This window comes from Psittacula echo (assembly GCF_963264785.1).
Source record: "Psittacula echo genome assembly, chromosome: 4".
NCBI lineage: Eukaryota > Metazoa > Chordata > Aves > Psittaciformes > Psittacidae > Psittacula > Psittacula echo.
The window spans coordinates 62,113,523-62,185,611 of NC_137738.1; the positions used below are offsets into that span (position 1 = coordinate 62,113,523).

Here is a 72,089-nt window from a genome sequence, read left to right on the forward strand (position 1 = left end):
GCTAGGCAGACAAGGACAGAATAATTATTAAGTCCTTACTGCCCAAGCAGATATTTAAATAGGTGGCTTTTCACTGATTCCACCACTGATTCCAACAACAAGTGGAGCATAATGATTAGCAGAACAAAGGCTTGTGTCTGTCTATGTCTCATTCATCTTCCGGTATTTTTTTCTCAAAAACGCTTTGTGCAGAAGATGGGTTTTACTAAAAGAAGACTGATGCTGTTTTTTAAATACGAGACATAGATGTAAGCTTTTCAAGCTCCAGTAAAGATGTTGCAAAGTTAAGGGCTGTGACATTATGAAAATAGTTCAAAGTTATCTTCACTCTAATCCTTGAGCACTGTGGATTTGTTTTGAGACACAGTGAAACTTCTTTTTGAGACACAGTGAAACTTCTTTTTGAGAAATTAATACAACAGAAATAGAGCAGAAATAGAGCAGAAATATAACAGAACTGAGTTGCTTCAGACAAGGGGCATGGACATATTAGACAAAAGAGTTAAAAAGTACATCTTCAAATGTGGATGCTTTATTACTGAGAAATTTCAGCAACTCAGCTTCAAGGAAATGCAGGTGGGTGTCAAGTAGCACTAACTGCTCCACGAAGAATAGAAATGGATGCTGCACATAACCTTTTTAACCTTATGTTAGGTTCTACATAGAATTAAAACAAATTAAAACCTCTTTTGCAGGACTGTTACAAGTCTCAGAAAGAGAAACCAGAATTTATTATAGTTCATATAGCAAAGCAGGAAAGAAATGGAACGAAAGAATTCAATAGTTGAACAATGCAGATAAAATAAACCCAGTAAAATTAATGGGGAGTTTCTCTGATGTCCTGACCTACAACTACTTACCTATCAGTTGTCAGAATCAAACCAACTGCACTTTGCTCAGAGAATATTCAGTTTCAGAGCATTCTCTGAGTGAATTTCCCCCATTGAGGAAATCTCTTCATAGCAAAATTAAAAGAAACCCTGTCAAAGTATACACAATTTTTACTTTTCTAGAACATGTTTTTCAGTATTATCTAGGGAACTAAGTTTTCCATTAAAAGAAGATATTAAAATGGTTTTAAGAAATCCTATTAAGTGATTATAAACCCAGCATCTTTTTACATAGGAGAATATTCCTGAAAAATTAGACAAGACATAGAAATAATAGAACTTATTTGTGTGAATAATAACAACAATAATAAGAATTATTATTACAGCTTCTATTAGTATAACCTTGCAGCTATAGCACAAATAATGATGCTCAGAACTCAAATCTGAACACAGCCAATTTCACATTTCATTTGGCAGTAGAAATAAATGGGGACATAATCCTTATTACGCATTATTAAATGTCTTACAGATCCCATTGAAAACAGTGAGGTTGCACTGATTGTTTTTAACATATATATGCAAAAGAAACAATTGAAACGATCTCTGGTTTGGGTAACAGTTAATAGTGAAACAGCTTAATGGTACATTTTCTTGCCCTCACTACTGTTGATACCAATGGTAAAGATAAATTTTGGAATCTGAAATGCATCTGGAATAACAAGGATTCATGTATATACATATAAAGCCTATCTATCTAATGGTACACACCTAACACATCCTGAAAAGGTTACTGTAAATCTCAGTGCAGTAGCATTTTACATGGTTAGGTGTACTAAAATACAGCTGTATGAATTAATGTATAGGACAGACATGCAGCTGCATTAGGAATGGGAATCACAGAGATACGTATAGATCCTTCAGCATTGTTTTCACTGGGATTATGCATGGTTCTCTATCTGAATTCCCTCAGTCCCTAAGAGGATATATTCAGCACTAAGAGCAGTCCTCTCAAGAGCAGAGGGAACGCAGCATGGACTTGTTTTCTGTGAATGTCTTATGTTCTTTGATGGCAACACAGGAAAGAGGAAGGTAGCTGAGTAGCTCTCTGTGAATTAAGTCAATCAGTACTGTAATTCTGCAAAGGTCCTCTGTTACATAGCCTCACTTGCAGCACAGACAATTTCCTGAACAGAAGATGCAGGCAGTTCCCAGCCCCAGCCTACTGGCGTGTCCAGAAGAAGCTGGCTCAGCCCACAGGGAGCACATGGCTGTCGGGAAAAATGGCTCCAAGCCACACTCTGAAGATGTGCTGACTCCTGACACTGCAATGCAGTGGAGAAGAAAATCTGTGCTGGCAGAGCAGCTCCCAGGAACTCAAATTGCAGTTGAGAGTTCACTGCTAGGGAGGGGAATCAAGGCAAATGGAAACATGTCAGATTCCTGTCTATCTGCAGTACCCCACAAAAATATCATAAGCTCAGATTTTTAGTTCATTCCTTGGTGAAACATGAACTACCACGCTATCTTGGCTTGTAGCAGAAACAGTGTGGCCAGCAGGACTAGAAGAATATGAAAAAAAATGTTTTGGACCAGTGGACTGTGACGCGGGAGGGATTTCAAATCCATGGTGATATCTCATTTCTATGCTACTGCTTTTTCCATTATCTGCTAGAAGAAACGTGATAAACTCAATCTGGGCTTTCTTGCTGAAAAAAAGTCTTCTACTCCATTGAGTATTTGCAGCTGACTTGGGAGCACCTTAGTCTATTCTCAGAGTGTAACAATTTGCCCTTGTATTCAAGTATTTTATGTGCCTTGTTGCAGTTTGGAGTGCCGACTGAAACACAAAAAGACTTGACAAATAATTTATGAAGATTCGTTCTTTGCTTCTCATGTCTTACTCTATTTATGATTGCTATTATTAAGCGCTGCTTACATTTCTATGTTTTTGGTTACAATTCCTATACCTTCCTTTTCCTGTGGTTACTTTGAAAGTGCTAGTAAAGCCATTCAAATTTTTCAGCCTCGATAAGCGCCTTTCCTTTTCACTTTCAGTAACCACTCAGGTTTAAGGCTCCTCGTTTAACTGATGAAAAGCCTTTCCCTCCTGTAACAAGAAAACGTTTAAATACCCATATTCCACAAGTTTCGGGGCTTTTTGTCCCGTAAGAACTAAGAGATTCACGCTCTCGCACCCGCGCATGCGCGCAGCTGCTGAGCATGCGCAGACGGTCGGGGGCTGGCGGTGGCGTGAGCGGCCTCCGCGCCGCCACCGCCACCACTGCGATGGGCTGAGGGAGAGGTGGCGGCTGTGGGCTGGGCGCTCCGAGGATGGAGAGAGCCATGGAGCAGCTAAACCGGCTGACGAGGTCCCTGCGCCGAGCCCGCACCGTGGAGCTGCCTGACGGTAGGAGAGGGGCTGCGGGCGGTCTGTCTTCGCTGTCTGTCCCGGCACCGTTGCGGCCTCTCCGCCCCGGTCTGGCCCGGCCCGGCCCGGTGTGACGGGGCGGGGGTGAGCTGAGTCGTGGTCGTTGCGTGTCCTCGTCCGGTGAGGCGGCATGGGAGGATGGAAAACGGCTCCCTCCTTCCCATTTCCTCCGAGTGGCTTGCTTTAGTTTATAACGGTGATAACAACAACAGTAGCGATTTCCGCGTCTTCTTTTTTCCCCCGGTGTCTCGCCGCCGAAGGACGGAGGTGCCCGGTACACAGGCCGCGTCGTTCCCCTGCCCGCGGCTGCTGCCCCTGGGCCCGGGTGAAAGTGTGGTCCGGGATGCTGGACGCTCTTTGCCCGGCTTTGAATTCTTCCTTAGGTGCTTCGTCTGTGTCATCGCTAGTGATGACAAATCCTTGGTTTGTAGTTTGTTTTTGTTAATAGCACTGAATTTTTTATGAAATAGTGTTGAAAGGCACTGGTCACAGGCTAATTTTACTGCTTCTAAACTACTTCACATGGGTGCTAGCCGTCCCATATCGGGATAGATGTGAAAATATAGCTTCAGGCTTTTACAGCAAGTAGTTTAGTGTTCCAGCCAGATCCAGTTTTTGGGAGGACTACCTCTAAAAGCTTTTGGATACACAAAAGTTTCTGTTCCTGTGAGTCATGTGCTGTCATTGTACTTTCTTCAGAGTTTATTTTTACGGACTAGTCTTTGGCTGTCTGTCTGCCAGCTTTCATCTCCGGTGGTGGAAGAAAGCAAGTAACTTTCTGTTTTCTGTGTCTTTGCTGTTTGAACCTGACTGCTGCATATATTCTTCCCCATGCGCTGAGCTGCTACACCCTTTCGTTTTTGTCACCCACCAGCAGCTTCAGTGTCTGCCAGTGCAGTCGCTCATAAATTTCGCAAGATTGACAGACAAGTTTCAGATGGATTTTGCTGCTGTTGCAAGCAAGCCTTGGAATGACAGCAGTGAAAACTGACGTAATACTGTTAATGTGAGCTCAGGCTTGGAGAAATAATGTAGTAGCACCAGTTTAACTAAGTGATGATGGTGGTATGAATAATGCATAGCACAGCTTATGCCAGTTGGAGCTGCTTTAAATTTACACCAGTACTGGAATAGGCAAATTCATTCTGAATTTGAGTTCAGCTATTTTCTTCTTACCTTGGGCATCTTACATTTCACAGGTAATCATGTCAATGCTAGTGCAAGTTCTGTGACTTCCGAACAAGTACCTCTCTTGCCCTGTGGCGCAGAAGGAATGTCAATCCTGTGTATTCTCTAAGAATTACATGAAACAGGTCACAGCTGAACTGAAAAAAGGAGATATAAATGGACTTTCAGGCAATGAAGTCTCAAATTACATTCCAAGAAAACCCATTCAATGGCCATCTAACTTTGGTTATATGTATAATGGTCCATCATAGCTCATTACATGTCTTTCTTGACCTTGGTGTTCTCCAGGTTCATTCAGGCCTGCCCAGAGTCTGCTTGAGAAGCAGGTTTGGGTTGTAGTGTTTTGCTCCAAACGTGTATAGACAAGATCAGCTTAGAAAATACCACCACCAGTCTAGTATGGCATGCGGTTTGGTGGCTTCTTGTATGCTGTATCTGGCCTCTTGAATTATGATTTCTGTCCCCTCTCCCTTGCTGCATAAATAGCTTTAATTTGAAAGATACATAGTTTACCTCTCCATCCTTAAACTGAAAATACTCTCTTAAGAAATGGAGATGTATGTTTGAACTTCTTACGCTGACGAAGGCACTAAATCCAGGTATTTAATTTCCTATGCATGTGCTGTGGCCATTAAGGTACTATATGGATGATGCTGACGCTTCTCTAAGCTTGTGATCTCTGCCAAATTCAAACCAAAATCTCTTAGGAAATAAAGTAAGTGTTTCTGGATTCTACTGTTAAGTGCCTGAAAAGCTAGGTCTTGCAGCCCAAAGCGCAGTAGGCTTTAGGCTGTTTCATTCTGACTCTGCATTTTGCATGCTTTATTTTTTGTCTTTAGATATTCATAACTTGACATGCAAGTAAGTTAGATAATAAATATGTTCTATAAGTGCATGAAGCATATAATACTTTTTCTTTCACTGATGTCATAAACTTTAAGTTAATAGGTGTTTATTTATGAATAGGGATAATAGTTACTAAAATAGGCACAAAAGTTACTTACTTACTTCCACTTCCTTTTATTTCTCTACAGAAAAATTCTGGGAAAATCAGCACATGCTCCACAGTGTAGATTCTGTTAATAGAACAGCAGAAGGCTTAGTTTTGTAACTGTACCATAAACACCTTTAATGGCCCAGTTACACTTGTATTTTACTATTGTCTTTTTCTAAACTGCTATACTTGCAATACAGTTAAATTTAATTGGGATTAGTATGAAGCATTTCAGTTAAGTGTGCTGGTGTATTTAAAGCTTTTCTTTTTTTTTTTCTTCTGCCTCTTTAATAGGGCATGATTGTGGAAATTCAAAGGATGTCTAAGATTTAGTTAGCGTTCTCAAGTTATGGTTTTTGTTTCAGTTGAGAGCTTTATCTTCCTGTCAAGAGATCTGTGGAACAGAGCCCAAACAAGAAGGTTTTTTGTTTTTCTTTTCTTTTTTTCCCGTTTAGATACACTGGAAGCTAATCATGAATACTTTTTTTTAAAGTGATCCAGTCATTTTCATGGTAGATATCTTTATTTAGCATCTATTTAATTTTATTTCCAGGACTCTTCCTTTTTGTGTGTGTGTCTTGTCCCACCCAGCCTCCCTCCTTCTCAGACCCCAGCAAAAATTCTAGTGGTACATGCTAGGGGTGGAGTTATCTAATGCTCACAGAGCTCTGCCATAAGGAACAATCTACAGACAGTTGAAACTCTTGAACTTGGGGATGATTAGAATGACTTTCTACAGCTTGGAAATGTGATTTGGTGTTTTGGGAGGTTTGTGTCTCTTCTACCATGTGTTTACTGTAAGCAATATTAAAACTATTCAATTTTTTAATAAATAACATAATTATTATTTGATTTTGAATATGACATCTCTTTTCAGTGTTCAGAGATAATCATAGATTAAAATTGCTTCTTTCTTTTGTAAGCTACCTATAGACTGCTTCACATAGTGGGTAGCAGCACTAATCTTGGAGTACTGTTGAGGAATAATAACAAATAGCGTAACTGCAGCATGAGAAGCTTTTCTCTGACTCCAGTTGATAAGGCTGAAGAATTAATTTGGTAAATGTCAGTTTGCCTATCTAGTGGAAGTACTGAATGGGTAGAAGCATGTACATAAAAGATACGAGAAGTTACACCTGTTTGGATCTGGTTTAATTCTTCCTGTTCTGATAGCTTTGTAACTTTTTGGATAATTTGGAACATTTTGATCAATTAGAGATAACGAAAAAGATGTTCAAAGTAAAAGTTTTATAAGAACAGTCTGATATTTCCATACCCTGGGACTATATACCTGAGTTCTCAGAAAGTATAGTCCCTCCTGTCATAAGCTGGCATTTACATGAAAAGTCTGTGGAGATTGTGCTCCCAACAATGGGTAGTTTGCTTCAAGCTGGAAATTATAATCATTATACATCAATAATAATTAATGTACCTCAGTATTATTAATGATTATTCTACATTAAAGTCTTCAAAGATTTGTCGAATTCATAGAATCCTGGAATTTTTTGGGTTGGAAGGGACCTTAAAGAGCTAGTTTCAACACCCTGCCACAGGCACAGACATCTTTCCACTAGACCAGGTTTGTCAAAGCCCCATCCAGCCTGGCCTTGAACACTGCTGGGGATGGGGCAGCCACAGCTTCTCTGGGCAACCTGTGCGAGTGTCTCACCACCCTCACAGTGAAGAATTTTTTCCTAATATATAATCTAAATCTCTGCTCTAAAATTTGTCCTTTAAAAATAATGTTTTACTCCAGAAAGTCTGTAAGTGGCTAAACAGGCATGTCATACCCATACAGTGTGCTGGTATGTGCAGCAGAAGTCCTGGCAGGGACTGTATAGCTGAATGTCGTTCTGTTCCCACCATTGACTTGCATCTTTGTGTTCCGGCCTTTTTTGTATTGCCTTCAAATGTGGAATATGAAACTGAGCAGAAATTAAATTGAAATTTATTGCATTCAGGTGTTCATGTTTAGAGACAAAACAAAATGGTTGTGAAACAACTTAATTTAAAGAAATAATTTTTACAAACTTGTCTGTATCCAGGACTATGGAAGTCACCTTGGAAGTTTCCTTCTTAAAATAAGCTATTTACTTTTTTTTGTTAACACACATTTCTTAAATATGTTGACTTAACAGAATTGTCAGTTTAGAAAAATTGATGCTCCATTGAAAGTTCTGTAATTATTACTTTGTAAAAGAAAAACCCACCACATTGGAACTTCATGTATCAGTCCTTTTAATTACGTCTTCTAGGGGTGGTGGCATTTTCTCTATAATGAAACTTTAGTTATGTATAACCTGTGCAAAAATAATAATCTGTTGAACAGTGGACACTTTGAAAGGTAACTAAGTGCTGCTAGATTATTTCACAGAAAAGATTTATTTGTTATAACGGAATAATTTAATTTCTTCACAGACAATGAAACTGCTGTCTATACACTAATGCCGATGGTTATGGCTGACCAGCACAGGTGAGAGCTTCCTTACTTTCTTTTTTTTTTTTTTTTTTTTTTACCTTTTTTTCTTTTTAAAGTTTTAGATATAAAAATTTAGATTTTAAAGTTTTAAAGTTTTTTTCTTTTTAAAGTTCTGAAAAACCAGCATGTTTGCAAGAGTTGTAGCTGCTGGAGCGCTCTCAGGAGTTCTGTAGCTGAAGTTAGTCACTGACTGTGTGTATTCCAGCATATTCTTACCTGAGAAACCTGTTTTGTTTTATGCCATAGACTTGTTCTGTTGATACACATAGAGTAATTTGTTCTAGGATAAGAACAAATACCTTTTTTTTTTAAATTTTTTTTTTTTGGAACTGGGGTGTAGCTCTGAGTGTGCATTTACTGATGACTTAAAAACTTCTAGTCTCATTAGGCGTCTTGGAAAGACGTGGAATAAGAGTTGTACAATGAGATTGGTTCTTCTGAAATTCCTCAGATGACCAGCTGTTTTCCTTTACCCAGCGATCCTTAGGGTGGGAACTGGGGGTTACATAGTGCCAGCTAAGTGGTGCTACCTTCTGATGAGTTTTGTAGGCAAGCAGGTCTTACTGAAACTGTAAAGTGTTTATCTGATCAGGATAAACATTTGTTCTGCTAAATAATATTTTGTTGAGATTGTGTGCAAGGGTTTTAAGTTATGTGATCAGCTCATTACTAGAGGTTGAAATCACCAGTTCACTTGCAGTTTTGCTTGTTTTGAAATATTTTATCTTAGCTATTATTTAATCTTTATTAATTCCTTAAGTCTTGAAGGGTCCTATTTAAATTTATTATCCTGTTGGCATGTCATGTGTCCTTTGAAATCATTATGATGATTTCATGTACCAGTCTTCCCTCTGAACTCTGCCTATGTTTGGGAGAGCTGCTGGGTATCTGGTTAGGGTATATGGGTAGAGATTAAGGAGGAAAATGGGAATTTATATTTTTTTCAAACCAAAGCTATTAATATGCTTATTTTCCATGCTTGTAGTGAAGTGATTTGGCCATCTGGTCTAATTCTTACTAGTTTACATTTGAAACAGTTGCCCAGTGTTACAGTTCATGTTTTATGTACAAGTAAGAAGTGAAAGAGTAAAAGTACTGTTAATATGTAAACACTTGCAAGCTGTTGGATGTTGTTAGTTGGAGGGAAAAGAAATAGCGATCAAGAAAGAAATAGGGTACTTGTGTATATACTTTGCTTGGATAACGTGAGATACTTTCTTTAAAATTATATTTTTGTTTAAAGGTCTGTCTCAGAGCTGCTGTCAAATTCAAAATTTGATGTGAATTATGCATTTGGACGTGTGAAGAGAAGTTTGCTTCATATTGCAGCAAAGTAAGACTTACTTGAGTCCAGTCCAGAAGTTAACAATGAAAGTAATACCACAAATCTAAGGCACCAGTGTAAGCTGGGAAACTCTGTAGTATCAGTTAACATTTTGTTTTTACACTTCTTTTTTGTATTTTGTTTGTTCTTTTAGCAATATGCCTGCCTCATTGAGGGGATAGTTTTTACACATAATATCAAATGGCTTTCTAAATTTTAGTGAAGGAAGTCTAGGTGGATACTTTTTCTCCTTTCTGTGAAATATCAATTTGTGAAGAAATGTAGCCATTATGTATATCTTGTATAGCTAGATTACTCTTGATTTTGTAGATTTAGAGAAATCTTGTCTGCAGGTGATCTTTTTTTTGCAGTATTCTAAACCACTGAGAAGTACTTGGATGTTCGCTGGGAAGTGGCTGTTACAAAGAACTTCATATGACCATACCTGAAGGGAATATAACTCATTTCTAATAAATTTTTATATCCTGAGTGAAAGGCTTAAGTGCAAATTTCAACTCCATGACCTAGATTATTTATTATTTATGTATCTATTCAGTGAGGATAAATCTTTATTGCCAAGAAACAGCCAGATTAACATTATCTTAATAGAAATGAACCATATAGTTTTTGAAATGGCCTTTCAGGAAACTAAACTTTAAACTAATGAGTGAATGTTCTGTATGTGTACCATTTTCAATATCTTGAAGGCTCTTACGTTTAAACTGAAAAAATAGTAAAAATAAAAAAAATACTAGTGGCATTGCACATAAATAGCAGGTACTTGGGCATAATGTAGGTAGGATTTCCAGCTTTCTAAGCAGACTGTTTTAGAAATATGTTTCCCAGGTATTCCATCTCAGAATTGCATGCTGCTTATGTAAAATTTACTTGAGAAAGTACTCAAAGAAAAAAAATGCAAGCAAATTTTTAGCATACATCTTAGAACTATCTTTGAAAAGCTGTTTTCATTGATCATAAACCCCAAGAAATTGTGTTACACCTAGTTTCTGGATTCTCCTTTATCTTGGCTAGTTGTTGGGTCACTAAGAGGTTACAGAAATGCTGGTTTTGTAACTTACTGTACAGCCAGTCTTTGGTTTCTTTGGATTGTTTGGTAGCAGTTTCGTCATTGGGGAGATTCATGACAATGGATAAGATGGTCGTGATAGACACGAAAATATATTTATCCTCCCATTCAGCTCTTCCTCTTGACAAATTCAGGAGCAAGATAAACATACGATGCAAAGTTTCTGTGTTCTTGGTGATATTGATTATTCTATATTATGAAAAGAAAAATGGAGTTAGAGGTTCAAAACAAATAGCAAAGATATTTGTATGAGTTTGAGGGTTTCTGATTCTTAAGGTTTAAATATAACTTCTGGACAGTGAAGTGTAACGTAAAGAATTATACTGGAGTTGTTACTAAATAGAAAATTCAGTCCTGTGAATAGATTAAAAATAGGGAGATGAGAGGATATAGTAACCGAAACATTTTGAACAGCTTTATTTTAAACAAATGGCAGTCTTAAAGATTCACCATCGAGTTTTAAAGTCACTAAAATCACATAAAAGGCTAGCATCTGTTCAGTAGTGCACATTATGATCACTCAGTTCTCACTGCATTTAAGTGTCTTTAGCTTTGCGTAACTTGAATGATGAGGGTGTAAAACAGTTTTGTGTAAAGATTTTTCTGTTGAATGTAATCTGTACATAGTATTGCTGTTGTGTTCAGTATAGATTTGGTTTGTAAATATCCTTGTTTCAGATTTTTCCCTTCCTTATTTTGTTCTTAGCTGTGGATCAGTCGAATGCCTTGTTTTATTATTAAAAAAAGGAGCAAATCCGAACTATCAGGACATTTCAGGATGCACACCTCTCCATTTAGCAGCAAGGAATGGGTAAGAAAGTTTTAAAAACTCTTGAATGTTTTGTGCGTCGTGCACTTAAGCTGACATGTTCTGTAATATTTTTGCATAGTTGAGACAAAATACTTTGGTTTTCACCTTTGAAAATAGGATGGCGCACTTACGGGGAACATGGAAGTTACCTTGAATATTCAGAAAATATTTTTATTATGAATAGGAAGTTATGTCTGAAATGCCAGTTTTAGTGCCGGTCATTTTAGTGTTTTCTGTTAAGTAGGAGCTTAATGTTTATTACACCAGTGATTGAACAAGGGATGTATTCACCTTCCAGTTAGCTAAGTAAGAAAAGATTTCAAAGAGGACACTGGAGGATTTGGAAGATGTAGGGATTTCAGAGTTTTTTCAGGTAGTGTCTTCAAGGAAATTTTTACTACAAGCAAAAGAATACTAAGCTTGCATGCACAATATTAGGAGAGAGGGGGGAAAAAACCTCACCCAAAAATGGTGAGCAAGCACCTTTTTGAGATCCCTTAGGTCTTACTTCTTGAACTGTGGTATGTGGAAACATACACATGATAATAGTAATTTTGTCTTTTTGTTTTTAGAGCAGGTATGTGTTACAGTTAACTGAATTGTATCATGACTGGTCCTTCAAATGAGGAGGTAGTGTTTAGTGACTTTTAGGTATGTGGGAGAAGGGAGACAGAAGCAGCCAAGTGGTACATGATGAAATGCAGAAATACACACAGGAGACAGGTGGAAAGGAGGCATGAGAAAGTGTGAGAGGTACCAAATAAAAAGGAAAAGTAAGAATAAACTCCTAAGGGTAAAGGACTTGGAGCATTGGAGAGCACTAAAAGACCAAATTAAACATAAAGTAGAAAAAACACCCCTACTTTCACTAAGGCAGCTGTCGTTCTTGCCAAAGATTTATATAGGTTACAGTGAGCGTCTCATTATTTAATGATTTAGTGGTGTTCTGTAAATGTGTTCACTAAGGTGTAGAGATGATGATGAACTTCATGTATTTCTATTAGCTGAGCTCTAGCTTCTTACCCTGGGAGTGTAGTTCATGCTGAGCAGAAGCTATTGGAGTGGTGGTTAAGTACTTACTATGCTTTCCCCAAAAGCATTCAGCTATGTTTTTAACCCTGTGCTGTCGTATACTACACTTGTACTGCATGAGTCTCTGGTGCTACTCATGATCACTTTTTCACATGTTCAGCACCATACTTCTTATAAAGTAGAACTGCTATAGTTTGTACAATGATGAATTAGAGTGAATGGAGCTCTAAGATACTTGGTCTTTGTAAATGATTTTTCCTGCATGTGTTTTAATGTATTCTTTTGTTTATAGCCAGAAGAAATGTATGAGCAAGCTGCTGGAATACAGTGCAGATGTCAACATTTGTAATAATGAAGGCTTGACTGCAGTAAGTGCTGCTCATTTTAATGTGCTCTTAAAGTGAATGAATAATTTGAAGATTCTCATTTCTTAAGCTTCTGCCACCTTACATGTAAATATACAAAACTGCTGTGTGGCCGGTGCCCTTAAGAATCAAAAGCTGCGATTGAAGTACCTCAGCATATGATAGTATTGTTCAAAGCTTCTCTTTTAAAACATCAACAGTAACACAGTCAGGTTTAAAATAATATTTATGAAATATTTCTATCATTGCTAAAGAAAACATACATATAATCATTTTATACTTAGATTCATTGGTTAGCTGTCAACGGACGAACAGAATTGCTTCATGATCTTGTTCAGCATGTCAGTAATGTAGATGTTGAAGATGCAATGGGACAGACAGCCCTTCATGTAGCTTGTCAAAATGGGCACAAGACAGTAAGTTTTTTTAATTTTATTAACACAATGGCTTTGTGAAGAATTGGTTAATGCTTTGATGTTGCTGTGTGTATTTTCTGTATAGACTTCAGGCTACTCATGCACATTATAATGGTTGGAAGTGTGAACAACTCTATTGTTTGTCTTAGTATTGACTGCATACACTTGAATGGGAGCAACTAATTTATTCTTGTGGAGATGATTGATCTCAGTGTTCATGAGAGCTTAAGTGACCTACTGTGTACTATTCAGCCATTCTGTGGTACTGTTATTGCTTTGTTAATAGCAGGTTTTGATGTAGTGCTAAACATTTAAAAATGTTCTTCCTTACTTTTTATAATGTATTTGATTTATAATTATACCAGCAATCATGTGCTTTAGAAATCTGAAATGAGCCTAATTTACTGTGAATAAAAAATGGCTGCAAAGTTGGGTCAGTTAAATATCTAATATTTGAAGTAAACAAGTTCACATGGACTCCTCTTTTATTGATCTGTGTGAATAATTTTTAGGCCTGGCCTTGCATTAGAGCTGACTGCTCTCAGAGTACAAGTCTGGATGCTTTACCAGAACTGCATTACAGCATGTAGAGTTACACAGATTGTCTCCAGGACTATTTACAGTTCAAATAATAATTAAGAAAGAAAAAAAAATCTTTCTACTCAGATCCTTTCTGTTGTCATTGTCAGAGCTCAACTTTGGAACCCCAAATTCTGAGAAACTGTCAACTACAGACTTTTCTACTTTGTGTGACTGGAATATAGCAAAATTTGTTTGAGAGTCTCCTCAATATTTTGGAATTTGCTTACTTATTTCATCTGTTATAATGTGTGTTTAAGTCTTCATCTTGTGATAAGGCTGTTTATAGCTGTCACTGACGTGAGCTTTACTTCTCTAAAAAATGTCAGTTTTCTTTTTTAAATAGCTTGTAGTTCTGGGGGTCTTTGGGATTAGTGAAAGATCAGTAAAAGGCATAGTTATAAAAAAAGGGAAGTTCAAAAAAAGCTTTATGAGCTTTGACAGCCATGATTTTCCATATAGTATTTAGGAATTTTGGTTTTGAGATTCATTATGGAAAATTAAATCCTTCAGTGTAATTAGACATGCATGACAATAAATAGTTGCAAATCAATAGACTTTTCTGTTGCTTTTTTCTAATACTGGTATTTATTTGTGTTCTAGACGGTGCAGTGTTTGCTAGACAGTGGTGCAGATATAAACAGGCCGAATGTGTCAGGCGCAACTCCACTCTATTTCGCTTGCAGGTTATATATTCTTTACTTTTGAATATTGTGCTAAAAGTAAAATGGATCCCCTTTCCCCCCCTTCCTTTCTGCAATAAGAATGATTAGAAAGCATAACATTTAGGAGACATAAAAGCTGACTAGTACTTAATCTTGCCTCATGTTTGAATGTAGTTTGGTGTCTCATCTAAATACTTAGTACTGCAGGCTTATATACCTTTTTCTAACAGATATGTTAAACACAGCTGTGTATATTCTAGCACGAGTCATAAATTAATAACTACTAAACTTACTTTGGGGAAAAAAAGAGATATACCAACTTAGATTTTACTGAGTACACTGAAAATGCAACCTTTTGTGAGGCAAGTTTCACTATTCTTTAATGTAGAGTGTGGTATTACAGTGCACATGAAATGTGCATATATGATTTAAAGTTACAATATTGAATTCAAATTATATTGTTGTGTTTATCAGTTCTGTTTTCTTCACAGTTTAGTTTTATGTCAAAACTAATAACATATGATAAATTACCTTTTGTTTTAATTGGAGCATTTTTGCTATTTGGTAGAAGATCTACAATTTTTTAATCCCTGTGCTTCGGTTACAGTTTAAATAGTTCACCTATGATTAAATGTTACTATAAAGAAAAGGAGAAATGGATTGACCTGGTGGCCTGCCAAGAGTTATGTTGTGGGAGCCTTGGTATCTGGAGCTAGTGTATTCTGACTCTGGGCAGTTGAGGAGAAGGGAATTGGCAAATAAATAGCTGCTAGCTAATTGAATGCCTGGGTGCTTGATTTAGGGACTGGCACTAGAATCTGTTTTAAAAGAATTAAGTAACTTGCCTTGGCTTGAATGCTTTTCATGAGAAGAGAATGTGTTGCAAGTACAACAGTGATATTCTTTTACAAATCAGCAGTTGGCAGTGTGGAATGAACAGGATGCATAGCAGAGGTCAACATCTCCTTGTCAGAAGTGCCAGCTGGTGGTGCTGCCACCTTGGAAGAAAGGTTATAGGTCCTTGATGACAAGGAGAGCAGGATGTGTTAGCAGTGGCTGATGATGGCAGAAGGGGTATTGATGCTCAAAGTCTGACTGTAAAGCCCCTAATGTTGCACTGTGCTTCTGCAGTGGCCTTGAAAGGTAGTAGAAAAATGTAGGTGGCATTATCTTACATCCTATGTTTCGGTTTAGTTTCATACTATAAATATGTTTTCTCCTAGCTTATGTGGGTTTTGTTTTAGATGCAATACTCGGATTATCGCTTACAGTAGAGCATAAGTGCTGTGTTAACTCTTCTCTTCTTTTGAACAGCCATGGTCAGAGAGACACTGCACAAATTCTTTTGATGAGAGGAGCCAAATATTTACCAGACAAAAATGGTGTTACTCCACTGGATCTCTGTGTACAGGTATTGAGTTAGCAGCACTCTTCCTGTGAACTTTTGTCACTTACTACAGTGTCACTCAATCAGTTATCTTTTTTATTTTTAAGGCCATTGGCGAAAGAGAAATGCAAAAATAACTTTTTGCAATTAAAGTGATCCTACAGGCACGTTCCCAATTTGCAGCCTTTGAGAAAGTTTTTAACATCTTTAAAGACTTTGCAAGATAGGAGATTATGAGAAGTGAAGAGTTTGCAGAACTCCAGTTGACTAGAAAGTTTGGGAATCCTTGGTTTTTATGATTAATGCTTTGAATATGTGCTTCAGTCTGTGGTTTTACAGTCCCTAGGGCATGGCTTTATGCATAAAAATTCTGTCAACATTTTTAGGTGTGAGTAGTGACCCCTGGTGTTTGCTGTTTTGTACTGATGATCTTGCTGTGTGAGCAAGCAAAATATTTTCTTTCCTTTTACCTCTTTTTTTTTTTATTTTTTTCCCTCTCCTTTGCTTACCAGTTTGCTTTTCAGTATAGATACATCTTTCTAGATGAAAGACTGAAATTCTTGCTAACCTTGGTAGTATTACTTTGGTATTACTTTGATTTTGAAAAACTGACTTTCATCAATTCTTGTGGATTCTGAGTGGTTTTAACTTTAATACCTAATTTCTTGGCACCAGGAACAATTAAATGAATCTATTTAATGAATCTGTTAACACTGTAGTGAGCTATAAACCGTCATGCAAAAAGAAGGAACCTCTGTATTTGCAGCATTTAATCCATTACAGAGTCGTCTTTTCAGTGGACGATTTGTTGTGTATTCAGGTGGTAGGTGCCTGCTTAAAAATGCAGCTGTGCTAAATAAGAGTTGATACAAATAAAACACAAATTCAAGTTCTGTTATTTCTAAAAGACATTTTTCTCAAAAGCTAATGAAGTTAAGTCTGAGCTGTTGATCTGAGGCACAAGTGGAATCATACTTGTGTATTGATTTTAAAGTTAAATAATCCTTTCATGAGTTTATCCTGTTTCTTCTTTTAACAAGTCAGATTTGTGCCTTATGGACCTTTAGGAAAATATTTGTTTTGAAGGATTAGATTCTGGCTGTAATTAGGTAGATGTGTGTCACCCATCAGCAGTGAGAAGCTAAATATTGCACTGTTTATAAGCGCTGGTAAATTGTTAGGTTAAGTGTTGTTCAAGTGTAACTTCGGCTTTCTACGTGAGAAAGCATTTAAAAAACAAAACAGAAGGGGAGCAGATACATATGACCTGCTATACTGAAAGAATTTGATTCTGCCTTCTCTCAAAAGTTTTGTTATATCTAATTTTGATACATTATTGAAATTGAGTTTATTTATGTTAGGATTGGATTACTCAATTCAGTATTAAAAGAAATGGGTAATTCTTAGTAAGTGTTAATGCCTGTAATAGTATAAGCCCCAATTCTGATGTTTCTTTTAATTAAAATAGTTTTTGTTGCTTTTTAGGGTGGTTATGGAGAGACTTGTGAAGTCTTAATACAATACCATCCTCGACTTTTCCAGACAATAATTCAAATGACGCAGAATGAAGATCTACGGGAAAACATGGTAACACAGGATTATATGTATATAGTTTTATATATCTGTGTGGTAGAGATCTGATGGCTTAATACTAGTGTCCTGGTTAGAATACACTACCAGAAGTTGATCATAATGTGGTTTTCTTTCCTTCCATGGAAAATACAGAGTCTTCATATAGTATTAGACACAAGAATTTGGGGTTAAATGTAGGATCTATTTTAATGTAGTGTTCTAACTTTGTATATTTGTCAAAGTGATCTAGACAGTGTAAGAAATGAAAAAGCAGATTTGTTGCAAGTAGCCTGTACCTTGTTTGTACTAAGGTGCTGGTAGACCATTCTATATATATAATTACTTTATATAATAGGGTCTATTTTCTTTCATTTAGTGTGTATCTGCAGACATCCATTCTAGGATATGTCTCAAGGCTTGAATCGTTTAGAATGAACTGAAACATTTGGCATATGAGCACTCATCTGTATGAAGTTGCTTGTGCAATAACAGTGTGAAAGATTGCAGCTGCAATTTCATTTGGTTATTATTGCTGTAGATGAAACTATTCTGTTCCTTTTTCAGTGGTTCTTCTAGACCTTGTTTCTTTTATTATTGTGGGGTAGTGCAGTCTAAAGCAAAGGAAAAAACAAGGAAAAGATTTTTTTGTTTCTTGATTCGCACAGGGGGAAAGAAGCATGGGATGCTTTTCTTCCCCCTTCCAAATCTAGATTGCTGTGGGGTTTTAATATATTGTTTGCTTGAAAATAACTGCAAACAATTTTACAGGCTGTAAATTGTAAAAGAAAGTATAGATTTAGTAAGGTATTGGCTGCCACTTCACTGAACTTGGTTTGCTAGATTTTTGAAGTTTTTATTTTTTTCTTTAATCCCATTACTTCCACTGCAAACTCGAGCATTTATAAGTCTATATAGAAACAGTCTTGAAATTTCTGAGACAGGTCTGAGTTTTACAAAGTTAAATGTCAGAGGTGAGAATTCTCAAAGTGTATGTTAGAAGCATGAGGAATAGTGTAGGTGATTTCAAGTAAAAGGAAGTTAAAGAACTAAAGCCATGGAACAAAAAAGACTTTCTACAGGAAGGGAAATGGCAAACCATATTATTGTATATTGTATAAGTGAAGACAGTAGATGAGAAAAATGAATGTCTGTCTGAGTCATGGGAGGAGGTGTGTGCAAAAGATGGGAATGAGAGGGTATGTGTACTATATTAGATAATATGTGGCGCTGTTATGCTTCATTGCCAAAATGGAAACATTTTTAGTGTGGTTTTCTATGGCCAAGTCTGAGCTGTTCTTCCCAAAGTCTTGGGTAATGACCAGTTCATATTCTCTGAAAGTGATGACATGAAGAGACAGGTTGCATGTTGGAAGTCAGGACTCACATAAGCTTAAATGTTCTTACAGACTGGAAAATTACTGACAGACTGCAGGGAGAAAGATACTGCCTCAGCCATTTGTAGCTAGAGGTTCACTTGAACCTTGGGGAAAACTTTAACACAGTCAAGGAAGTGAAGTATTAGAAGAAATCAGTTAGTGAAGCTGCAGAGATTCCAGAGTAGAAGACATCTGAAAACCAGGCAGGCAGATTGGGCAGATCAGTTTGGAGTGAAGATACAAGTGCTTATGCCTCGAGGCAGAGTGTTGGCGTAAATGACCTTTATGACATGCCTTTTCATATCACCTTACTACAGGAGAAGTTGAGAAGGATTACTGAACTTTCTGAAAGTGAGAGAGAAGGAAGTAAATGAGGATACAATAGGAATGCATGAAGAGCGGTGCTGCTGAAAGTTTGGTTTATCTGCAAAAAATGTCTAGGCTGGAGATAAGTGTAGAACAAAGGGGATTTGAAGACAGGGTAGTGTCTAGGCAATTGCAGCATTTAGTCTTCGTGAGCCAAGTGATGGTATTAGCAAGAAAAGGGACAAATTTGAGAAGAGAGTCATCAGAACAATTATTGATTATCAGTGTCTGATTTCTTATCTAAGGAAGGACATTCAGTAACTTGAGCAATGAAGGTAGTGAGAACAGACTCTAGGATCCAAGGTTCATTTACATTGTCATAAACTAACCAAGGAGTGAACTGGGGAGACAGGTAAATGATGAATTATAAACCTAAAACATATGCTCTTGACTTTAAGAAGTTGAAGTGTAGCCTACTCATTTTTTCAGATGAAAATAAGTTGTTCTTATAATTTATTAATACATGGCTAAGCATTCAGTTATAATATGGTATATCCTGTCGTACCATACCTTCGTACTAGAAGGTATACTTCTTCAGTAATCTGTGTGAATTATAATGAAATGTTAACTGAGGTTAGATTAAATGTTGGACAATATAGATGTACAATAGTATTGCTAGCTCTTAATGCTTGGGTGATAATGTTCTAAATTAAATGTTGATCTGACACTTCATGACAATATGCATTTTCTTTTGTTTTAATGTATCAGTTGCGGCAAGTTCTGGAACACTTGTCTCAGCAGAGTGAAAGCCAGTATCTTAAAATCCTAACAAGTCTTGCTGAAGTTGCTACAACAAATGGTCACAAACTGCTTAGGTAAGTGTGAGAGGATCGTAAGTAAGTTGATAAACTACCTGGCAGTTAATGCCACTTAGTAGTTTTAATAATCTGAACTATCTCATACCTGGCACATGCTGGAGTAGATGGAACTCAAATCTGATTCTTCATGACAGTGCCTGTTCAGATCATTGTCTTGAGGAAAGGAGATTGGTGTCCTTGTATGGCTGCTGGCCAAGAAGCCTGAGTTGCAGAAAAGTGCATTGTTTTGTTTAGTTTGGCTATATCAGCTCTGGGAAGGGAAGCTTTTTAGCCAACTACCAGTCATCCCCCCCCTCCTTTTTTCTTCTCTTTCATATCTTAACTTTTCTGCATGCTTTCTTACTATGTGTGAGAAGAGTCTTGCTGGTTCTGAGTGCCTTCCATGGCTACTAATATATATGAGACAAAAGTTTATGTGCCACTGTGCTGTCTCAGCAGCGCAAGCAGCAGTTACCTGGGGAAACACATAAAACAAGCAAGCATATTTTCCTAATGCACTTTCCTAGTTTTTATGGCATCTGTTTGAGGGAGTTATGTAATCTGGTGTGTCCTGGGTTGAGCAGCAGCAGTCATCTTTTCGCCTTCTTAGTAGCTGGTGTGGTGCTGTGTTTTTTGACTTTCAGCATGGGAACAGAGCTGATAACACTGATGTTTTTAGTTGCTGCTTAGTAATGTTTAGTCTGACCAAGGACTTTCTGAGTCTCATGGTCTGTCAGGGAGGAGAAGAAGCCGGGAGGAAGTGGAGACAGGACACCTGACCCAAACGAGCCAAAGAGGTATTCCATACCACAGCACGTCCTGCCCAGGATATAAAACTTGGGGCAGTTACCCGGAAGGGCTAGTTCACTGCTTGGTTGGGCAGGGTATTGGTCGGCGGGTGGTGAGCGGTTGTATTCTCTTCCCTTGTTATTTCCCTTATCATTATCATTATTATTGGTGGTAGCAGCAGTGATTTGTGTTATACCTTAGTTATTAAACTGTTCTTATCTCAACCTGTGGGAGTTAAATTCTTTCGATTCTCCTCCCCATCCCTCTGGGAGTGGGGGGAGGGGAAGGGGGGGAAGTGAGAGAGAGACTGTGTGGTTCTGATTTATGACTGGGCTTAAACCACGACATGTTGGAACACCAGTATCGTTTTACTGTTTTCAAAACCTAGCAGAATCTGCTCTAACCTTTATGCTTTACTAAAAGCCAAGAAAATCTTTGCTGAAAGAGGTAAAGAGCCTGAAAGCATGAGTGGAATTTCTTTACTAACGTGTTCTGGATGGCTTTTTGGAAAAGAGAGATTTAAGAGTGTTCTGTAACCAGAGAGGTCTGTCAGCATAGGTTGTAGAAGAATAAGACTTTGAATGCTTCTTTTCAACAGGGGCTGAGGTGTGGGGAGCCCATCAGCTAGATGGAGACTAAATAATATATTCTTAGTTCTAGGTGCCTTTTTTTTCTTTGATATCAGTCATGTTAAATTTGGATGGAGCTTGTAGGTAGCAGATCAGAACTCCTAGGCAATGCTAGGGAATTCATGACACCATTAATCACAGTCTTGTTCTCATGAGTGTTTGCTTCAGTGAATGAGCATAAAAAGCTTAAACCCCTCAAATAGTTGGTGTTAAAGTGCATAGATGTATTAATGCCATTTTGTTACTGCAAAGATAACTTTTTGAAGAGCTTTAGCTGTTGGTGGGCTTTAATGTATAATCAGCTTAACTTGTAACACATTCCTTTTGTCTCCAGACTTCATTAGAGTCCACAGATCTCTCACAAATAAACTGTGATAAAGTGTAAAAGCATTCTGCAGAAAAGGGTTTGAAACTTGCTTTGTATGGTGACATCAGAAATCATGGTAGCTGGATTAGATCATATGAGGCAGTATTAGTTTCTATTTCATTATCTTCAGAGATAAACTGACCATGTGTTTAAATTTGATTTATTACTGTTATTACTCTTCTGTACTGAGCAGTGCTCCCTCAGTATGGCTGTAGAAACAGTATCAATGTGGCTGTACTGTTCTGAATTTGAGCCAGTATCTACTCTGTACTGCAGCGTATCGGTTATAGCGGAGACTGAGGACAAATTGGAAGCTTTCTTCTGTGTTGAGGAGGCATTTCCAGAGATGCCTGTACTTAGGGTGTCCTGTGGATTTGTATTGGCCCAGTTCTCTTGGGTACTTTGTAATATGTCACAAGGGAAATGGAATTATTTTCTTTTTCTGTTACAAAACTTAGTTTCACAAAAACTGTTCTCTCCAATTCTCTTCCCTGTCAGAGGCTTCGGTTTCTACTTTAACTAAGCATTTCTCAGCTGCCTTGTTATTAACATAATGAGGATGATGGTAGTACTTGGTGAATATAGACCCTCTAAGCTTAGGCCTCTTTCCTCTCTCTCCTCCTTCCAACAGGTAGTATGTAAAATGCACTTAGTACATGAAAACCTCCAACAATGATACTCTTGCATGGCTGAACTTAATATCACCACTGTTATTTTCCTGGGTGTTAACCCACAGCCCCTTGTTGTTGGGTTTGTTTGTTGTTTAGTTCAAAAGTGTCTGAAGTTGTTCTTTGTAACGCCTCTGTATCAGGTAGCCAGGAGTGCCACTGAGCTTTTGCTTGAGGACTTCTGCTTTGAGTACCAGCAAGGAGCCTGTCCAGTTGGCATTACCTCCATCACGTATTTCCTCTTTCCAAGGAATAATTATAGTGTGGCATGATTTGGTCTTGCTGGTGCCAATTTGGCCTAGCTGAATGTTTACAAACATGCTAGCAAAAGCTTCAGTAAACTATTAAAAGTGCTTTAAGGTATTCTTACATAGTTGGGTCCTCTTCCTGCAGATTTAAACCTGAAACTTCTCCAGGAAAACACTGCTGTTGAGGGATGCTAAACTTCAGTCAATGGTTTTTGCTTGGTTGGTTGTGGGGTTTTTTTTTCTTTTTTTTTTTTTTTTTTTTCTCCTTAAAATCTTTGCTTATATACCAGTGCTAATTTGTGGCTGTGACTAGAGCTTCTGGTAATGTAATTACAGCCTGCTAGTCAGGGGATTTTCTTTACCTGATTAGAAATTTAACAATTCATCTTTGTGTTTCTTTCTTATCTCTATTACTGAAAAATTTTCTGGTTAAAGTCTAGATTGTGACAAGAAAGTTGTACTTTGTATATCAGTTTGGTAAAATTCTTAATATGTGGCATTATGAAATTACTACCTCTCTGGCAGTCATTCAGATGTAGTGCTGAAAACAGATAGGTCTTTTGCTTTTACCCATGCCATAGGGAGAGTGACATCATGATGAAGGTACTGTTACACCTAGCTGTTTCAGATTTGTAAATTAACATCTTTATTTGCATCAGAGGTTTACAGCATGCTCTAAGATGTCAGTTTTCTGGTCTGTACTGATCTTACAGTTAGAAACATGCTTCAAAGTTGCAAGTAGCTTAAGGATAGAGTTGAATATGTACTCACATAAAATGTGTAAATGAGTAGAGTTCAGTGGAAAAAGTTTAAATTTCTTGCATTTTTTGTTATGTGTTCAAGACAAAAGAATTCTTACTACTTGGGGTTTAAGGAAAGAAAACAAAGTTGAATTTGGTGGAGAATGTTCTGCTTGTGCATGAAGTCATGAGTATCTGGTATGCTACGCTGTATCGGTATGCAGTTCAGTGTTGGCCAGTCCAGTTAAGATGACATAAAACTTTTCCTATATTTTTTTGATAAATAAATAGCTTAGTGGTACTGTTGTGTAGTATGTTTTAGATGCTGTTTCACCTAAGTAGAAATAGCGGCATCATTATCATTCTGATTCCTTGTCTGATTGAGGTCTTTAATGCGCATTTAGAAGAATGGTGAGGATGGGCTGTGGCAGCATATCTGATTAGTCAGTATGCTGCTGGACGCTGTCTTTTCTGAACTGAGAAACATTTTCATCTGGATATCCCAATTTGTTTCACATGTTGAAATCCTTACTGTACTAAGTTGAATTTCTTACCAATGGCTTATAAGAAGTGTACATGTACATAAAACCAAAACAAGTGTTTTGCAAGATCTGGAATTTGCTGTTCTTATTTCACTTCTAGTTGAAATTTTATAGTGTTTATATTTGACTTTTGGGGCTGGTGCAGGAAATTAAAATTCATTAGGGTTTAAAGCTTAGGGTTTTTTTTCAGTGTATGTGTCAGACCCTACCATTAGCTTACTTACTCCTTAACATAGTAAATTGTTTCATCAAGGAAAAAAACTTAAATATTCCGTTTTTTCCCCCAGCTTGTCAAGTAATTATGAAGCTCAAATGAAGAGTCTCTTAAGGATCGTGAGGATATTTTGCCATGTCTTTCGCATTGGCCCATCATCTCCCAGTAATGGAAATGACATGGGCTACAATGGAAATAAAACTCCAAGAAGTCAGGTGTTCAAGGTCAGAAAAGTATATGATGTTGTTAGGAAGATAGACGTTAAAGAGATGAATTTCACAAAGCATGCATTCATTAATCAGACATCTCATGAACAGGAAGTAAGTTTGGTTGATGTCCCTATCCCTTCTTAAGTTAAGCCTACCTCTTTCCTTCTAATTTTTTTTATCCCTCCTGGATTCATTTAATCACTGATGCACATCTCATCTTATGACTTCTTTTTATTTCTTATTTAATATATTGTTTAGTAGATGTTGAAGGCTTAGTTACTCAGCTGATTTTGGTAAACTTTGTTTTTATTTCCGTTATGTTGTGTAAGAGTGTAGTAATCTCAAAATGGAGTAATATTAATTTAATAGATTGTATTAATGTAATTTCAAATTGCTGTTTGGAGATTTGCTGGGAATTCTGATCACTCAGTTTTATCCAGCTTCACAAGATAAATGGAAATAATTGAACTCTTAATCTGTTCATTGTTTTCTCTGTGACCATGAAGTTTTCTTCCTAAGTTGTTCTTGAATATTATTATTATTACATCCTTTAAAACATACCAGCTTACTACTGCTCTTGTGAGGTTATTGATTTATAGCTGTTTTCAAACACTTGCTTTAGGTGCTTGACGTTTAGATGTTTAATTTCTGATTTTTGTTTTTTTCTTTTTGGTTTTTTGGGGTGTTTTTTAATACTTCTTGGTTGAGGAATCCCTCTGTATAAAATCACAGCTTACCTTTTCTGTAAAGAAGTCCTGGTTTCCTGCATGCTACTCAACATACGTTGGGTATACAACTGACATGTTATTCAGAGCACCTAAATATTAAGAACTGAAGGGTAGTCTCTTACTTTCTCCTATCTTCCTCCTAAATCTTACATGGGACAGTTCATATTACTAAATTTAGACACCAGTGATTATGTGGGAATTTTCCATAACCTTTGCATTTCTTTCAAAGTGTCATGAAGATGATATTTTGACATTACTGCATTTATTTGATATGCGTTCATCAGGTTGACTAAAGACTTTTAATACAGAGCTATATCAATAAGGTTATGAAAGATGATACTCTTAATTCCAGCAACATTTAGTTAAGTAGCTCAGTTTTTGTTTAAATTTCTTCTCTTGGAAAGAGGGAAAGCATTAGTCTATTTAAAAAAAACCAAGCATACATGTTTTTCTGATAGCAAAATAATTTTAATAATCAGTTGATTTATGCAATAAATATAAAACTACTTCTCAAGTATGAAAAATACTGTATGCAAAATGTAATCCACTGTACAGTGTGCAATGTAATAATTTTTCAATAAAATATATGGAACTAGATTGGCACGTTTAACCAGATTTTTGTTTTCAAAAATGAAAGCCCTACCCAAATCACAAGACTAATTTTATGAAAGACAGCAATTTCTACTGTTTTTAATGGAAATTCATTTAAATACAACAAGAAGCAGATGTTAAATGTGTTTAATACAGGAACTGTATGCAGTGAGATATTGTGTTACCTTTTTTTCTTCAGGTTTTAGGAGTAGCTGACATCTCAAAAAAAAAAAAAAAAAAAAAAAATGTCTTTCAACTCCAGATCATTTCAGAACTCACAATAAAGCAAACAGAAAAATTCAGCTGCAATTTGCAAAGAACATTGTATTTCCTTTGCAAATTGCAGCTGCTTAAACCACCATTGTCATGCTTAAACCATGACACAGCAGAATCACTTAACTGTGTGCTCAGACTCTTTTGTATGCTGAAAGACATTTAGTGTAGAGGTAAGTCTTGTGCAGTAGACTTACATTATACAACTGGCACGCTTGTCCCAGAAAATATCTTAATTATGTAAATCAACATGTTTTCTAATAAATGAGCAAGATATGTGCTACTCATGCATTAGCTAACAAACCAAAAATTTCAGGATAATTTTAAAATTATTATTGCTATTACTTTATTTATTTATTTTAAAAGTATTAAAACTGAGGCAGCCCTTCATTAGGGCCACTATTATCTCCATGGTATTTTAAGGTTGATGTAAATTTCAAAACTCAAAAATACAGAACTGCCGATGAGAACTGACGCTTTTTTGGCAGTGGGGCACACAGGTCTAGCAACACTAAGCTGCTCTTCAGTTGTAGATGAATTGGCCTGTTCTTCCCTGAATTTATATTAACTAGGTAGTGAGAGGTTAGGCATAGTGTTGAGTCAATTGGGTGAGTTCTCTCTTATTCTTACCTTCCCTTTACTTGTTCTTTTTTATCCTTTCCTTGAAAACATGGTTGTGATGGTCCCTTTTGCCTTCTGGGAGGATGGAAAATAGCCCGCTGTATCTCTAGATAATTACAATGGTATGGAGGCTCTTTGAAGACCTGTCAGTTGTATGTCTTCATTTGTACCAGTACTTGCATGTGGGACATGCAGGTCAGAGATAAAGAACTCCTTTTCTGTTTGTTTGATGGGGGTTTGTTTGTTTGTGTTTTTTGGGTTTTGGTGTGTTTTTTTGCTTGTTTGTTTTGTTTTGTTTGAATTTTCTTGAATATAGGCTGTGTAACTGTTTAGTATAGGCTATTAAGGAAACCACAAAAGTTGCTGCTGAAAAATAAGAGTTAAATCTGTATTGAGAAAGTCAGCACTGAACTTCAAGAGTTTAAATTTGAGATCTAAATTGAAAATTTTAGAAGAAATTAGCTTTAAATTGGCATTTGCTGTTGATTTTTAAACTCAGTTGTGGGGATAAATGTTGTAGATAATTTGAATTTTGATACAGGTCTTATGGGGAAAAGGTCTCTTAGACTGCTGGGTCATGTCCCTTTGTAGGGGTTTGAGTACTGTGTAGAGCACGAGAAAGTGATACAGGTCACCACTCACTCCTCTGAATGCTGTTCATTTGAGCAAGCAAAGACCTCTAGATATTTTCTTTCTTTACTATGTGGGAAGCTAATCCGTTGTTCAGTACTCTCTTTTTTCAAGAGTGGACTTAGAAACTTTTATCTGGGGAGGATTGAGGGCAGCAGTGGCAGGAGTTCTGTCTTGTGGTAGGTAGCCTTGTGGGATATGTGGACAAGCATTATCAGTCCTTATTGCACAGTGTAAGGGATTGTTTCCTTCTGATCGCACTCATGTTAGTTCCAAATGGATCTGTACCTGATAACTTTTAAGATCTACTTCATAACTCTTTCAAAATGCTGGTACAAAACCATATCTTATGCAATACAAGAACTGAAGAAAAACTTTCTTCAGACTTTTTTCTTTATGTGTGTTAAGGCTTTCTGTATTGTACTGATTTAATGTATTTTGAAGAGTTGCCACTGTAGTCTAGCTTGAAAAGCATTAGAAATGTGGGTATATCTTGATCTGAGATTTCTAAGGGATGCTATTGCTTGACAAAGACAAAAAAAATCACAGGGCCGTCTTCGTTTAATTGAAGTTCCCTGTATGTAATTCATTACAGGCCTTTTCAATTCAGGTCTATCCAAATGTTTTGAAGTGGAAACACTTAAGGCGCACTCTTGTATTGGTCTTGCAAGAAGCAAAATTGTCATTGAATTTGAACACTCAAATCTTCAATCAAGCCACTGCTAGCTTGGACCAAATTGTACCAGTGAGCAAGTTCATGAGTAGTAATTTTGACTGACTTCACATTCATTACTTTTTCATGTGTTGCTCTTCCAGTTGCTGTGCAATATGATCGCATATTAGGGAAACTTGTTGCAAAATCTCCCTGTCTAATTGAGCAAAGTTGGGAAGCCTCTAACATATTTCCCTTATTTCTGATACTGTTCTTTTCTGAAATAGAATTCAGTTCTCTGCTGTGACAGACCAACCTCAAGGATTGGTGATCTCCTGCTCCCTGTGTCTTAAAAAACTATGTCACCTGGCAAAAGGTTTTGCTTCAGTGTCATAGTTTGAATACGGGTTTGATTTCTAATGTCCTGCTTTCTAGATGGGTAAAGAGGGAAGGCGTTGCATAATTAAATCCTTGCATTTGGGAGATTAGGTGTGCTATTGTAAAAGCTTGGTACCCAGACTTGGGTGTATAATTACAAAGAACTTTTCTGAAATATGAGATATGAAAACTGAAGATTGAGTGGAGGTTTATGGTTAATTTGTGATTCATGGTAGGAATTGACTGAAGAATGCTGACTTGAAGTATTGAAAACATGTTGCTAATGGTTTGATTGACAGTGTCCACATTATGTTTGAAAAGGTCTGATCATGGATGCTAACAAAAAATGTTGACCGCCATGGATATGGAGGTGGTGGGCAATACTTATAGGTAGCTTTATATCCTGAGGTTAGACTAGGGAAAAAAAAAAGGAAAGTAAAAAGTTAAAGTCATCACTACACTTTTGGATGAGTTTGTGATCAGAATCTGTAAAAAACTGGCTTTGGAAAAACAAGTCAGTTGCAAGAGTTCTGGAAGGCGTTCTGAGTCTGTGGGAAATAAAAGATAAGACATAAGATATCAGCAGCAAAATGGTGTCTGGCAGGCTAAACATTGAAAAGTTATGAGAAGTAAACTAGATTTTAGTGTTCTAGTAAACAACTACCTAGTTTCTCATGTGTTAAGAACCCAGCTACATTTTTTCCCATATATTCAAAGAATCCTATTTTCCATTAGAAAATTTTTCTACATTAGGTTTTGTGGTGAAGGTCTGATGGATAGGTCTTGGCAAACTTGAAAGAAGCTAACTTGATCCTGTGTGGCAGATGTTTATGTAGAAAATGTTACCTACACTCGAGGTATTCAGGTCACCATATAGAGAAATATAGGGTCACTAGGAGTATAAGGATTATGTGAGTGTCATACAGCATGTTGAGCAAAGCCTATCAGTCTTGGAGATCAGGCTGACTTGACCCAAAGTTCTTATTAAGGAAAAAATGGAAGCATAATGATAATTTTTTTTAAATGGTAAATTTGAACAGATTATTTTAATACACAGCTTTCACGAGAAGTAATTTACAGTGTATTGAGAGTGTGTTACTAAGAGGTGTACTGACAGTGCTCCAGATAATGTAGACTTCTGGTATAGTGTGCTGTGAATCTTAACTTTTAAAGGTAACTTTAGAATATGGGAAGATAATTTTCAGTATCTGCTAAGTCTTTAAATGTTTTAATTGATGAAAAATGTTGATGCCCCAGTAACACATAGAAAAAGGAGTGCATTTAGAAGTTTACTCTTACTTCTGGAATGCTCTGAAAGACTTGAGTCAGAATTGCTTCCCTGTAGGATATCTATCCCTGTGATCACTATGATATGCTTGTGAAACAAGCCTGAACACCATTAAGGTCTCCTTAAACACCATTAAGAGACAGCACAGTCAGCCCTTGTGGTTTTTTTTTTAAATGCTCATGAATGTGCCGCAGTTCTGGGCCCTGTCTCTCCTCTGTGGTAGTCTTGCACCTCAGAGCAAATGTGTGATGATGGAATTGCACCAGATTTCAATTGTATCAGTTTTAAGTTCATGGTGGTGAATAAAGAATGACTTTGTTAAGATAAAATATATAGCTTTAAAAATTAATATGTATTTCTGCTGATACTTGTTTCTGTTTTGTAGAGCCTAAGTATTAGTGGCCTTTACTCGGAGACATCTGGGATAGTATCAAAATGGGCTGTATGAGCTCATGCTATGCATAAAGCACATTTTACTAGATGTGCATGAATCTGAATCTCAGTAGTATTGTTTGGGGTTTGCTCCATCTGCCTGGTAGAGGGACGTTGTTTGACCAGGGCCTTAAAAAGAACTGACATGCTTTTACTCTGGAAACTCAATATGTGTGTTAACTGTTTTAATTCTTGGCTGCAGCAGTCAGGTAGTGGTGTGCTGTGTAACCACCAGAAGGGCAAACTCTAAATAGTTCAGTGTTTCACTCTTTCTAAATTATTTTATCTTTACTCCATTGCTGCTTGATATTTTCCTTTTATATGACATTTGTTCTTTGTGCTCTATGGCTACAAGCATGGAATTTTTTTTGAGTATTTGACTCCTATCTCTAACATGACTTCTGAAGGATCATTTAAAGCTTTTAAACGTGTGTGATATTTATTTGCCTTAAGAGGATTATCACATCATTAATGTTATCTAATGTCAACATGTTCCTTTTTTGTCTGTTTTTGCATGTTTATTGCAGCCACTGGAACTGCTCTGGCATTCTCTAGATGAATGGCTTGTTCTTATAGCCACGGAGCTGATGAAAAACAAAAGGGACTCTGCCAACATTACTTCTATTTTACTGAAGCAAAAAGGACCAGATCACCAGGATGATACTCCTACGCCTTCCTTTGCTGCTGCAGAAACCGAGGGCACAAAAGAGCTATCCACTGATGCTGGCGAGCTGAAAACATATGATGTTGCTGGGAAGCAGGAAGCTTGTGCTGATTGCCAGGATGTTATCTCCATGACAGCAAACAGGCTAAGCGCTGTCATTCAAGCCTTTTATATGTGCTGCTCCTGTCAGATGCCTCAGGGGTAAGGAGAAGATCCTGTTAGTGACTGAAATTGTTATATGCTTTCTTGGAAGAATTTTGGTGCTGACCAGGTAATGTTAGTGACAGTCAAGGGTAATCACTATTGAATGCATTCTTTTTATTTTTTTTCTTGCCCTGTCTTTAGTGGCACCAAACAGCACAGCAGAATTTCCATAGTGCTTCTGCCTCTGAACGTAGCTGCACTGGGGCGGATTTTGTATTGAATGAACATATGGGATACTTGCAAGTAACGTAATTTTGATCTCTTGAAACTTAACTATTCTTGCTTTTGGTTTGTAATGTGAAATTATCCATTAATTTAATGTGACTATCCAACAAGAATAACTATAAGCTCAGAGAAAAATGTGAGTTATCTTTGTGTATGAAAATGACAGCTGGGGCAAAAGTTGTTTGGCTGTATTGCAGAAGCTTATAATAAGGAGAGTACAGTCTCAAAGCAATGCTCAGTTGGCAGACAGTTTTGTGTGGAACAGGCACTACAACTTGGGTAAATTTAATACTCTCAGTGCTTGGTTTAAAAAGGAAAAAAGTGTGTCCACTATAACCGAGGTCTTTGTCTGAGTTTGTCTGAGATCGTTATGGATTGTATTTATGAATTTGCAAGGAAAGGATCCTTTGACCCTCTTGAGTGGAAGATTAGGCAAGTATGGTAGTTTTAGAAGCTCCCTGATAAATTTAGAAGCAAGGTTCCCACTACATGACAACTCTTGGTTATCCCCAGCCACTGTAAGTGATTTTCTTTCTCTGCCAAACTGAGTGGAATAAAAGTTTTCAGGTCAGCCAGCACTGTCTGGGGGACATTCCTCTGTGGACACTCTGGAAGACAATCTGGGGATCCGCGTGTTCAGCAAGTACCTCAGTATTTTCACTTTTAGGTTTTTTCCATCTTGAAAAAGGAACTGCTGTTTAGCAATTTCCCTTTAAATCTCCATCAAACTTTACTGAGAAAAAATGCCAGTATATTACTTATAGCAGCCAAATTAAAAGTAGAAATGTTTATAGTAGTGATTAAATACATTTTCCCCCAACTTATGTCTTTATGCCAAAATTCAGTTGAGAAGGTGACTTCCCATTGTGCCCAGGTGATTTGCTGATTTGTCCTGCCAAATGGGTGTGCCCCTATGCGTACTTTGTGCTCCAAGTTAGGGAGAACTCCTCTGGCTACTGCGTAAGTTTAACTTAGGAGCCAGGAGAGTAAGAACTGTTTCAGTGATAACTGAGAGAACTCCCTTGGATACAGGAAAGTAAGGCAGAGCACACCTGAGTTCTGTGTTGGTTTAAGTCTTTTCAGAACTGTGTACAGAAGAACAAAGATCTGAGACCTAGTCTGTTTTACTGACGTTTTCCTATTAATGGAAGTAAATGGCACAGTGGTGTAATTCAGTACTGCTGCCATCTTCAAATAATATTTGAAATTATAACAAATGACACTTTCGGGGAAAATAATTTAAAATTGCTTTAATTTTAGATTTGTGTGTCTTTGTTTAATGGAGGAGAGTAAACAGCGCACTGTTTTCCATTGTTTCTAATATTCATACAATAAAGATGGCATTTCATGCTGGTTAACATTTGAAATATTGAAGTTATTTTCTTTTACTTGCCATGATTGCTTTTCTTCTGCAAATGCTGATATTGAATCTAGGCGTTCTTTTGTTAATATACTGAACTACAGTGTTCTGAATTTTCAGCATCAAAACTGATGAGTGTGTGCGAAGTTGATTTTTTTTTTTTATATATATATATATATACTTTTTTTTTTTTGGTCATCCTGGACTTTTAAAAGTATTTTTCACAACCTTCTTTCAAGGCACTTGATGGGAGAGGTTTATTCTTGCTTGCAAGTATTAGCTTTTGTGGAAGCTAAAGGATCCATGTGAGAATTTCTCTGTTTCAAAAAGTATAGGAGAGAGTTGTAAATAAAAGAAGTAAAATTTGCACCTGTGTTAATCCTTACCTCGTTTTCCAAGTATAAATAGGAGGAAAAAAATACAATTCCATATTAGTGTATGAGATGCTTGCCTGGCAAGTAATTTTGTTGTTTCATGAAACCGTTAAATACAACCTTGTCCCCCATTATTAAGTTTGAGTTTGTAAGGTTATTTCTTCATGACTCTTTCCTCACTTGCCACAATCTGCATGGTGTGCAGTAGGAGTTATATACAATGAACAAAAATACAAAACAATGCATATCATGTATATTGTGCCTATAACATCATTCTTTCCATATAAATATTTCCATTGTTGTGCTGAAAGCTGGAAGGGTTCATTGTATTTCTATTAGTTTGGGCTTTTCTTGTTCATGTAGATGATAAGAGTTAGTGGTGAGGTTGCTTGACCTTCTTGGTTGTTGTCGGTTTTGCCTTTCCTATGAGCTTATTATGAAATCTTAATGCTGCTGAGTATTTAGTTTTATGATTGACTAGTTATATAAATAGAAATTGATGCTGTTTAATATTTTATTAAAAGAATGCAACAGTTTATGTAACTCAAATTATTTTCAATATCATTAACTAAAGCATTTTTTGCACAGGATGACGTCGCCTCGTTTTATAGAGTTTGTCTGTAAACATGATGATGTCCTTAAGTGTTTTGTTAACCGGTAAGCTTCAAGAAATACAGAACTTCTAATTTCTTTGCTTTTTTTCTCCCCCAAATAATTCAGACTTGTATCTTTCTTCTTACTGAGTTGTCACGACAATAGCCTCAAAATACATGTGAATCACATGCACCTCAGTGGTCCTGCCAAATTCAAGGGAATGCGTACTAATGATTCAAAGAGCTCAGTTAAATGAACTGCTCTGTGTTTGGTTGTGAGATTTAGTGAACAAATTTTTTGTCACAAAGCAACAGAATAATTTCCTTAATGCATTCTTCCTTCATTTTCGTTCCAAAAAAGCCTTCCATATTGAGGCAGGTGAAAGCTTTCATTCTTCCTCAAATGTTATACATAATAACTTATTAAAGGAGTCTAAACCATCTTTGCACACTTTGCTATTTCCAGAGTTTCTCTGGGACTGCCTACTTTATAATATTGCTTTTTTCTGGAGAGCTGCTTGTAATCCTCCATGCTAAAAGGATGAGGTAGTGCAAGTAATTTGGAAACATGAATTAAGAAAACATTATAAAAGTGAAGAGTTTGTCGGAACTTTTCTGTGTGATTAATTGCATTGTGTCTTTATGTAGACTTCGTGTATCATGAAGTGTTATTATTAGATTTCTGACTAACAGGCTTCTAACCTATTTTTATTTCAGAAATCCCAAAATAATTTTTGATCACTTCCATTTTCTTCTTGAGTGCCCTGAACTAATGTCCAGGTTTATGCACATCATAAAAGCCCAGGTAAATGTCAGGAGGTGCTTGGTTACAATGTCTGTGAGTTTGTTTAATAATAATGATAACAATTTAAAAAAATCCATTTGTGGAGGATGGAAGAACTAAGTGTGGGCTCCAGTGCTTCTGAATGTGGGATGTTGAAAGATCAGATTAAACACACATGGCAGCCAGATTTCTGTACTTCAGATTCTTTAAAATGCATGTTTAAGTCTTATTTGAGATGACCAATGTTAAATAGGTCTTACAAGTCCAAATTTCAGTTAAAATTTGCTTTCTATTATTAAATTTATTTTTGCACATCTAATAGATTCAGCTTTAACATGCTGTGATTTTTCCTTAATTGACTTGATTTTGAGATAAACCAGAGGATAAATACACCACTGTTAGTTGATTTGGCCATAGTTAATTAGCGATAGCTCCTTCAGTGAGACTTAATGTTGTCTTGTTACTCTTTGCTCTGTTTCCTACCATTTCCTTTTGTTTGGGTCTCGATTTTTTTTTTTTTTTTTTTTATTTGTAAAATCCTGATGACTTGCATAACCTAAACTTGCTTCTCAGTTTAGCATGTGACATGAATTCAAGACTAAAGCGTTACTCTAGGAGTAAGGCTAATGTAGTTAAGTGGAAAAATTAGTTAGTGAATGCCACACCCCCACCTCCCCATCTGGAAGTCTGCTGCTTTACATAACACTTTAGTGTTAAGCATCGGCCATGTTTTCATCACTTAGCTTTAAAAGATTATGATTGTCTACTTGTAGCTGAGGGATAAGGCTGCATGTTTTTTTTTCTATTATGAATGAAGATGGTCTTTGGCCAATAACAAGCTATTTGAAACTCCTTCATTTAGCATACACTGGTTGAATTTTGCTTTGTTCTCTATTAGAAAGGTTCCTTACATTAAACTGTTTTGGTCAAAGACATAATTTGCTGAAAATAAAATTCCTCTGACTAGGCACCCTCCACCCACCCCACAATAGTTGTGGAGGGTCTGTTCCAAAAAATTTATTTCGTTAGTTGTGCCTTTATTTTTAGATGTACATTGTTTTTTTGGTAACTGTATTTTATTTTTAGAACATGGTCTGGGTGTATTGTTTACTTTTGGTTGAAATATACATATTTGAAATTCATTATCTCTGAATAATGAAGAGACCCTGAGAACTGTTAGATCAACTAAAAATATGTGCTGTGAATTGTGATAGATGAGAGAGGCCATACTTGTGTCATATCTGTCTTGGCAGAACTGCAAAATGTTTATCTAAATACTGAAAACAAGCTAGGACCTTCTCAGCTAGGAATTGCTTTGGAATCTTTCTGGTCCCTTTGGGCTGTTTTTTTTATTGCCAATGAACTTTACTGCAAGTACCCTTTGTTTATGTCATTTGTGCTAATGTGCTCAGTTGTGGTTGATAATAAGTAGTGTTACAGAAGCCAGTGACTGACTTCTCATATAGATTCCTTTTATCCTGCCCTGGAAAAAGTTTTGTGCTATTTTTCTCCTATGTGGTAATAACTGATGGTCCAGTCTTTCTGCATATCAGACTTCAGCAAGCACACAAGGGTATGTTTAGTCATTTCCTTTTCCCAAAATACTGTATAGCATATTGAGGTAGCACCAAGTGACTGCACATCTCAAAATTGAGTTGGGAAGTATATATAACCATTTTCCAGTCATGCTTACAAGAGGGGAATTATTTGGTTGAATGCATCTATATAATGTGGTATACCCCTTGTTTTGTAGCCATTTAAAGATCGCTGTGAATGGTTCTATGAACATCTGCATGCTGGACAGCCAGATTCAGACATGGTACACAGGCCTGTCAATGAAAATGACATCCTTTTGGTTCACAGAGGTATTGTATTATAAATGGAATTAGTGTAGCTTTTAAATACACTGAAATATAACAAATCAATAAAAAATAATTGGTGCTTTTTATTTAGATTCTATTTTTAGGAGCAGCTGTGAAGTTGTTTCTAAAGCAAATTGTGCAAAACTAAAGCAGGGGATTGCTGTGAGATTTCATGGAGAAGAAGGCATGGTGGGTAAAATTGCATGGTTTTCCTTTATGATATTTATATATGGAAATACTGATTCTGTTTCACAAGTATTGTGAAAAATCCTTATTTAAAATAAATTTTATGCTTTATTAAGAAGCATCTGGTTGTCCTGTGTAACTGTTCGTGCAGTGATGGTTGTACTAGTATGAATTTCTATGTACTAATGTGTTTTATTCTTTTGACATGCAGGGACAGGGTGTTGTGCGTGAGTGGTTTGATATCTTATCCAGTGAAATAGTTAACCCTGATTATGCCTTATTTACCCAGTCAGCTGATGGTATGTCTTTGCCTTTTTATTTTTTCCTAATTTTATGGTGTCATCTTTTATAATACAAGAGAAAAGTTAATTAATTGCTTTCAGAATGTAGGATTGTTACTTTTTATAAGCAACACTGGCAGAATTCATATATACAGAGAAGTGATCTATTCATTGTACATTTTTATAACTACAGATGAAATATTTTTCCTAATTTGAAGTTTCCTTGATTTTGTTCTCTCTTTTGTGAGAGGAGAACAAGTTGTTGATTTTAATGAGTCCATGATATTTCTGCCTGGTAGAAGAAGGACATAACACTTTGAGGGCAGTATAGAAAGTGTTTTCTATAGGGAACTGTAGAAGTATTCTTTTATTTTCTTTTAGAAATCCATTAATTAGGTCAGTTAATTTTTGTGATAAAACCAGATGTTGATCTGAAAGGTCTACCTGGTATTTGACTTTTGTTGGTGCTTCATATAATAAATAAATCTTTATCAGTAAGAGATTTCAATTCATCATCAAGTGATAAATGTTTTGTGTTCTACCTTAAAAGTCTTGGGAAGTGGCAAGGAACTTGATCAACAAAACAGGCATAGATAGTTCCTGAAAGTTTAAAAGAAAAGTTCAGGGATGTCTGAAGTGGTCTTTTCTAAGGACACCACAACTGAACTGTTTCCTAGCTGCATCTGTCTCGTGCCAGATAAAAGGAAGTACGTGCATTCTGATCCTTCCTGGGCATGTTCACAAGTTGATACTGTGAGTTGTGGCCCGTTAAAGTAATCAAGAATTGAGTATAGCAATATAGTAAAATGGAGGACCAAATTCAGCAGGTCATGATTACCCTTACGCTAATTATTTCAGAGTGGTGCCTCGAAAAGTGGCTAAGCAGTATCACTGTAATAATAGGATGCCATTACATTCTAGTATGTTTCTTTCTGACATCTTTTTGGCATAAGCAAAAAATCCCAGATAATCTTCTAAAACCTCCAAATAAAACACTTAATGTATTTGATAATTTTGAACTTCACTTAAAAAGTAATGAAACAATCTATGATAATATTTTATTTTATAGGAACAACTTTCCAGCCCAACAGCAATTCTTCTGTAAATCCAGACCATTTGAACTACTTCCGTTTTGCAGGACAGATCCTGGGGCTAGCTCTGAATCACAGGCAGTTGGTGAACATCTACTTCACAAGATCATTCTACAAGCATATTCTTGGTATGGTTTTATTAAAATCCTGTTTATTAGTCATGTAAGCAGTAAACCTTTTTTCCTTTTTTGTGTGTGTTTTAAAAGTGAAAAAGCCTTTTGAAATAAACATCTTGCTAAACTGCGCCATGCATGAATCACGACATAGTATGGCAGTAATTGCCATTCCAGTCTGAGCCTCTGTTAGCAACTGTTAAAGTTGCAAAATACAGAAATACATTAGTAAAACTATGTAGGAAATCCTGTACAGTTAGAAACTTTTAATAAAATAGCAAATCTTACTGTTTATATTTAAATATGGATCTTAAATTAAAGCCAAGGAAGGCATCATTAATCTGTCTGAAGCATAACAAAATAATTTAGTTGTCTTTAATGTTGCTGACTAGGAATGCCTGAAAGGCAGACTAGTGTCAATCAGTTGTTTTTGTGGTGTGTGCAATTCTTGCATCACAGTTGTGAAAATCATCTGTCCTGCCATGTAACGTCATTCTTGAGAAAGGAAACTTAATCATTCCCTAGCTAACTTAGGACAGACTCTACAAAGTTGATAATGTTTATGAACTCTGGGAAAAAATCTGTCAAGCATCTTTATTGTGCCTGCAGTTCTTCAGTTGTGTAATGCTTTAATAAGGTGAATCCCTACACTTAATGTAGCATTCAGAAGGATTGATGAGAAGTCTTTATAAAAATATGAACTTTTCTTTTTAATAGAGAATTATAGCTGTTAGCTGGTAGTGTCTGTGGTTTAGGTCTCTTCTCTGCCTTCTTTGAGAACCTTTGTGTTTCTTGATTGTTGAACATGATGCCCTCTGTTCTGTGATCTCATGAAAGACTTTTCCTCTTTAATGAAGGTTTGATGGATGGATAAGTTCCTTTTGCATTTCTGTTATTTCTCTAAGTACATAAATTCCTTTGTCACCGCATGCAGAATTTCCTTTGTGTTTAAGCATTACTCTTTTAATCTTCTTTAGCTTGATGTCGAAAGTTTTACTTTTCCTCAAGAGCCACTCCTTATTATAAGATCTGTCAAGGTTTTCAAGGAATTGTTTGCCTCTCATTCTGTTTTTCTGTAATCATTCTGTCTACCTATGGACTTCTGGTGATGTTTGTTGAGACCAGGACAGATCAACTTTTAACTTCAGATTTGCTGTTTCTCTTCCCTGAAAATGTTCAGGAAACACTGCTGCAGTTGTTGATGGTGCAGGCTCAGTCATCTTTGTCAAGATCTTCTTGACAAAGGATATTTTACTTCTCTCCCTAAGTAGTGCTTTCTGCTTCAAGAGCAGTGTACTGGGTAAGAGGCAATGGAGGACAGCCAGTCTGAAGCAGCACCGAGTTGGCTGTGCCTCATCAGTCTTTACTATTCATTCATCTTCACGTATGGAAGCAATTCCAAAGCAGGCATACCTTTGTATGGCACAATTTGGCACAGACTTAAGGGTTGACCTCTGTCATCAAGAGATGCCTCTGTGTGAGGAGAAGAATGACACAGACTAGTCTTCATATGATGTATTCACAAATGAGAAAAATGTATTTTTCTGTTGTTTAGTGACACCTTGAGAGTAGTCAAGTGTTGCTCTTGTCACCTCTTTTGGAAATGACTACTAATGAATTTGGGTTCTTTTCTAATTTGACTCCTGATACTGGATTTGTTGATTTTGGAACTGACAGCCTTTTGTTTACTTTTCTCATTTTTCTAGAGTAACTACCACAAACCGAACAGCAGTGAGTAGTCTCTGTTAATGAGATCTCACCACTCCCTCTTGGTAAGGTCTTACCATTCTGTTGAGCAGAACTGTTGAGTCCTGGAACTCTGTAGGTTTGTGCACATTCAACTTCTTTCAGTTCAAGAGATTAGCAGGTTTTTATCACTTCTTGTTACTGATCAGACACAGAGAACTGTAAAAATTACACCTCCACTTTCCAAAGTAGTTGCTTTTTCTGCCTCAGGCGCAGTGGTTTATTTAAACCTTTCTGAGGCCTTTTCCCTCAGTGTTGTGCATCTCCTCTGTTCTTGTTTAAGGAACCTGAGTTGCACAGCAGCAGATGGTTTCTGAAGAGTTTTCGCTTTATTTTTGTTTTGGGTTCAGCTGTGGGTTATGCTAGGTGTTGTTCATGCCAAATACAAGTTACAAGGTTGCAGACATAGAGATTCCTTTCAGCTACTTGTCAGGCCTTAAGTGATGGAATATGGAATCTTTCAAAGTCTGAGACTGTTTCCATTCTGTTTGGTTTCTCACCTTGCACTGAGATAATTTTCTGTAGCCTTTCCTGTTGATGGCATTGAATCCACCAGTTGTGTGATAAGACCCCCTGTATCTGAGGGACAGTGTGAAACTCTTTCATAGGAACTCTTCTCTTTAGTCAACAGACATGATGTGAAAGTGCCTTAATTAGGAGCCAAACCTGTGTGAACAAATGTGACTGCTTTTTTGAAACTCAGGTGGATGCATCATGTTCTTTCACTGTGATGAACTGAGATCTTTCTGCAGCAGTATCTGGTAGACAGAGGACGAGGACAGGTCACCAACCTAAGTGATGACCCAACTAATGGAGAACTAATGTGCTTTATAAGACACTAGATATGTAGTTTGTGTTACTTTTTTTTTTGTGTGTGTCATATTCAAACATTATTCCATAGGCCTTCATGGTTATTAGGGCTGCACTTTATTACAGATGTAGAATTGAGGCAGAAATGCACGCAGAAATTAATAAGGCCTCCTAGGTTTGTTTTTCTCAAACTTCCTATTTTTCTGCTTTCTGCTTAAACAGGGGAGAAGAAGAGAGTTTCACTGGTGCTGTTGTCCAGTTATTTTGTATTTTTTCTAAGGAGCCAGTTACTTTTCTGTTTGGAAAAGGAAACTTCTACCTCCAACCCACAAAGACACATAGCGAATCCATTCATAACTGTGCTATCTGGTGTTAGATTAAAGGCCCATCTTTCATGGTGTAATAGAGAATACTCCTTGGCATGGCATAGACAAAAATGAAAATTAATTTCTGGGTCAGTGTATTTTGAGCTGGGGGCCTTAAATCCTTGAATACTTGCTGAACTTGTCTCAGAGTTTACCTGTATCTTTTTGAAGTTGTGTTGCATAGAAATACCTGTTTATCACAATTCTGCTAAGATAGCTTTCTCTTCCTTTTCAAACTACAGGTGCCCTAAGGGTACAGCAACAGAAAGATACATATTATTTCAAGGGATTCAAATTCTGTCCTGGTAAATCTGACAGTTTCTTTATAACTGCCTGGCTTGAGTCTGTTGATAGGTAACATTTTCTGTCAAGCAAATGTGTGAGCTTAGTACTTTGGTCTCACAACATGCTTATGTGTGTAGTCTCATCATAATGTTCTGGTTCAGTTTCTTCTGTAAAGGAGTCTCCAATTCCTGCTTTTCAGTCTCCTTTTCCCACATGTTTTGCTTCTATCCCTCAGAGACATCATTATTTCCACATTTCATATTTGAAATGCACATATGCTGAATGCACATATGCTTACTAGTTGGCAAAACTTACAGTCCTCTAGAAACTACTAGACAGCTGTTAGATTATTTTTTTTTTTTGAGTTGCCAGTGAAAATTCATTAGTAAATTATCTGTAGCCTTGTAGCTTGTGTGCACACCATTTCAGCACTAGTTAGCTCTTCCAGGGAAATACTGTAACAGTTTTTGCACTTAGATGTTTGCATTGCCTGCTAACTTTTCAGTTTTGTGTTACTCCCTGGGGTACTGCTTCTGTAGTCCATAGCATGGTAAGACTTCTAATGGGCACCCTGTGACGTTTCACAATGCACATAAGATGATGAAGCAGAGTACTTCCCAATAACTAGCTTTTTTTTAAACCTACTACCATGCTCACCCCCTACCTCTTTTCTCAGGTATTTGTCTGTCTTGGTAGAGTTAAAGTATCTGTCATGACAGTTAAAGTAATCGGGGTTTGCTTTCATGCCCAAACTCAGGGTCACCTTTTTCTGGACACATTTGCTCAAATTTGAGTGCTATGTCTGTGAAGGGGCTGCATGTAGGCAGTTTTTATACTTGGATAGAAGTCAAACTTCTAGCAACTCTCCTCTTAATGCTTCTAAATGTCTTGAAAGTTCAGTTTGAAAACGTAAAATTCCTATAATTTTTTTTATCTGTATAGTAGGTCTCATAGCAAACATGATTGAAAGGAAGAAAACTGAAAAGGATTTTCTAAGTACAAAAGGACTTTCTCCTGCTCCCCTCTTGTTCCCCCAGGTATTTTCTGGGGGAAAAGATGTTATTCTATACAGAAATGACACGTGGAAAACCTTGAGGTTTTTTTTTTTTTTTGGAAACTCATTTAATGTTGTGTGTTCTGTATGGTTAGCTTTTATTGCAATCCGTTAGTGAGCTTAAATTGTGCAAATTATTGCTCAAGTGGTGTGCCATTTGCTTCACTGGAAAGAAAAACATACAGAAGAAATTCGATTCTTTAATATTTCTAGAATGTAGTAAGTACAGCTTTGCTGTAGTTAGTAATGGTGAGTCTCTTATTCCTGTTACTGCATTATTCTGTTTCCTCTCTAGAGGGCAATCTTCTATCATATATTGTTAGAACCCTTTTTGCTTTATCCTGCTTATTGAGGTTTTTTTTTTCTTTGTTTTTTTTTCTAGGTATACCTGTAAATTATCAGGATGTAGCATCTATTGATCCAGAGTATGCAAAGAACTTGCAGTGGATTCTAGATAATGATATCAGTGATCTGGGTTTAGAGCTGACCTTCTCTGTTGAGACTGATGTGTTTGGAGCAATGGAAGAAGTACCATTAAAGCCAGGGGGTGCAAGTATACTTGTTACACAGGAAAATAAGGTGAGTATACGGGTCTCTTCAGAAGTTGAGAGTATAAGAAAAGCAATTGGACTGAATTTCTGAATAACTGGAAGCATAAATGGTATACCTCTTTTGAAGGAAATACATGAGAGTGCCAACACTGTTCCCCCTTTTCCTAGTTTAGTATGTTATGCAAACAGTGCTAGTTAAAATTTTTGAAAGTGATCAGGTTTGGGGAAAGACCTTTCTCACAGAATTTTTGGAAGGAAAATAGAATCAGCTTTAAATGAAGAATTTGTTTTAAAAGTTACAGATACTCCTAAATTTAAGTAATCGGTATATACCAGGAGAGTAAAACAGTAGGAACTGTTAAAATTTAAACTGTAGGTAATGTTGCAAAGTATGTTGCCTGCTAGGACAGTCTATGGCACTGGATTGCTCTGCATTAACATAGAGGTAGTTAACAGAGTAGAAGGCTACAGGAAGCTTTTTCATACATTTGCAAGTCACTTGGTGTGTATGGAAGTAATCTACCTTTTAAATTTACTGTAATAGTAACAGCTTGGAAAGTCCCTGAATTCTCTGCAGCATTAGTTCAGAAACAAATCTGGTAAAACACAGACAGATGTTGGATATCATGTAGAAATTAAGATAGATATCAGTCTAATTGAATTCTGAAGTTACCCATGAGATAGTTTTGAGTAGCTGCAGGAGTTTCATTGCTTGATCTGCAATTTTTTGTATCATTTACTCTTTTGATCCTTATGTCTACTTTTCATTTGTGTTTAGCTAGCCTGACTCTTGTGTACACAGAATTCGTTCAGTTCATGTAGCTAGCTGCTGTATTGGTAAATGGCCACTTGGTGTCAGCATGTGTCTTAACAAAATTTTGGTTTGTGTTTGAGCAATTGACGTTGCATTCTTTTATGGGTAATCCTTATTCTCATTAAGGCAGAGTGTCATTCCAAAACCAGAAATATGTATTATTAGCCTGATTTTGCACTGTTTCTTGCAATATATTCATTCATGAAAGAATATAGATGGTAAAATAAGTCTAATTGTGAAGGCAAGGATGTTGATTCTTGTTTCTGGGCAGTCTCAGCTTCTCAGTATATAAAATAAATTGTGGTTTCATAACTATTTAAAAGCTATTATCAGTTAGCATGAGATTAGAAGTTTGCCCACATAAGGATGCTACCCATTAGTAGCTGAAATTGCTCTGTTAATTTCTGACTAGGGGCAGAGACTGAAAAGGGTGGTTGAATCTGATGCATCTGATCTAGCCCATCAGCATTTCTCAACTGTGGCATAAAAGAATGAGGCTTTCTGTAGCTTTTATTTGAAAGGTGGCAAGAAACAGATGAATGTTGTGGTGGCTTTGAAACTTAATATTAATTGACTTTTTAATTTAAAGCAGCAAGATGTGAAGTCAACAAATGTGTAAGATGGCACTGTCTCTTTCTTGTTCACTGATTTTTTGACAGTGGTAAACCAAGTTGTTGAAAATCGTGGATATGTGTTTTAGTGGTGTTTGGGGATGTTTTCCTAATTTCTTGAATGCAGAATGGTTTTGCAGTATGTTTCGGCTTAACAGTTTTAACAAGTTATGCAGAAGAGTGCCTACTTTACTTTATAAAACATCTTTCTTTTTTCCCTGCATGAGGTGTCTTTCTTTTTTTGCTGCCTTTACCTCAGGAATAAAAGATTGCTATTTAAAACTCATTGTACTTGCTGTACCTCTGGGAGAACAAAATTCAGCTTCTGAAGAAATTTGCTGTGTATGCACACTTGCAGATTACCTGTTTAAAGGATGGCACTTGTAAAAATGAATTTTCAAGTGAATTTTTATTCCTTAAAAGAAAAAAAACAAATAAACCCACAGAAAAAAAAAGTCGTACCAAAACCTCACAGAACTCCTGCAAATAATCCATCTCCCTCTTACTGAAAACCAAAATAAAAGAGAATAAATGCCCCATTAAGGAGCAGTAGTAATAGCTGTTTGTAAAAAGTTGTTTCATTTGAGTGAAGGAATTTTTTTTTTTGTATCAACTGCGTAATAGGTGAATGGTTGTGCAACTGTACAACACAAATGTCCTAGTGTTGCAATTTGGAGCATCCACATAGTGAAGTATCAGTTATAGTAGTGGCTCAACTGCCTTTTGTCATGGTAATGGGGAGACTTCAAAGGGAAAAGTCAGGTGTTTCCAATGTCCATGCTAGGCATCTCTCTTTGTTCTTTGCTGTACGTATTTTTGCAGTTTTCTACTTTTGTTTTAGAAAAAAGGTGAAATTAGAGCTAGGCAAAGTTTGTCCGTATGCTATTCCATATCTCCACAATGCTATGGCTTTCTCTGGCCTCCCAGGACTTGTCTGTCTGAGCTGCCTGTGCTGTTTGGCAGTAAAAAATCAACGTTGTTTTTTTTTTTTCTGAACAGCTTTGAAATGGAGCTGCTTTCTGAATCTGAACATAATAATGAACATTGGTCCCTGTCTCAGTTCAGGGAAATCAGGGAAGCATAATCTCTGCTTGATCTACCTCAAAGGAAAATACAAAACAACTCCTCACCCAAGCTAAACTTTGTCATCATGTTTGTGATGCCCGTCTATTGTGTGTTCAGTCAAAATTTCCCCTCTTAAAAGAAGGCTGGATTGTACCTCTTATGCACTATCTAGGAATGGGTATATAGATCTGAAATTATGTAGGTGTTTGTTCTGTAGTGTGCTCCTAAGGCTTCTGAGAGGGAATAAAATCTAAGTGAAGTGAACAGAGAAAAACTTGGGGTTTTTTTTGTGTTTTGTGGGTTTGTTTTTTTCTTTTGTGTGTGTTTTTTTTTTTTTTTTTTAACTGACAAATTAAATTGTATAGTAAATTCTAACTGTAAATTCTATACTATGGCAGCTATGGGCTGCAAGCATGCACCAGTGCTGATAGTCAGGATGCTCGGCTGTACCAGGCTGTTTAAAACATTTCTTCTTACACCTAAAGCACGGCCAACTGTTTGCTGTCATAATGAAATAGTTCAAAGTAAATATTTTTGTAATGCAGAAAATAAGTGTCATTTTTCCTAATAGATTTTTTAAAAATAAGATTGTGAATTTTTCTGTCTACAGCTGTGTTTTCTGAATAGTCTAATTTATGTAACAGCAACTTCAGAGATGTGAAACAAGTATTTCAGAACATTGAAGACCAGTGTTAAGATACTGGTTCATGTCCAGTCCTGATAATGCTAAAAGCTTCTGATTTCTTCCTGGAGCTTGTAAGATGTGTTCACAGAGGCCGATTTTTGTCTAGTACAGTTAATGTCCTTTGGCTGCCCCTTTAATTCTTTAGAGAAGGGGGAATGCCTTCAATTTCACTGGCAGTAGAAGCAACCTAGGGAGCTGACTGAATTGAAACTAGATTTTTGGGAATAGCTCTGCCGTTGAAGATATGATTAGGTAATGTTCCTTCAGAGCATTTCACAGGTTGTTTTCTCACTCTAATAAAATGGTGGTAATGCATTTAAAAGTATCTTCCAACTGTAAAGCAAATGACAACCCCTCTATACTGCGAATGTAAGGAAAATATTATTTTGAAAATATTTTGAAATTGAAATTGAAATACTTTGAAAAATATTCTGTTTTGAAATGTTTCATGCTTCAGTCTGTTATTCTGAAAGGGAGGAAAGAAAGAATGGTTGGTTCCTTTTGTGCAGGTGTAGTTTAGTTTAATGGCTTTTAAAATTAAAAATCAAGGTGGTATTTTTGTAAGATTATTCTCTTGAAGGAAGGGGATAGTTGAGCTGGTTTAATTGGGAGATATATTTCATGATTAAAAAAATCGTGATTCATTACTTTGAAACTAAGTACCTTAATTCAGGAATGAATTTTGTTCTCAAGTCAAGTCTCTTTTCTTGAGTAAAGAAACTTTATTAGACTTTTGTATTATATATACTATTAGTTTTGTCAGGGTAGATGAGACATGTTTATACAGCTTTATTATTGGCACTGTTGTCTGTCTCATTCTAAAAACCTTCTTCTATTAACCACCTTCCAGGCTTTTGAGTTTTCAACAAAACCAAAGTTCTAGTGGATTCCTTTTCTAGCTGGCATCTTCTAAAGGGGATGGAGCGCCCACATCTCTAAAGCATGCAAACTATGATACTGTAATTTCACACATGTAAATGCATTTCTGTCTTTTTGCCTTTTCAAAAACTGGAGAGGTTTTTCAAGACTTTTGAAAGCATTGAAATTCTTATTAAGACAACAAAGATTTAGGGATAAATAATCTGTTAGACTTCGACACATAGGGGGAAAGCAAGAAAGCTTTTTGGCTCACAGATATTCATGCAGTAGTGTTGTGATTTAAACCCAGCCGGCAACCCAGAACCACGCAGCTGCTCGCTCACTCCCCCCCGCTTCCTCCCCTCGCTCCTGGAGGGATGAGGAGGAGAATCGAAAGAATGTAACTGTCATGGGTTGAGATAAGAACAGTCCAGTAACTAAGGTTACTGCTCCCACCAGTAATAATAATGATAAGGGCAATAACAAGGGAAGAGAATACAACCACTCACCACCCGCTGACCAATACCCAGCCTGACCCGAGCAGTGATCTAGCCCTTCTGGTTAACTGCCCCCAGTTTATATAGTGGGCATGACGTGCTGTGGTATGGAATACCTCTTTGGCTAGTTTGGGTCAGGTGTCCTGTCTCCGCTTCCTCCCGGCTTCACCTTTTCCCTGGCAGAGCATGAGACTCAGGAAGTCCTTGGTCAGACTGAACATTACTGAGCAGCAACTGAAAACATCAGTGTTATCAGCGTTGTTCCCGTGCTGAAAGTCAAAACCACAGCACTGCACTAGCTACTAAGAAGGAGAAAAAATGACTGCTACTGCTGAACCCAGGACAAGTAGTTTACCCTTTTTCCTGAGTTATTCCAGCTTGCTTAATAGAATATTTTTCTTTACAAACATTGCCTTATTTATGTTCTTAGATGATCATAATGCTGGTTGTATTAGATGCAGGCATGACAAACTAAGTGTTTTTCAGTTCCTTTATTTTACTCCAATTCACTTAGTCCAGCTACCTGTTGTGTGGTGGTTTTTTTTTTTTTTTTGGTTTGGTTTGTTTTTTTTTTTTTTTTTTTTTTTTTTTTGGTTTTTTTTTTTTCTCTTCTGGTTTGTGTTAAGATTTAAACACTTCTGTTTGGGAGAGAAAGAAAGGGGAAGAGCAGAAGGGGAAAGGGCTCTGAAGTCTTAGGGGTCTTCTGGATTATTTTGGGTTGCTTCTGTACGTAAAAAGTGTAGATGAGATTTGTATGTATTGAGGACTGCATTTGTGTGTGTTTGCATGAGCACTATCTGTTCTTGCTATTGTATATCTTAATGGCTTTTTCTACATTGCAGGCTGAGTATGTCCAGCTTGTCACAGAGCTTAGAATGACAAGAGCCATTCAGCCTCAGATAAATGCCTTTTTACAAGGCTTCCATATGTTCATTCCACCGTCTTTGATCCAGCTTTTTGATGAGTATGAACTGGTAAGCAGAAATGCCTATACTTGTTCAGCGTATTTCATCGATAATGCAATGATGTAGAAATAGAACTCAGTACCTAGAAAATAAACATTTTCTTTCACTTCCATTTTGCTTCCTGGACATCTTGTCAGTGAGGATCTCAAGATGTGTATGCCTTCTTATCCTAATTACTTAGAATGACCATCTTCTTGGAATGTGATAACTTCATGTGCCAGTGATAAATGCCTTAAATTATAATTTCATGATGGAATCAGGATGTTGTGGCCTTTAAGCCTTTTCATATTTTCTTTGAGGAGGACAGAAGTCCTTTAAAAGTAAGGAGATGTGTTTATTGTTTTTACTTTTTCTGAGTCACAGAATCAAGTTCCAGGAAGTTTTTCTGGTGGTTTGATCTGTAGCCAACAGATCTCAAGTTTTGCCTCAAGTCGTACCAAAACTCAGCACTTTTATCTTTTAGGTTCTTGGCAATAATTTTTCACGCTTGATACTGTGTACTTAAATGAAACAGATTGTGTGAAGTTGCTTGAATTGAAGGATCTTCCTGTATTAAAATTCAGTCAATAAATTAGGTTCCATAAGGTTGTAACTAAACGAAGAAAGCACTGTAATTTTTATACGAAGTAAAGCATTACTTCTTAAAATAGCATAAACACTTGAAATTAATGGTTAGTCAGGAAGACTAATGGCAGTCTGTGTGCTTCTTCTGAAGGAGCTTTTGCTGTCTGGTATGCCAGAAATCGATGTGAATGATTGGTTAAAAAATACAGAATACACCAGTGGCTATGAGAGAGGAGACCAAGTTATTCAGGTAAAATTATTTTCTTGAATAGTATAGACTGTTGCATTTTAACTCGAAAAATGATGCTGCTGCTGTTGTCATTTTCTGTATGTCTTTGTGGAAGCTTATTATGGCTGAAATTTGTGGTTTTTTTTTATATTCCTACGTTAAGTGACTTTCATATGAAAGTTTCCACCATTTAAGTAACAAATGCATAAATATTCCATTCATTGTTTTACCATTATCTTTTCAAGTACTACAAGTATTGAATGGAAAATAAAAACTAACTTATTTTTCGTTTAGTGGTTCTGGGATGTTGTGGAAGAGCTTACTCAGGAAGAGAGAGTATTACTGTTACAATTTGTTACTGGCAGGTGAGAAACTCTTTAAGTAACAACAAATATATTGTCTGGATACGCAGTAATAAGTCAAGAGACTTCAGATTACTATGCAAGATTACTTAACTAGAAACTGTTTTGCATACTTCGTGTTTTATATCTTGATCCAAGTAGACAAAGTGTGTGTTAAACTTTAGCTGCCTGTACTGCCAGCAAAATGATTGATAATGTATTTATTATACCTGACTAATTTGCAAGAGGCCTTTGTTGCTGTCCCAGTAATTTTTAAGAAGGCAGTATGAATTTAACTGCACTTTATATTCTTCTCCCTGTTGCATATTTATGTGGCTCTTGGCTTCTCCAATAATATATATAGGCTTTAATATATGAGATAACTAGGGATCACTTCAGTCAGTGTAAACAGAACAAAGCTGAGTTGAATTCAACATTAGTGCAGTGTGTCAAGATCAAGTGAAGATGTAACTTTATGCTAGACTGTGTTTCCTTTATATAAGATTTCTGTCCTAAACTCTGGTTTTTCAGGGAAAGCCACTTTTATTTCCTTTATGGTTTGGGGGCAGTAGGGGAAGGTCTGGAGCAATAAATACCCCTGTGGGCTGGGTGAGTTGCTGAGTTTGTGTATACAGACATGTTGCAAAGTGGATCTATTGATACATGTGATACCTGAGCTATGGAGTCTACTGGAATCTTATTCTGGTGGCAGTTAGAGATTGCACAATCTTCTTAATTTGATATACCCTTCTATTCATGTTTGTAGGGTTGTTGACCTTTAGTTTGTACATTTTGTGGTAAAGCAATGGTAAAATACAAATAAAGATCATCAAACTGTGTTTTATACCAAGGAATTTCACAGTCACGGATGTATCATCAAATGACATGGGCTTCAAATTCTATTAGTTTCACTTGATTTATTATGAATTTTATTGGTTTTAGGGATCACAGATAATTTAAGAAACCAGCTCTTTGTACATCGATCTTTTCTTTTTGTCATCTTCAGAAGTGATTTCTGCAGTTCTAAGTGCACATCTGTTGCATGCCAGCCGCTGGTCTTTCATTTTTAGTGGACTAGTCCATTTCTAAATCCAGACGGCTAGTAAGGATTTTTAAGATGTAAGGTCATGTTTCAAATGCTTCTTAAAACATTCCAAACGATATTGAAGTGGCATTCACTATTTTTATGGCATTTGGGATAATGTACTGATTTTAAGGGACACTTTCTGTCAAGTAAACAATTATGTTTTCTGATTTAATACGTGCATGTGCACCACTCATTTTGGTTACAAATTACATACTGACTTATTCTTACCCATTTCTTGTTAGTAGGAAACAAATTTTTGGTATGTCTTGTTAGAACTATGGTCTGCAATTTAAAACCAAATTGTTTATTTATTTTGTTTTATATCAGCTAGAAACGCTGTGTGTTTTTTCTTCAGTAATTGAAATTACTGAAGTTATGTTTTTCTATAAAAAATTAACTTTTGAAAGTTACCTCTAGGAGTATGCAGCTGGCATTTTTTCACATAAATCCTGAAACAGTCCTAGTTTCTGGGCATAGAAGGTTTAGATGCTGAGTTGTCTGTGAGCTAAGATACCAGTTAGTCTAGTCAACGTGGTTTAAGCACAGCTGGCAACTAAGTACCACACTGCTGCTCACTCACTCCCCACCTCCCAGATGAAACTGGGACACTATATAGGCCAGTATCTTCAGTGAAAATTTACACTGAAATTATACCCGATTCCAAATTATGATCTTTTTCTGGTGCCACATTTCCTTAGTGAAGAATTTGTTTCTGTGTACCGGTTGGCAGGCTGCATTCAAAATTTTCCTTGATTTTTTTCAATTTCCTTTTAATCTCTTCTGCGTATTCACTTTTTTTTTCTTTTTCTTTTTTCTTTCTTTTTTTTTTTTTTTTTGGTGTGGATATGGAGTGATATTAGTCTTTTTTTCCAATCAAAGCCTACGGCGTTTATTTAGTGGATTAGATAAAGCAGTTCTATTTGTGATTGTCTTTAGTGTTTTTCTGACACCTATTTTGTAAACTTCATCTTCTTCCCCCATTCTTACACCTTTTTTCTCTTCAGTGCAATGAATCACAGAATCCCAAGGGTTGGAAGGGACCTCAAAAGATCATCTAGTCCAACCCCCCTGCAAGAGCAGGGTAACCTAGAGTACATCACACAGGGGCTTGTCCAGGCGGGCCTTGAATATCTCCAATGTAGGAGACTCCACAACCCCCCTGGGCAACCTGTTCCAGTGCTCTGTTTCAGAGGAGATACTATTGCATTCATCATTAGTACCAGTTTTGAGACATCTTTTAACAGTAAAGTAATTTCCATGAGCAATGTTTGAAGAGCAAATTCTGTATGTTAAGAGGTCTTGGCACACTCAAGAAAAAGCCTAAATATTCTTGTGCCTCATGCTGGGGATCTGAATGTTTACTTAGGCACCACCTACTTCTTTGCTAGCAGCTCTTGCAATGGTATTTCCAGTTCCACGTGCTTTTATGTTTTTCTCCACTCTTGTTCTATTTGGTATTTTTAATAATATTTGGTTAAATTATTTTTAATTATCAATTGGCAACTTTTAATCAGGTTTTTAGTTAATAATTGGAGGGAAGTGTTGACAGCTTACCATGATAAATTCTACTTTATTTGTATTCTGTAGGTATCAGGATTGCTGTTCGACTTCTTAAGGGACTGTGGTTATGTTAAGTAATAAGCTATATGCTCTTTTAAGGGAAATTCAATATGTTTGATAAATGTGTTAGATGTATATGACTACTTTTAAAAGTAAAACAAAACATAAGGAAATTGATTTTAAGTATCTCCTCTACACTGTTATAATTTATGTGAAATCTCTAAGTGGAAAAATAGGTAGAAAAGACAAAATTTATATGTAAACTTAAACATCTTAAATGTTGAAGTTTTCAAAGTTATGAGATTGTATTGTTGGTCTTGCTGAAGGCTATTTACACACACAGTAGGAGAGGTAAGATTTTGTGATCTTATTTGCACATATTTTGAAGTCTGGCTTTACTATATCAGCAGTTTTTGTGTGGGAAGAAAAGTCATTCTTGGAGGCATAAATTGGTAACCATTACTTTTAAATGTTCAAAGCCCTGATCGTACTGTATGATTCTGACCTGCTGTAGGAAATTTTCAAGTTAGGTCTGTGTTTTATTGCTGATTTGAATGTGAAATTCTCTTGATTCATTGGAGGAACAAGAAAAAAAAACACTGCAGGGGAGGCAGCACTGTATTAGAAATGTGAATCAAAACCATGATATGAAAGAGTACTGCTGTAAAATTTGTACAGCTGTTCTAAACTGTGGCTGTGAGTGCAATTCCATTTGTATGTCGGAAATACTATGCTGCAAATAATCAGTGCTTCCCTCCACAGGGGTTGCCTTATATACCAGTGCTAGAACTATATGCCCGGCATTGCTGCCATTAAGCTAAGTGATTCAGACTTACGTGTTAACTATTGTACTATACTATAGCTAGCTCTTAAAGGTATGTTATGTGTTAACTATTGTACTATGCTATAGCTAGCTCTTAAAGGTATGTTATGTGTTAACTATTGTACTATGCTATAGCTAGCTCTTAAAGGTATGTTTAAAAAGGGTTACTGTGAGCTGTGTCCTAGCTCCTTAATTTGGCAGTAGCAACCCTTACTCTTTTGCATTTTTGCCATGTAGTTTTATTGTGAGTGGAAACATTACTTCATTCTTTTCCATTCTTGGTCCTGGTTTCTACAGTCACTTTGATTCTGTGAATATGGGAGCATTGTTTTTAATGTAAGTACTTGTAATGCAAAATCCTACAGCTGTTACATTAATGGAAGTTTTATTTTGTTTTATTAGATCTTTTTCCTGGTTTTTTTTTTTTTTTTTTTTTTTTTTAATAGCTACAAAATTGCAAAATAGTTGAGGTTAAGACGGACCTTTGGAGATTGACTAGTCCAGCCCCATGTTTAGAGCAGGGCTAGCTAGAACCAGATGCCCAAAGTCTTGTCCAGACAGGTTTTGATTGACTCCTCAGCTGTTCTGGGAAACTTGTTCCAGTGTTTGGCCACCTCATAGTGAAAATGTTTTTTCTCATGTTTAAATGGAAATTTCCTGGATTTCAACTTGTGCCTGTTGCTTCCTGTCACTGGGTACCACTGGGTGCTCCATCTTTAGACTTGTGCTCCATCTTTAGACTTGTGCTCCATCTTTAGACTTGTGCTCCATCTTTAGACTTGTGCTCCATCTTTAGACTTGTGCTCCATCTTTAGACTTGTGCTCCATCTTTAGATTTGTGCTCCATCTTACTTGTTCCTCCCTTCAGGTATTCGTATACATTGATCAGATTCCCCTGAGCCTTCTCTTCTCCAGACTGACCAGTCCCAGCTTGTTCTCCTCCTGTGTCAGGTGCTCTAATCCTTTACCATCTTTGTGGCCATTTGCTCAAATTGCTGTAATATGTCCCTGTCCCTCGTGTAGTGGGGAGCTTGTTGCTGGACTCCAGACGTTTCTCACTGAGTACAGGAAAAGGATCACTTCCCTCTACCTGCTGGTGACTTTCTGATGCAGGCCAAGAGCCTGCTGGCCTTTTATGCAAGGATGCATTGCTGCCTCACATTCAACTTCTTTATTCCTTGTGCCCTCATCTTTTCATCGTATTTTTTAGATTTTGGGATGGTTTGTTTGTGTCTGTGTGTTTGTGCAGGCTGTGTTAACAACATGTTACTATGTAATGCATACCAGCTTAAGTTGATATAAAAATTTCTTCGTTTTGTTATATCTGTCTCTTAGTTTAAAATTATAGGGAGGCACTCCAGGGCTATTGTCTACCTACACCTTGAATAATCTTTGAATAATATATAGGTTAAAGGAAAAGAATTATGAGTAATCTGATCAACTGGAGAATTCATTCCTGAAAATGCCAGTGTTTTGTTTAGTTTTTTTTGGGTTTGTTTTTTTTTTTTTAGTGTGCTCTGGTTTTGCTGTAGATTATCACTGTGGGATAGTGTGATTGGTGTAGTGGTTTTATTAGTTACTTGAAACAATTGGTTTGAGTAGTAAATGAACAGACATGTTGTGGATACTTTGGTCAGTTGTCCCATGGATAGCAATTGGAGAATAAACTTCTTTATGATGTAATATTTCTTAAACTGTAAATATAAATAATCATAGATGTTGGCCTAAACTGAGATAATGTTCTGTTTTATAAAAACAGGTTGTAGAAATGAGTACTCCTGCAAATAGAATTCTCTTAAATGTCATTCAAACAATTTGATGCCTAATGTAAACGGACAAATGCATTATTTAGTATTGTAATTAAAAGCATTTAGACTGTGAGAATTTTGATATAGGTAAGAAATGGGAAACCTTGATAAAAGTATTAGTAACTGTCTAATTGCTAGCAGGAAGAGATATTTGCAGTGTAAAGACTACAGGATTTTTGGCTTGTAAAGTTCTTGTAATGGTCTAATTTCTGTGAATTTTCTCAGTTCCAGGGTGCCTCATGGTGGTTTTGCCCATATAATGGGTGGCAGCGGTTTGCAAAATTTTACAATTGCTGCTGTGCCATATACTGCAAATCTTTTACCAACATCAAGCACATGGTATGTTAATTAGTCATGTGGAAGCATCTTAAAAATGGGCCTTTTTTCATGCCAGTCACAGTCAAAAATACCATTCTTTTGAATATTTTAATTAGAACCTGCCTCCACAAATTTAGATGGTTTGTGCAGTGTTCACTATCCAATGTGAAAGTCGTGGGTTTTAACCCAGATGATGGATGTTATGTTTGTTCATTGTTTGCTACTTCATTTTGCTTAACTAAAGGCAGTGGGATTAATAAGGGAATATTCAAGTTAAATCATTGTATTAAAATTGACTAAAGTAAAAAAAAAATTATTTCCTGCAATCTATTTGAATGCTCAGTGGTACTGTAATGCAGCACAACTTTGTATCCTTCCTTAAATGTGACAGAAGGGTTTTCGGTCAGAAATCTTTACTGTTGGGTTTCTTGCTGAACTATGACACGACTTTTTTTTTTTTTTTTCCTTCTCTTTTCAGTATCAACATGCTCAAGTTACCTGAATACCCAAGTAAAGAAATCCTTAAGGACAGGCTTCTTGTGGCATTGCACTGTGGAAGCTATGGTTACACAATGGCATAATGAAGTCTGGAAAACTCACTTGGCTACTGATACGCAATTTCAGGTGGCAGGAGTAAGTTTAGAGACTGTCGATAGAAAAGCAGCTTAGATGCTGCAGTGCATTGGCAGGGCTGGGCCTCAGAATTCCTTATAGGATTATCAGCTTTTCCTCCACTATGTGTTGTCAAAAGTAACTTTGATACCTTCACAACAGGCTGCTTAGCATGCTGTACTTTCATTTAAAAAAATTACAGATGTGTATGAAAATCAGTTTACATGCTTTTCATGTCTGAATCAGAAAGTTTGTCAGAATCTCTTTCCACAGTTTACTTTTGATTTTTCAACTATATGGTTGAATGACATTTGCGTTTCAGTTCCTTTGCACTCAGATGGCATACTGCTAATGGACAGACTTGTACTTTATGCCTTGTTGCATGTCAAAGTGCCGTTTATTTTTGCAGAGAACACTATAGAAAGTTCAATTGAGATATTGTACAGTAAGACAGAGCTGATGTATTTTCCATTTCTTTGCATAGTAACAAAATTTTATAACTTTTTAGTATTTTAATGTATATAGTATGTAAAGACTAGACTTATCACTGGAAAAAATAACAAGAAGTTAATATCTAATTTATATTAGAATTTACACTATATTCTACCAAATATTTAAGGTATTTGTGACTTTATAGTCAACTTGCAGTTTAGAATTTGTAAATATTATTTAAAATCTATATTCATTGTTTGAATGCCTTTACTCTTTCCTTTACATAATTGTATGTTCAAAAGGTATTATTAAATTTTAATATTTTAATCTAAATCTGAACGCGACAAGTTTGTGTGTCTTTGTGGATGGTTTATTCTTTTTTCACATGGATTTTATTTCTCATACTATAATTTAAATTGTTATGGAGGCAGCATTTGAGAAGGTATTATCAAAGTGTGTGGGTGGACATAAGCAAGTGTACAAGGAAGGAACTTGAGCATATTGAGGTTAATTGATAAGACTATAATAATTAGAATCTCATGTCAGAGTTTATATAAAATTAGAATGTATTACTCTATGTAAAAATATACAGCAATGGCTCATTGTTTGTTTTTGATAATTAGCTGCACTTGTTGGGGTAGATAGTGCATTTGCATAACTACTTTTTTAGGGACCCTAGGGTAGGTCTACATTATTGTTTTGATTCAGGCTGCAAGTGGGTTTTTGGTTGTGGGTATTTTTTTGTTGGACTTTTGTTTAATTATGCATACTTTCTAATTTGGTCATCCTGCTTGTTGTGCTTTTGCTTCAGAGAATGCAAACTGGATTCTTTCCAGATGAAACTGAATAGAAGAACATGATCCAAAAATATACCAAATCCTAATGGATGAACATTAATTATGTCTGCAAGACCTAAGTGATCTGAAGAGTTAGTAAATGAGCTCAGGAATAGGAAACCCTCCAAACATGTAAATTTTAAGGTTCAGGTTCTCAGCAGAAACTGTTTGCTATGATCCATTCATGTTTTCCTACACTAACTGCTAATGCATGTGTAGCCTGAGTTCACCAGCTGATCTGCGTATGCTACTTACTTAGTGCTGTTTTTTTCGGATTTTACTGATTTTAATCTAAAGCATACAAAATCTCTCTGGGAGTGTGAGAGAGAAATATGTGGACCATCTGATTCAGTGGTGCCACAATAATTTCACTTTGGGCTAAGCTTTAAACATAGACTTGTTAGCTGTTATTTCCTTTCTGGTTCTGTTTGTGCACATGTATGCATAAATGCTGGTTTAATTTCTTATGTGGTGTCTGTGACTGCACTTTAAGGAGAATACTGGGTTTAGGAGAAAGAGCAGACTCTTCCAGCAGGGTAATCCAGTGAAAGCTGTTTAGACTGTTGCTTCAGTCAGTGGAGAGATGCTGTTCCTCTCTGACATGCTCTAGGAAGCTTATTTAGATAGGTTAGATGTTTGAGTGTCTGTGGGGTTTTAATGTTAAATCCCAGTTATCTTGCATCCTTCAGTTAGTAAAAGTTCTTTGCTTTTCTGCACAGTTGGGCAGTGCTTGGTTCCCTGGCTATGTAGTGTATTTCTTTATGTGTCCTAAATTGCTGGTCAACTGGTTTTGAAATGTAACAAAACAGCCTTTAATGTTATCAACAGTTTCCTGTGAAAGATCTTCCTGTGTCCTGGTTTGAGCTATAGCAGTGATTTTTCCTCCCTCCTATTAGCTGGTGCAGTGCTGTGTTTTGGCTTTAGACTGAGAACAGCACTAATAACACACCCATGTTTTAGTTGTTGTTAAGTAATGCTTACCCTGATCTTGGACTTTTCAGTCTCTCATGCTCTGCCAGTGAGGAGGGGCATGGGAAGCCAGGGGGGAGCAGAGACAGGACACCTGACCCAAACTAGCCAAAGAGGTATTCCGTACCACAGCACATCATGCCCAGTATATAAACTGAGGGGAGTCACTCGGAAGGCACAGATCACTGCTTGGGTCAGGCTGGGTATCGGTTGGTGGGTGATGAGCGGTTGTATTGTGCATCACTTGTGTTCAATGTTTTTTTTTCCTTTTCCCCTTTTAGTGTTATATTTTATTTGTTTATTATTTCCCTTATCGTTATTATTATTGATGGTATTAGTAGCGGCTTTGTGTTATACCTTAGTTACTGGACTGTTATCTCAATCTGTGGGGTTTGCATTCTTTTGATTCTCCTCCCCATCCCACCCAGAGGGGGGTGAGTAAATGACTACATGGTGCTGAGTTACTGGCTGGGTGTAAGCCATGACACCATGTTACAGCCTCCCAAATGATGAAGCAGGTTACTCCTTCTTCACCTGTGCTGATGTTACTCATGTCCCATATGAAGGTATGTCGTAGTATTTCTTGTAACATTTGTGCTAAATACCCACACAGTAGGTCACAATGAAATTCTTTTAGAATACTTTTGTAAGAAAACCCCAATATGCAGGAAGTGGGAATAGAGCTCTTGACACTGCACTGTTGGTATAACAGCAACCTTGTTATTGCTTGTTGTGAACAGTTTGTTTTTTTTTCCCTGCTGAAACACAAAACAGTACTGTCTGCTGCAGCTGACCATGTGAAGTTAATAGGATTTAATTACTGCATTGAAAGACTTTTTTTAGGACACTTGTGCCCTATTAGCAATGGGGTATGAAAAGCCTGTTTAGGAACTATAACTTAATATAGTTTATAGTTTAGAATGATTAATTGGTTTATATTTGTTCTCCCCCACTGTGCCAGAACAAGGCAGGGTGAGTGTTTTTATCTCTGAAAGAATAGAACAGATGTCTTGTCAGATCATAGATCATGAGCGCTCATTAACTTTTATTATCTTTATGAAATGTTAGATAGCAAAGCCTAGTTTTTGATGCTTGAAAATGTGTTGTGCATCTAATGTTGCAAAGCCATTAAAACCATAAACTGTGAAATGTAGCTTAATGACTTCTACTGTATATTCCATAGTCAGTAAGATTCAAAATGGAATGAGAAAGAGAAGGTGGTTGGTCTGAATTTTCCAGAGACTTGGAAGCTTCCATGTGTACAGTAGAAAAACACTAGGACCGCCTCTGCTTTGGAAGCATGTGAACTTTAGGAGTATAAACTGAAAATTAGTCTTTTAGTGTATTTGGACTATTCTTGAAGTCTGATGAGCTGATTCGGCTCTGCAGGTACAACTCAGTGGTGCCTCAGAAAAGCTTTGCTTTTCCTTTTCCAGGCCTGGGAAGAGGTGGAAGCTCCTTTCATAACATCCAGCTTGGGTGTATGGAGAGTAGATCAAAGAAGGGGCAGAAGATTGATAAGATGGCTTTTCTAAAACCTTTTGAATAAACAAATAAACACCCTTATTTTTCTCTCATGAAATGCAAACAAACAATATTCCATAGGTGATCCTCTAAGTCCTAGTGTGTAGGTGGTTTTCCAGTAATGCTTGTATGGTGTTGCACAGGAATCAGGTGTAGAAATTGAACCAAGCGATTCATTCCTTTTGTACATGTAGTGGGTTGATCTTTCTGAAGGAAAGTAATCTTGCAATTCTGCTCCCTGGACACAAGAGGTCCTTTGATGTTCAGGCAGTGGGAATCTGCTGACACTGATCTGCTTCCATTCCTCCCAGTGCCCTCTGCCAGCCAGGTGTCTGAGGCTGAAAAGTAGAATCCAAAGTTCTCTCAAGGAAGAAGACTTAGATTTTTTTTTTTTTACTTGATTGAATCTAAAGAACAGAGCTGATGAATGATCCCTATGGGATGAACTGGTTTTGTAACAATACTGTTTTAGTTCTTTGTTACTCTTTGCTGCTCTTGGTAGTACTTAAACACAGTTGCTGAGTTCTGTATTCTTGGTTCAGTAGAGACCCTGAGTTAAGTTATGCTTGGTTGTTGTCTAGAGTAACCTTGGAATTCCTTGCAGTGTAATTGCTTGTCAGCAAATCTTGACAAAAGGCAAATTACTCAATTTTTCCACTGTCTTGGGTTCAGCAGTAGCAGTCATTTTTCTCTTTCTTAGTAGCTGGTGCAGTGCTGTGTTTTTGACTTTCAGCCTGGGAACAACACTGATAACACCGTTTTTAGTTGCTGCTCAGTAGTGTTTAATCTGACCAAGGACGTTTCTGAGTCTCATCATCTGCCAGGGAAGAGAGGAAGCTGGAAGGAAGCAGAGACAGGACACCTGACCCAAACTAACCAAAGAGGTATTCCATACCACAGCACGTCATGCCCACTATATAAACTGGGAGCAGTTACTGGAAAGGCTAAATCACTGCTCGAGTCGGGCTAGGTATCGGTTGGCGGATGGTGAGTGGTTGTATTCTCTCCCCTTGTTATTTCCCTAATCACAGAATCATAGAATAGTTAGGGTTGGAAAGGACCTTAAGATCATCTAGTTCCAACCCCCCCTGCCATGGGCAGGGACACCCCACACTAAACCATGTCACCAAAGGCCTCATCCAACCTGGCCTTGAACACCGCCAAGGATGGAGCATTCACAACCTCCCTGGGCAACCCATTCCAGTGCCTCACCACCCTCACAGTAAAGAATTTCTCCCTTATATCCAATCTAAACTTCCCCTGTTTAAGTTTGAACCTGTTACCCCTTGTCCTGTCACTACAGTCCCTGATGAAGAGTCCATCCCCAGAATCCTTGTAGGCCCCCTTCAGATACTGGAAGGCTGCTATGAGGTCTCCACGCAGCCTTCTCTTCTCCAGGCTGAACAGCCCCAACTTTCTCAGCCTCTCTTCATACGGGAGGTGCTCCAGTCCCCTGATCATCCTCGTGGCCCTCTGGACTTGTTCCAACAGTTCCATGTCCTTTTTATGTTGAGGACACCAGAACTGCACACAATACTCCAAGTGAGGTCTCACGAGAGCAGAGTAGAGGGGCAGGATCACTTCCTTTGACTTGCTGGTCACGCTCCTCTTGATGCAGCCCAGGATACGGTTGGCTTTCTGGGCTGCGAGCGCACACTGCTGTCTCATGTTCATTTTCTCATCGACCAACACCCCCAAGTCCTTCTCTGCAGGGCTGCTCTGAATCTCTTCTCTTCCCAACCTGTAGCTGTGCCTCGGATTGCTCCGACCCAGGTGTAGGATCTTACATTTATCATTGTTATTATTGGTGGTAGCAGCAGTGGTTTGTGTTATACCTTAGTTACTGGACTGTTTTAATCTCAACCCATGGGAGTTACATGCTTTCGATTCTCCTCCCTATCCCTCCAGGAGTGGGGGGGGGGAAGGAAGGTGGGGGGGATGAGAGAGCAGCTGTGTGGGTCAGAGTTACTGGCTGGCCTTAAACCACGACATCCACATTTCTTCTAGAATTAAATAACCCCTCAACATCATAATCAGAAGTCTCAATATGAGCACTCAGTCACTGTTTAAAGACCTTGTAAATAAGTGCTTATTATAAAATATTCTATTAAATACATGTTTCAGTCACTTACTAAAATACTACAAGATAGTGACAAGGTATTACAGTATGTTCCACTTTCTAATATCATTTTTGTGTTGTTTATATCAAAACATCTAGTGAATTCACAAACAGAATTTTTTTGAGGGGTCTTTTATGAAGAAGGCAGGCAGCTAATGAATTAAGGAATGCCTTATCTTAATAGCTTGTTCCTGTTGTAACATCATCAGTCTCCAGAGCAGACAATCTTTACCTCAAATGGCTTCTAATCTGTAAAAATAAGGATGTTTTCCTGTGATTCTTTTTTTCCCCATTTTGCTTCTATATCTTAGCTTTTGGGAAGTGGTTTTCATCTGGGGGAAAAAGGCAGAAAAGGAGGAGTGCTTCCTGGGCTAGTGATGGGGGAAGCAGATGAGAATAGCAAGATCAAATACAGTAATGCTGGTAGTTTAAGGAAGGAGTCAGATGCCTGGTGTTCTCCTACTGCTGGCAGGCCAGAGTGCAAAGCAGGACTTCTTCGAGGTTTGTTTACTCTCTTTTCCCCCATGTTACATACTTTTTTTTTTTTTTTTTTATGTCTGTATAACAGAAGTTGTTGGTTGATGATAGGTGTCAACCTCAAGTATCTTGATTAATAGCAGAGGTGCAAGAACAAGAGGACAGGATTTCTTCTAGAAGAAACCTGAGATGGTATCAGTACATCATCCACAGGAAGAGCTGCTCTTTGCCAGGGAACCCTTACACCATTCAACCCCTACAAACTCTTCTGCAAGATTATTTTCTAGGAGCTGCTCTTTTTACAGAAAGTCTTTCTGTAGCGGGTACTTTAGGAAGCCAAATAGCTGCAGTATTGGATTGAACATAGTGCTTTATTGGCTGATGTTCTGGTATTCTCTAGTCCAGGTAGTAAGTAATAAGTTCCCTTTGCAGAAATCGGAAAACAAAGATGGTACTATCTCTGTGGGAATTTTTCCTGCTTGTTAGAAGGAATTCTTGAAGAAAAGCAGCTGATTAATTAACAGAATGATAAATATAAACTGTGGTAAGAGGAAGTAGATGACCCTGTCTTGTTATCAGGTAGGCATAGTGATTTGTGTTCAGCACCTTTTATCTCCACCACAAGCTTTTGGAATGTGATGCAGATGTTGAAGAGTAGAGAACAAGAAGCAGTTTCCCCATTCCCCGGGACAGCTTTTCAGATTTTGAAGGCTAATTTTTTTTTTTTTTAATAGTTTTTATGCTATATTATGTATAATATAAAACAAAAATATTTAAACATGAACCAATATGTGTTAAATATATGCTTTGCATAAATTCAAAGTACTTGTATTTATTTTTAAAATATATATAAATATTATTAGTACTACTATAGTAAAATGCTACATACTGGAGTGTTTTAGTCTGTGGAGATTTTGTTTTCCTCAATGCTATTAACTGGATTATTTTTGTATAGATAAAGTAGATTTTCAAGTTGAGCCTTTTAGTTGGGGATTTTGCATATATGTTTGTTTTTCGTACCTTCATTTTGAAATGGTGGGTGGGTTTTCAACTAGACTGTTGAAAATATGTGCCTGTAGTTTGTAGGTGCAGCAGTTACCAGTTATCAGTTAGACTATTTTTCCAAATAAGAAGCAAAATTGGCCAACTACTAAACTGATTCTGAGAACCAAAGCTTTAAATCTACTAGATTAAACTTCCTTGGGGATTCTTGGGTTGTAAAGATAAGTGCTTTTCAAGTCAGAACATCTGTTTATACCCAGACTGACTATAGATAATTGTACAGCTGGTAGACTAGAAACTGTGCTGTGTGTTTTATAGACACACTTGTCAATTCAACAAGTTTTTTTACTCTCTAAGGACAGTAGCAGGGTTAATATACTGCTGCAGGACTTCTGTAGCTCAGAGGCAGTGGAATCAAACCACATCAGTAATCTTATACTAGGTTTCCTTGCTTTCTCTTATACTTAGTTTCATTTGAAAATAGCTTTATAAAGTTAGGTAGGTTGAAACATTTCTAGTAGTGTGTATAAACCAGTATTTCCAGTTGCAATCATAAAAATTTTGGGTAATTCAAACAAGTAGAATAAATTCATAAAATTTGAACTAAAATAAAATGAGTTTCCTGTGCACCTTTACTATGGGTTTTAAAAATGGCATTATTACATGTCTTTCCATACATGGCATATGATTTAGTTGGAGCATGTTAGTTTTAAAATACTTAGTATGTTTAGATGTTACAGATAGGCTCAAAACACCAATGAGAGAGACTGCAATTGTCAATTGAAATATTTCTTCTGAAATCAGTTTCTTCCATCCGTTTTGTTCTCTTCATGTCCTTGGCTACTGTACGTCAATAAATTCTCTTTTACAACAGAACCCTTCCAATTTTTTACCCAGATTTTTCTGGATCATTTTCTCTGAATGTAAGGAATAGGATAGGAATAGCAAATTATATCCTTAAATGTATATTAATTGCTTTTCCATGAGAAATTGTTGTGGTTTTTTTAAAAAATTATCTTAATATGATTAGAAACTGGTTAATAGCAAAAAGTGTAGAAACTCAGCAGGAGTGCAAACACTGCTAAGGCATGGGTCTCTGAGCCTGCTGGTTGCAGCTGTATATACTTGCTGCTTAAGTGCTTGTGACATTCTGTGCCAAGAGTTCAACTACTGAGTTTCATACAGTGCTGAATGATTCATCGGGATTATTAGGATTCTCCTGGGATAGCTTCACTGTACTGATTGCCTCTGACAGATCAGTTTGCTTAGATTAAAAAGCAATTGTTGCTGTCTAGTCAAATTTATAACCTCTGATAAAAGCAAACTGAACCCTAGTGCTGTCCAGTATATAAAACAACCTTGGTCTACAAATTATGTGAATACTTGAAGAGTAGTACTAGTTTATATGCACCTGGGCAAAGATTTCACAGGTATTTAATACATAGTTTGTCTATGCTAATAAGTTTATTCTGAACGATTTAGGTGAGTCTATAAGCATTATTTTAGATTAATTTTTTTCTAATTACCATCTTTGTGGAAATAGTGATGCGGCTATTGTTGGTATTTGGACGCCTGTGGATGCTATGGCAGTATGGCTTTTAGATATATGTCACCTGGAAGATGGAATTGTACTATTGGGAATCTAAATTCCATAATAAATTAAGGAGGGTGAGGTGTCCCAGAGACAACTACCACACTTTACCCCTGATTTGTGGCACATATTAGTGATGCTTTTGGTGTAAGATGTAAGCGAGAGAAAAGAGAAAATAAATGGTAGAAGCATGCTTATGAAATTGAAGAGTTATCTTCAGAGAAGAGGTGAGTAGTGTCCTGAATGTAAATGTGGAATAACAGGTGTGTTTTCAACAACAGATATGTCAGTCATCTGGCAGGTGGGAAAAGTGCCCAGGCCTCCTTAAGATGTGATCCATTTTTCATCCCCACCTTGTCTGAAGGCTGCTGTCTGCTGTCTCAGAGACTGGGAAGACTGGTTGGGCTTGGCAGGCCTAGAGCCTGGGCTGGTGGAGATGGTGAATTTTCTTTTTCACATTTGATGCTAATTCAGAATGAGTCTTTTGCCGATTCATCATTTTGATACTTTTTTTACCTCCCTGTGCCTTAAGGTAGATTTTCTTGTTAGTATTTGCTAAAGCTTCTGCTGAAAGGGTAGCACTTCAGATTGTATATGAGAAGGGGCTCCATTCTGTACAGGCAAGATGCTCTTCTTTAAGCACAATGGCATGCATAATTACTAAAAGTTATCTCTAATGTAAGAAAACTCCAAATGTAAACTTTGTGGGCAGGACTCATGGGGGTTAATCATCATATCTGTGCTTTTGGTCCTTAGTGCGTTGGCATAATTTTGAAATGCATCTTACTTATGTTGCCTCTTTGTCCTGGAAATAGTCTGAGTGTGTACCTAAAAAAGTTCTGAATTTACCTTGAATACTGCCTTTCTTGCTAACAAAGAGCTGTTCTGACTTGGCTTGGATGTACTTCACACACAAAGCTTGTAAATCCAGTTGGATGAAATTCAAGTAGATGCTGCTTTCTTTAGGTTTGGGGTTCTTGTGGAAGTGTTTTCATTTTAGTGTATTTAGAATCTCCACCTCCAGTCTTGACTGGATTGTGGCAATTTAATAACTAAGAAAGACCAGGTAAACATAATCAGTCTTTGCTATTCATGACAGTTTGTTTCTGTGCATTTGGTGATTTCCTGTGTCTTTGCTGATAGTGTTACCAGAGAATGGACTAAAATAATGGAAATGTATGAGTGAGTGTGATAACCATTAATATAAAGCCATGCTTTCTACAAGTTGTATTAGTATTTTGATTAAACCTGTTCTCTAGACCAGCTGTGTGTTAATTACAGCTCATAGCTCTGTGTACTTTATTTGTGTGTGTGTGTGTGTGTGTAAAAGCTGAAGAAAATCTTTTCTGCACTGTTTTTCACAGAAAGCCCCTCCTCACACCCCCAAACCCCTCACCCCCCGCCCTTGGCCGCATTTTGCACTGCTGGGCTATAGGTTTTGCTTCTGCATCTGTCTAGCTGTAGTACCAAGCTTTTCTGTTACTCAGTCTTGACTGGTTTGATGTGAGTTCACCAGGGGCTTTTGCTCTGTCTTGTATCTTTGTGTTTAAGAGCCAGCAAAGTTCAGTGGACACACAGATTACACAGAGGCTCCTGAGGCTCACGTTTGATGCCTACCTCTGCTGCTGACCTCCTTTGTAACCTTAGTAAAACACTTAGTGTCTCTCTACGTAGGCCCATGCTATTATAGTTAGACCATAAACTTCTGAGGGAAGGAGACGCGCTTTGTGTGCTGTTGTGATGCCTCACAGAACAAATGAGTTTTTCAGGGACATCTGAAAGTATCCAGATTTAATGTCTGTATTTTTATCCAGGGTTTAATTCTGGTGACCGTTACTTCATGACAGCCCTTGAGTGTGGCCTCAGGAGTCTACTTGCTCTTCGGTCTTGCCATCCTGCTGAGCTCTTCTGGAAGCTGGAGCAAACCAGAGTGCATGGCTGCCATAAACATGCAGTTAGGGAACATTTGTATCTTGAAAATGCTGTTCAGTGGTCACAGATTTTGAAAATGGTGATAAAGTTATGCAGAAGCCAAGCACACAGTTAAACAGCCAAACACTCTCCACGGCTTGCTTCTGCTTCAAGTGTCTTGTCCTCCTCCATAATCTTGACTACATGCTTGGTTAACGTGTGGGGCAACAAGTTCATTCCTTTGATCTGTCTGGAAAGCAGTCATGTTCAGGAAGTAGTGAACTGGTGGGGGTGCTTTGCAGGAGTGTTACTCAGGTGCTTTAACTTGCACTCATAACATCATCTTCTCAAGAGCCTTAATTGTTTTGTTGCTGGAGGCTTTTATGTCTGGAAACTGGTGGCCTGAATGGAGAGGTTTTATAAAGGTGGGAAATCCCCATGGTTTAATGCTACTTCCTTAACTTTCAGGTAAGTTTCTAGCTGTTGCTTTCCAACTTCTGAAAAAAGCTGGAAAATTATTTTTAAGCAGTAGGGTGTATCTGACAGAAAACCTTACTTTCTCCTAGCAGCAGAAATGAAATCCATTTTCAGAGCCGTGATGTCAGTGTCATGCTCCTCTTGTTTGGGTCTCTTTCTGTATCCATTCAACAACACCTGACAACTTCCATGCCAGAACTAGCCAGCTGAAGTTGGACCCACAGTTGAACTTGTGTCGATACTACATTTTTTTCTTTATGTACATGCTCTCACTAGTATAATCTGTATATAAGAATGTCTGCATTTTTGTCTTTGTTACGTAGATACTCAGACACTCAATCTATTATGTACCTTCAATATATGTAAAGCCCAATACCTGTATTTTAACAGGTTTTGTCTAACTCAAACTCCTGAGCAATTTTTCTCCGGTACTGCATTGGCATCTTGCATTAAAGCCTACTGTTAGTGTGACTGGTGTAAGTACGTGCCTCCTGCTTCTGCAAAAGCTTTCCTGGAGGGGAAAAGTGAGTTGGGTGTTGGTGCTTACTACAAAGTGGAAAGCAGTTTCTGGACAGTGTAAAGATAAGTAAATATTGTTCTGGTTTGCTCTGTGCTTTGTATCTTTTTAAGATACAAACAGTTGCATACAAGGGAAAACTCCAAGCCTGTATTTGAAGCAAGCAGCACTTAAAGGAGAGGAAAAAAGAAAAAGTCGGGGAGCAAGGATGGAGACTTTCTTGGTTTTCCAAGAAATGTGTCAGTCTCTTCATCCAGAGTGCTGTTCTGCAGCTCTACAGAGATGCTGTTTGTTTTGGTTTTATTTTAACATACCTTATTTTCCTGTGACTGTGTTATATCAGATCTTTAAATTCCATTCCATCCTTATCTTCAGACAAATCAAACTTCACTGCATCAGGAAGGCTTCAAAGCATGTCTTGATGAAGGCAAAGATAGAAAGCAGTAAACCAGCAAAGAATCTGCAAGGTCTGAAGGTCTCTAGTTTCGAAGGTGACATATAGGTAGTGATATATGGCAACCATCAACTCCAACCAGTCCTAAAAAAAAAGAATGTGAAGTATAAATCTATCTAACATATTTCCATTGCTTTTGCTGCCTTAGGATAATACCTACTCTGATCCTGGACGATAAAGCTGTGCTAGTTCAGTATGTCTGAACCTGCTTAAGCAAAGGAACTTTTTTAGTTGAGATTTTTGACACTTGTATTTCCCTGGGTGTAACACATGGATTGGCATCATCAGAAGCAAGATTAAAGTCAGGAAATACGGGAGCCATACATGTAGGTGGTATAACCTCTCTATCTCTGATGATAGCACATGAAATTCGGATTATGATCTTGGAGTACCGGATCTCGAAGTGTGCAGGGCTACTTGTGTGGCATCCACTTTTGCTGACACATGTGTTTTCTTTTTGACTGCAGGAGAGTTAACACTTTGGTGGTAGCCTGCTTTACGAGTGAGATCATCTTGCGAGCCATAGCATTAAATATTATAAACCATTGTTACTTCAGGGCCTTAAGCTGGGGTTTTGGCATATAAAGCTACATCAGAAGGTAAACATCTGGTTTTGTTTTGCTGCACGCTTCATGCAAAGAGTGAATAAGTATCATCAAGCAATGGGAATGCATTAAGTGCAATTACCTTGAATTATTTGTTGTTGCATTTCCCTTGCCAGTGGTAGAATGCTTTGATTTCTATCTTTGCAGGATGCCAAGCTTTAAACCTGTCAAAGGCCAAACCAATTGTTGGCCGTCCTGTTCATCAGGCTTGTGTAATTTCGTAGGTAAAGAGACATCTCTATTCAGAAGCCTTTGCTGACCTTCCAAAGGTGCATGGCTTTTAACTTCTGGGAAAAGGCATAATTTTTATCAACAGCTTGTTTAACAAAATGGTCTCTTGCTTTTAAATTGGTATAAGAAGTCACTGGAATGGGAGGATTTTACAGTATTCCTCTAATGAGCAGTATGATAATTAATGTAATTCCTCTTTTCTCTAATAAATTTAGCGTTTATATGTTAGCCCTTTTTTAATGCACTGCTGTCTATGCAAGGTGTGGGCTTGACCTTTGAATAACTTGCTTTGTCATTTCTTTCTGTTTTTGATGACTGGCCTTTCTTTTTAGTCCCAAACTGCTACATTTATGTTCTGGGCAGACTTATCTAAATCTTTAGTGAATTCGGGCAATACAAATGAGGACCCTTATCTTGAAGGAGCCTTTTATTCTCTTTAGATTCTCTTTCTCCATGTAGAAGAGCACCTTGAAACATGGTAGGAGGGTTGGAACTAGATGATCTTAAGGTCCTTTCCAACCCTAACTATGATTCTATGAGAGTTAATATCTGCCCTACACTACATATTTTTACGTGTACTCTTGAGGAGTTGTTAAAATCCTGAATTTTGGAGGAGCATGTGCTTCTGCTGATGTTGTTCTAAGACCGTATTTCCTCTTTTTTGCTGGGTCTTGGTTATGGTAGGAAAGGCCATGATTGGCAGTCTCTGGGAAGACAGCAGCATTTTGGGAAAACATTTCTTCTGGTACCTAGGGCAAACGGGGGAAGAAGTTTCTGTGGAGATGTGGTGTGCAGAGGCTGCCCAATGAGGTGGTACTCACCACCTATTTGCTTTGGAGCCGGGGCTGCAAATGCCTCTCAAATGCGGGCAATAAAACAGCTTTCCCTGAAAGCGGATAAAATTAACGTCCTGAGGGAGTAGCCCAATGGGCAAACAAAGGCACAATGAAAACTGCTGAGGCCCCTTTGGATGCATTGCCAGGAGCAGGCTCCTTTCATTACTAATGGTTTGCAGAAACTGCAGGACAGCTGCTGCAATGCTACTGTGAGGCTTGCCAGGCATTGGATGCATTCCGCTTTCCCCCCTCAGCCTTGGTGGCCGTAGCCTCCCTTTTCTCTTTCTTTGTTGCTCTTTCTTTTCACTCTCCAGCCCGTTTTTCTATTGCATGGGAGAATGATCCTTTGTCATGAAGAAAGCAAGCCAAAAATCAAGAGCTCTGTTTTGTGGAAACACTTAAGTTGTATTTTTGCTCTACATCAAGTCTTATTTAGTTCCTGCAACCAAAAGTAGCCAGGAATCTGAGAGATGTTCTTCACCATAGCTGCCTCAGCTTGCTGTTACTAGTTGTTTTGTGTGTATATGAGGCTGCTGTACTTGGAAATACGTCATGCACGTGTCCATATGAGCCGTGGGAAATGTTTGTAATAAATTTTCCTTACATATAAAACTTTCATAACTATTTCATGTTTTCTTTATCAACTCTGAGGATAGATGCTTTAAAATTTGGGACATATTAAAAAAGTGCAGTGAAACCAGAGGGCACTCTGAGACCATTGTCGTGGAAGTGAGAATAGGAATGTTTAAAGCAAGTCAGTTCTGAACAGGTAATGAAGGTCAGCTAAGAATTAAACTTGAGGCAGCAGCTGCTTATGCTTCTTTCTCCATTCTTGCTGTATTCTTGGTTGTATTCAATCATTACACCATGTTTCCCAGCTGAACTTAAAAGGTAACAGCACTGCTCCCACCTCACAGCCTCTCCCAGAATAAAAGCTTTGTGGTGAGGGTTCTGACTTTCACTTTGTGAGAACAGTCTAATTACTGTAGAGGGGGAAAAAAATCTATAGGAAACACAGGGTTTAAGTTTTTTAAATGTAAATTGCATCTGAGCAAAAGTGAATCTGTCTTAGTCATCCAAAGCCTGATAAATTGATTCCTTTCTTTTGCACCACCTGAATTGTGTTGGCTGCAAAGCTGATGTGGATTGAGTGGTGGTGCCCACGCATGTGGCTTTGAGTACTCTGCCTAATGCAAATCCAAATATATTGATAGATAAGAGTTTTCTGTATTTACTGCTGTGTAACCATGCAGGTGGCACCTCTGATCTAAGCCCCTGACCAGTCACGCTCAGTGAGATGATGATGGTCAGCAGTAGGTGAGATTCAGAGAAGTTTGTGAGACAAGTTTATCTGAACTTTAATGAGACTGCAGTATTGTTCTTGAAAAGCAATGGCCATAAAATGTGTCAATGCTGCAGTAGATTCCGCTGCCTCCTACCCCTCTCTACCCTGCAGCTCTGTTGCTGGACATAAAATTGTTTTGTTGCCTGTGGTTATTAATTTTAACTTTAGCATAGTAAATTTGATGCAGAGACATTCAGTTACTGTAAATTTGTCTCACATGAAACAAAGGGGCACTAACTTCACACACTTCTGTAAAGAGTATTTTTTTTCCATTAAAAATGGTAGAGGCTGCAGGTTAGGACAAGACTTAAGAGTAAGTATGTACACTAAGACTCAGTAAGTGTTTTGTGAGTGCCTGGAGATTATCTGACTATAAAGGTTTTTTGAAAAAACCCAATTGCTATAAAAAGGTAAATAAAAAAGTTAACCATCAGTTGTCTCCTCACTTTCATTTAAAATCTTGCATTTAATTTCTTCTTTCTAGGTAACCAATTTTTGTTATTTTGTTCTAATGACTGAGCATGGAAGAAAGTAACCTTATAGCTTTTATTTATTCAAATGCATTGTCAACATCATAGGCTTCACACTTCCTATTAGAAGTTTGGAAAATATTTCTTGCTACACTGAAAGAGAGCAAAATTCAATCTAAAAATATAATTTCCTACGAAGACACTTGATAACATGAGAGAGATTAATGGAGCCTTATGACAGAAACTTGATTTAAAGCAGGAGACAAATACTGCTTTATCAGCCCATACCACGGGTGAATTAGCTCAAGAAATCTGTTTGAAGTTTGAGTTGTCTGTTAGAAAAAGGTCTCTGAACATTTATTTGATCATTGCTGAGTACTAGCTATAGGCTTGTCTATCTGACAACACAGGAACACACCTTACGCCAGCCTTGCTTATTTTACACTGGCAAGTTTTTTCTTATTCCTTGTTACCCTGCAGGAAGATGGAATGCTTTGGAGGTCAGCTATGGCTCAGGGGGATTATTTCTAATAAATCAGGCTAAAATTAACAAACAGATTTACACTGACATTCTGATTTTATTGATATTGAGGACAAAAAAATCCTCAAGCAGTGTTTTCAATTGGAAAAGTTCTATCCCAATGCCTGCTGTAAATCATATTTTTATCAGCTAAAGAAGTCTCTTGTTTTCTTTCCTCAGTATAGAAGTGTTTATCTTTGGAGCACATTAGAGCTGTTCAGAAGTTGGACCTGGCAGGTTGGTAGATCTACAGATGCACACAACTAACAGCAAACTGGGAGCTAATGCACTGGGGCCACAGCTGACCACTGGTCCATGTTGGCATTCCAGCTCTGCTTCTGATACAGATTACATCAGCATCAAATCAGAAAAAAAAAAGTTATCTGTGGAGATCCATCCATTTATGTCATTTGGCAGATGTGTTCTGCGTCTGAAGATACAGCCACCTAATGAACTGGTAGTTCCTAGGATCCTGTATGCTTTAGTCAGTGTAAAGAAGAAATCACACCATATGCATGCATAAATATGCATCTGCATACACAAAATATGTCTGCGTACGCACAAATCCTTTTTCCTCCAGTGACTTTCAATTGTCTTGGGAAAACGTCTGAAGCAACTGTACTTGTAAGTTCAGCTAGTCCAAATTGAAGTCTGCGTGATTTTGTAACTTCTAGGTTTTTACTTACAGAATTA

At 37.2% G+C, this 72,089-nt stretch overlaps 1 protein-coding gene across 9 annotated transcripts; it reads left to right on the plus strand.

Annotated features, from left to right (window-relative positions):
* Nucleotides 1-3,090: 3,090 nt before the first annotated feature.
* HACE1 (HECT domain and ankyrin repeat containing E3 ubiquitin protein ligase 1) lies at nt 3,091-55,833 on the plus strand. Of its 9 annotated transcripts, XM_080616723.1 has the most exons (25): nt 3,220-3,237; nt 5,994-6,208; nt 7,859-7,913; nt 9,163-9,252; nt 11,037-11,141; nt 12,466-12,541; nt 12,823-12,954; nt 14,137-14,219; nt 15,513-15,609; nt 17,071-17,172; nt 19,608-19,714; nt 23,967-24,213; nt 30,223-30,560; nt 33,111-33,179; nt 33,833-33,920; nt 35,653-35,764; nt 35,853-35,950; nt 36,159-36,246; nt 37,298-37,447; nt 42,075-42,271; nt 47,616-47,747; nt 48,454-48,552; nt 48,826-48,896; nt 54,376-54,489; nt 54,947-55,833. In XM_080616723.1, exons 3-25 carry the CDS (start codon nt 7,885-7,887, stop codon nt 55,047-55,049), a joined length of 2,727 nt encoding a protein of 908 aa, XP_080472849.1. In that variant the 5' UTR covers nt 3,220-3,237; nt 5,994-6,208; nt 7,859-7,884; the 3' UTR covers nt 55,050-55,833. The 9 variants fall into 9 exon arrangements, with proteins under 9 accessions (XP_080472845.1, XP_080472846.1, XP_080472848.1 ...); XM_080616719.1 differs by lacking the exon at nt 5,994-6,208 and having other exon boundaries at nt 3,091-3,237; XM_080616720.1 differs by lacking the exon at nt 5,994-6,208 and having other exon boundaries at nt 3,091-3,237; nt 37,367-37,447.
* Nucleotides 55,834-72,089: the final 16,256 nt, after the last annotated feature.

Excerpts from the sequence above, each read along its gene's own strand:
- HACE1 (XM_080616719.1), top strand. The coding sequence starts at position 3,162 with ATGGAGAGAGCCATGGAGCAGCTAAACCGGCTGACGAGGTCCCTGCGC. Across the intron at positions 11,142-12,465 it reads CATTTAGCAGCAAGGAATGG|CCAGAAGAAATGTATGAGCA; the intron begins GTAAGAAAGTTT and ends TTTTGTTTATAG. Across the intron at positions 19,715-23,966 it reads AATGGTCACAAACTGCTTAG|CTTGTCAAGTAATTATGAAG; the intron begins GTAAGTGTGAGA and ends TTTTTCCCCCAG.